The sequence below is a fragment of the Ursus maritimus genome, unplaced genomic scaffold (genome assembly GCF_017311325.1).
Source record: "Ursus maritimus isolate PB19 unplaced genomic scaffold, ASM1731132v1 scaffold_1, whole genome shotgun sequence".
NCBI classification, from domain to species: Eukaryota; Metazoa; Chordata; class Mammalia; order Carnivora; family Ursidae; genus Ursus; species Ursus maritimus.
In genome coordinates, this window is record NW_024423343.1 from 58,987,704 (window position 1) to 59,059,792 (window position 72,089).

A 72,089-nucleotide genomic window follows, 5' to 3' on the forward strand; every position below is an offset into this window, starting at 1 on the left:
TACATCCTTGATGTAAGAAATCCAGCCCCACTCCTGAAGAAATGCCGATCAACTTTGCCACTGATGAGATGGGAATGAGGAGGCAAATTTCTGAGAATGTGTAATCACAGGTGAACCCTCATGGCTTTTCAGCCTGAAATTTCAGTACCTGATTGATTCATTAAAACATGGGCTGAAATTTTTGTTTAAAGTTAACCAGACTTACCATGTACTCAGGTACCTGGGAGAAGCAAACATGAATCTTTTTGGAGGGGCTCCTCTTATTCCAAGCTTTGAAAAATTCAACACTTTGAAGGGTTCTACATAGATAAATTTCAAAGAAGTATGAGCTCAAAAATCACAAAACACACAAAGAAAGAAGACACCAAAAGCAAGAGCCAACCACCCAAAACAACAGATACCAGAATAAGACCCACAAAGACTTCTGATATTAGAATATCAGACACAGGATATAAAATAAATATGGTTAACTATTGTAAAACATAAAAGAACTAAAACAACAGATTTTTAAAAGAACCAACTAGATCATCTGGAAATTAACAATATGCTAACTGAAATAAAAGACTCAAGAGATAAGTTGAACATAGCTAAAAGAGAGCAGTTCTACCCTTACACCCAATCTTGGACCCTGTACTTTGGAGTCTGCTGGGCCTTCATCCAGCTCCAAGGAATCTGAATGGCTAAGGATATGGCCAGTCAAATGAGAGCTACATGCCCCCTTACAGATCATACTTCTGACACCAGGGACCCTGAAATTTCCACCTCAAATAGTCCCAAGTCTGCTTCCGGTTCCTCATGCCGACCTCTTCTCCAGGTCTCTCCTCCTGAGGGTAGCCTGCACTCTCAGGGGGTGGCCAAGAAATGGCTCTCATGGGGCTATGATGGGACTTGGATTTGTAGGTTGGCTACCTAAGTGTGTACATTCAATGGCCGTTGCAATATGGAATGGAGCTGAGGATAAAAAGAAAGGGGTTTGGAGTTAGCAGTTAGGAGTCAGCATTCCCTGTACCACCATATTATAGGGCAGAGCTCTAGGTATCCAAGAATTTTAAATTCAAACCTGATTTTGTCAAGATAGGAGGAGGGAATATATTTTATTTAATTTTTTGTTAGTTTGATTTCTGACTTTTAAATGTGTCTCTATAGTATGTGGCCTTTCATTTGTACTTTTTTCCAGGGTCTTAGAAATATTAGGGGTAGATCAAGAAGAGAAAATGTTTGTATTGGAAGGTAGTACTAAAGAAATTATCCAGAATGCAGTACAGAGAGACAAAAAGGTAATATGGAAGGAAGATTAGAAACATGGAGGATAGGAAGAGAAGGTTTAACAAGCATCTAATGAAGTTCTAGAAGGGAAGGGGAGAGAGAAGAGAGCAGAGGCAATATCCAAAAAGGCACTTTTTCACAACTGGCAAAAATCACTAATCCACAGATTGAAGAATTCCAATTAGTTGCAAATGGGATAAATGAAATCTAAAACTTGACACTGCAGAATGAAACTGTAGAAAAGAAAGGAAAACAAAATAAAACAACAACAACAACAAAAGCCAAACCTGAAAATAACCCAAATGTTCATCAACTGGTGAAAGGATAAAATTGTAATATGCCCACACAATGGAAAACTACTCAACAACAGAGAAGAAGGAACTACTCGTATGTGTAATGGCATGAATGAATCTTGAAAACATCATGCTAAGTCAAAGCCAGACAGAAATGACTACATACTGTATGACTGCATTTCTGTGAAATCCTAGACAAGGCAGAACTATGACAAAAGCAAATCAGTGGTTGCCTAGGGCTGGAATAGAGAGTGACTCACTGTCAAGGGGGAATAAGGGAACTTTTCAGAGAGATGGAAATGTTTTGGTCACTGTGGCTTTGTAGTTAGTTTTGCAATCAGAAAGTGTATGACCTCCAGTTTTGTCCTTCTTCTTCAGGATTGTTTTGGCTATTTGGAGTACCTTGAAATTCCATATGAATTTTAGGATGAATATTTCTATTTCCGTTAAAAAGGCCATTAAGATTTTGGTGGAGAGTGTATTAAATCTGTAGATCTGTTTGGGGAAGATTGCCATCTTAACAATAGTAAATCTTCCAATCTATAATCACAGAATATCTTTCCATTTATTTAGTCCTTTGATTTCCTTCAGCAATATTTTGTTTTGTTTTGTTTTCAGTTTACAAGTCTTGCCCTCCTTGGTTAAATTTTACCTAAGCATTTACTTTTTTAAATGCTATTATAAATGTAATTGGTTCCTTAATTTCCTTTTGGGAATGTCCATTGCTAGTGTATAAAAATACAACTGAGTTTTGTGTTAATCTTGTATCCTGCAATGTTGCTGGATTTATTTGCTCTAACAGCTTTTTTGGTAGATTCTTTAGGATTTTCTACCTATAAGATTATGTTGCCTATAAACAGAAATAGCTTTACTTCTTCCTTTTCCTTTTGGATCCCTTTATTTCTTTTCCTTGCCTAATTCTCCGGCTAGAACTTCCAGTACAATGTTGAATAAAAGAAAAAGTGAAAAAGAACACCCTTGCCTTATTCCTGATCTCAGGGGAAAAACTTTCAGTCTTGAAACTATTGCTTTTTAAAAAGGTCAGAATACCTCTTCGTTTCATTAGAAGAGTAGCCAAGATTATTCTGTGGAGTCTGGTTTCTCTAAGACCATGGGCAAACCCCACTATTACTTGATCCTACTCGCCCAGGGAACTACATTAGCTGAAGACTCCTGCTTTCAGGCAGGGAACTGAAAGTGGTGTGGGAAATATCCAGATATTGTTTGGAATTTCCATCCACTTAATTGGGAGTAAAGGATATATAAAATCCTTTAGCTAATTTCTGTCTCTTAGTGTCCTACACTTTCTATCTCATTGTGATTAAAGAATTACTGGCCAAACAAGGATGCTTACCTGTTTTTCAAATCCTAAAATCTGATTAAATAAATAAGGGTATAGCCATAGAATGTGGTACTATGAAACCTTTGAAATTAGCATGGTTGTTCTCTATGTGCTTACGGCATATGACTTCCAATATAATTTATAATTGGAAAAAGTAAAGTACAGGATAGTTTGCTTAGAATTATTCCATGTGTGTAAAAAAGAAGAAACATATCCATGTGTGTCCTATTTTTACAAAGACGCACAAGAAGTGATTTAAGAATGAGTGTTTCTAGAGAAGAGGGTTAGTTGTATTGGGATCTAGGGTAAAACAAAGACTTTCTCCCATGGCCTATTTAATTTTTTTAAATATGCTAATGTGTAAACAAACAAAAAAAAGCACCAAAAAAAATCCCACATGTGTTTTTTGTTTTATTTCATTTTAACACTTAAAAAAAAACCTCATTATCAGCATTGATTAGAAAGACTGTAATGGTGGGGCGCCTGGGTGGCACAGTGGTTAGGCGTCTGCCTTCGGCTCAGGGCGTGATCCCGGCATTATGGGATCGAGCCCCACATCAGGCTCCTCCGCTATGAGCCTGCTTCTTCCTCTCCCACTCCCCCTGCTTGTGTTCCCTCTATCGCTAGCTGTCTCTCTCTCTGTCAAATAAATAAATAAAATCTTTAAAAAAAAAAAAAAGACTGTAATGGCTAAGAAAAGTCACTAGTCCAGATACTAGTTCAAACCACTATGTCACTCCTACTTAAGTTGGCTAAAGAGGAGTCATAGTTAGCATTAGTACTGAAGGTGTTATTTGTTTTGGGGGAATGGTTGGGGGGATCTGCATTTTAAACTTCACAAAATAGTTTGTAAAAGAGGGTAGAAATAGAGGAAACATGAATTTGTTGAACACATTCATATCCAGAATTGCACTTGAACTCAATATGCCCAGTTATGGAAAATTTTGTAAAAGTAACATTGAACGTATTACAGGGTTTCATTTATATGAAATTTTAAAGCAGGCAAAACTCATCTAATGCTATAAATCATAATAGCAGCTATTAAGATTTGGGGGTACTGACTGGAAAGGGGCATGGGAGGTTTGTGGGGTCCTGGTAATTACATATCTTGGTTTGGGTATAGGTTACATAAATTTATATAATCTATACAAAATTTATTGTACAATTGTGCATATTAAAAGTGTAAATTTTATGTATTTATATAATCTGTAAAAAATTCTATCCTTATGAAGGGTCTTCTTTACTGGATATATGTTATATTTAATTTAAAAAATTAAGAAAGAAGTAACATATTGAACTGTGGCACTTAAATCAACCAACAGACATATAAACCATCAGAAAGATACAACACCCAAATCAGGAGAGGAAGAAATTTGCAAGGAATAGAAATGTGTTATACTACTAAGTGATCCAGGCATCTCAAAATATTATAGGGACTTCAATAAGTCTTTCCCAGGCAGTCTACTATAGCATTTAGAAATGTTTGTTGACAACGTTGTGATATGCATTTTCATCAAAGTTTATGATGAAATTATGTTGCAAAAAAGAAAATTGTAGGTGCATTAGCAATGCATGAAGCTTTCTGGTAATAAAATGTCACTTGTTTGGTTATAACTTTGCTAAAATGAGACATACTAAAATTTAAGATATACATTCCTATGGCCTTTTTACCAGGCAAAGAACATGCAGCATTTCTCAGGACCTTTTCATAAATACTGTATCTCTCCTATTTTTCTACATGTTAATCTGCTAATATTTCACTTTGATTGTCCAAGTTCATGAGGTTTCTACCATCCTGCCTCTGTGACCTTACAATGTTCATCTTTTGTATGTTAACAGCTCCTTCCAAAGTCATTTGTGTGTTTTAAATTTTCCAGATACTTCCTTCACCTTCGAGAAATGTATTTGACCATGTCTTTCAGACATTGGCACAACTACTTATTTTCTTCCAACTTTGGGAACTATCTTAACTTTCCCATTTCCTCTCATGCCTAAATGAAGTTCTTTAAGAAACTATCTTCACTCAGGGGAGTGTTCATGAGCTGGTCAGCAAATCTCTCATAATTTAACAGCATTACTTTTCTATCATCCTTATTATTGTTCTAGTCTGTATTTTTCCCTTTGGAGTGTTTGCTGCATTGTTAACTTAATATAGGTTTTTTTTTTCATTATTTCCTCTACTTGTCTTGATGCACATATTTTCTTTCTTAGTGTCAAAATAAGGTGATGGTAAATTATGAGTCCCTTCTGAGCTGAGGATACTTTTGTAATCTGGTAACCTTTGGCAGGAAGCACATATCCTAGTGAATGATGGAGCACTTAAGAGTGATTCACCACTGAGCATTACAGAAAATAGGCTGAGGGTTCAAAAATTCAAGGCAAGTTCCTTCTCCTCAGCGTGGTGTATATACCGTGCTCTCACTTTTCTACCCCCTATTATGTGGTTAAGAGAGAGGAGATAATGATGGCTTCTTAAAGTTATCTATAATGCACTCAAAACTCTGTTAGGTGTAATGGTTTTAAAAGGTAGAATGAAAACACAGCTAGAAGATCAACACAAAAGGAATCATTTTCTGATAGAGAAAGCAAGGCTTGCATGCCTCCTGATGCACACATGCACCTCCCATTAACTGTAATGGGAATTATGAGTGCCCCATTATATACCCCCCTAAGTGTGGTAGGGAGATACTTTCATCCCCAGAATTTCTTGTATTGATTTGGTTTCTTGTGGTAGAATCAATCTTGTATTACTGTTTTAAATTTACTATTGGGTATTCAATAGGTAGTCTTTGAATGTAAGGGTGGAAAACAATGCACTGATTGGCAGGCTAAACATCGTTAAACAACCATAAACTCTATGTGAAGTTCAAATCCGATCCAGATTGATTAATTTTCAGGTTAGAAGCCTTGACCTGTAATATTCCTCTTTGAATAAATATTTATTCAACATTTGACCTTACTGACTTTAGGCAAATTTCAGCATGGTTATGACTTTCTACAATAACATGGAAATGAGCTTCTAATTATACAGAACTGTTGATTAACAACATGTACAGATTTGCATAATGGGAAAAGAATTTTGGTTTGTTCAGTGATCTTTCCAGAAATCTTGATCACTGACAGAGGCTTAGCTTTTAAAATGTTGTCTGTGTGGGGATGCCTGGATGGCTCAGTTGTCTGAGCATCTGATTCTTGATTTCGGCTCAGGTCATGATCTCAGGGTTGTGAGATCGAGCCCTATGTCGGGCTCTGCACTGAGTATGGAGCCTACTTAGGATTCTTTCTCTCCCTTTCCTTCTGCTTCTCCCCCAACTCGTGCACATGCACTCTCTTTCTCTCTCAAAAAATAAATTAAAATGTCTCTGCGTACGTATAAATATTATATGTAATAAATAAATATGCATATGTTTACACACTAGGAAATATTTATGCAATGTAACACTATCTCCTGAGCTCTCCGGCCATTATTCCAACACTCCACTGGACATCTTCTGGAGATCCTACTGGCACTTCAAATTCAACATGTCCAAAGCTGACCTGTCATTGTTCCCAGCAAGCCTGCTAACTCCCCTGTGCCCAGTCTCACTGAATGAAACCATCATTCCTTCAGTCATCTAAGCACAATCCCGCAAAATCATCCCTTTCAGATTTCATATTTTATCATTTCATTCCATTTCCTAAATATTTTCTGGAGGCAACAGAAAGATATCTGTGAGGCTGAGTGATCAGGCTGCAGCAAGCATGACTAGCTAGCATCAGATGCAGGCAGACAGTCTTCATGAAAGACATGCAGCAGCAGGAAAAAAGAATCCAGCCACAGAGCCACAGCGCAAAGTCCAGCCAAGCCCCAGGACCAGAGAACTACCAGAGTAGGGAGAAAATTCAGTAGTGGTGAAGGAAGCCGGGGTGGAAACATAAGATGAGGGATATGTTCCTAGAACTGGGATGGCAGGCAGGGACTTGGTCACACATGACCTAAAAAAGTTTGCTAGAAGATATAAGGCGAGAACTGGATCAGCAGTAAGGGTGACTTTAGGCAGAGCCAAAGAGATATGGTCCCCCAGTCCTTATATTTCCCTGACCCTGGAGCCAAATTAATCTTAGAGACTAGAATAGAAATGAAGGAGCAAGTGGAGTTAGATGATCCCAACTCAGCTTCTAGGACTTTGGGGCCAGAGAGGTTATCACATCAGCTGTCACTGGGTGCCATCTGTAACTCTCACTAATAGCCCCCGCACCATTTTAACTTTACTGCCTACAAAGATTTTCTCTGAACAATTGCACAATTTAAAAAGAACAGTATTTGTGTCATCAGTTAGTCTGCTTTCAGGTATATTCTAGACTCTCAAGTTACCTGAATGAAGACAGTGAATTGCAGGGGCGCAGGGCCCTACCTTGCTTGGTGCGGTTGTGTCCCCAGCCCTAAGAACAATGTCTAGCCTATGATGGGCTCTCAAGAAATAGTCATTGAATTTTGGATGGATTACAATTAATTATAGTAATACTTCTACTTTGGACCTTACAGATTTACAATTCTAATAGATCAGATGTCACAAACTGGAATCTTGCTTTTCTCATTGTAACAAAGTAAACAAGGAAGATTAGGAGTGACACTTGGTACATTGTTTTCAAGCAGCTGTGTAGCAAAACATTTGGATTAAAATCAATGAATGTACTACTTATAAATTGTTTTGTGATATTCAGGGAACTCATGGAAATCAGAGAAAAATTACTAGTATACTCAAATAAATAGGCAAGGAAAAAGATAGTTTGCAATAGACTACCTACGAATGGCTAATATGTGTGAAAACGATCAATTCCTAGTAGTGACGATATGCAAATTTAAATAAGGAAGTATAACTTTGTAGCTATCATGTTAGAAACTATTTAAGACCTCTAGGCCTCAACAGATGGACAGATATTCTTACCTGCTTTCAATAAGTGTACACGCTGTTGCAGCTTTTAGGAAAATAATTTTCAGTGCTTGAAAAATGTTTGCATCATTAACAGTTTGTTCAATACCTGAAAGTCCAGCCTACAAAAATAATTTTAAAAAGAATATTTACAAACATTTTTCATGACCTTTAAACATAATTGTGAACAATTAATTAGAAGCAATGTGGACGTCCAACTACAGAGAATAACTGGAGTCAACTGTGGCATAAACAACATGGCGGAAACACTGACCACTGCTGAAATCATGTTTTGGCAGAGTTTGATGATGTGAGAAAACCCCTGTTACAATGGCAAGTGAAAAATATAAGAATATAAGTTTACCTATAAAGTATGACTTCAACTACTTGTCAACAATTATACAGAGGGGAAAAACTAGGGGAAAATTAGCCAATATGACAACAGTGAATGGCTCTGGGTGGTGAGACAGGAGGACCTAGAGGAGGAGTTGGCAAAGAAGAGTTAGATGGTCCTAGAGAGAAAGGTGTTCAGATGGTCATGGATATAAAAACCCCTCAGAAAGATCCAAACGTTCTCAGAAAGCATGATATCCACATAACAGACGGAGGAAATGTGACATTGAAGAATATGGCATCTTCAGCAACTTTTGGACAGTTAAGGCTGAGAAAGGCTTGCCTTGTGGGAAGAACTTGATGCTGAACCAGTGTTTGTCAAACTGTGTTCCACAGAATCCCTGAATTCTGTATGAGTATTTTTAGAAAGGCCATGAGCCTCTGATTCAAATTTCTTCAGTGTCTACATTGCCATAAAGACTGCAATTAACCCCATTAACCCTAGTTTCAAAAGTCTGTGTTTATCAAAAGCGTGCTGTTTGATTAACTTATATAAGAAGTAAATGTTAAATGTTATAAAGCTGAATGTGTGAAATAAATCCATGCTGAGAAAATGCTGGTCTTACTTATCTTACATATTGGGGTTAATGACAATTTTGTTAGCAAAAAAAAAAAGGTTCTGCTGTTTAAAAACAAAAGTGGAAACTGCTGCCATCTTGGGTCCCCAGGGCTCTGGTCCACAGTCCACCTCTTGCAGCTGTGCACTGTGCAAAAGTGGTGGAAGTTGAGTCAGGGTCCACATTACGAATGCTAATGAGTCTGGGTGTTACCTCAGTGGCAATAGAGAATCACTAATGCATTTTTAACCTGAGGCGTTACATGTTCTAATTTATATATATATTTTTTTTAAGATTTTATTTATTTGACAGAGAGGGAGAGACAGCCAGGGAGAGAGGAAACACAAGTGGGGGAGTGGGAGAGGAAGAAGCAGGCTCCCAGCAGAGCAGGGAGCCCGACGCAGGGCTCGATCCTAGGACCCTGGAATCACGCCCTGAGCCGAAGGCAGATGCTTAACGACTGAGCCACCCAGGCGCCCCTCTAATTTATATTTTAAAACAGATTTTTGGTAACCAACTTACCTATTTCATAGGGTTTCAGGGTGAAATAAGGAAAGAAAAAAGAAACAGACGACAAATATTTAGAAAAGTGACTATCACATAGTAAGTGTCCAACAATGTTTATGTTTATGATTATTACCGTTACTACTACAGTAATCCAGGGAATATAGGGATAGAGGGACTATGCGTGTAGGGAGAATCTTTCTCTACCTATACTTCCAACAGACAATTTGAGATTTAGAAACCTTTGGAGTAGTAATTCTTAAACTTTTCTAACTCATTAGAAAAGTGGATGGAAAATGCAATCTCTCCTTGAATAAATTCACCTAGACACAAAATACTGCACACAATTTTGTAAATGGGAAAAGGACCCTTAAAAGCCCATTTAGTGTAAGCTCTAGACTTCCTGGGGTGGTGGGACAGGGAGGGAGCTGCAGCTACTGTAGACAGTGCCTGCAGGGCACTGCACCAAATGGGGCGATAGAACACATACACATGTAAAAGAGATTTTAAAATAGCCACTAGCCTCATACAGCCAACACTCACCAAGGAAAAATGTGTGTCGTGTCCAGACCTATGTTGAACATTATGGAAAATGCAAAAATTTGTAAGACAAGACCCTAGAGGACAAGTCTCAGATTCTGTGGTGAAGTACTAGCCCATGCTCAAAATCCAGAGGCACAGGGCCAGGAGCCAGCTTGTTGGAAGTGACGCCTGGGTGGCTACACTCATTACTCTAAAGCTAATGTTGAATGAGAAACATGTTTACTGTTTACTGAGCTGCTGCAGTTGATAAAAGCACCAAGTAAGGCACCATTAAGGGACTCAACAGTGTAATGGTGGGGAAGACATTCCTAAAAGGTATAATGACACAGATGGAAAGTCATTAGTCACTAATGCCACTTCTGGATTTCAATTATGAAGTTCTGTCTAAGAAAACACTTTGGGGGGGGGCGCCTGGGTGGCTCAGTCGGTTAAGCATCTGCCTTCGGCTCAGGTCATGATTCCGGGGTCCTGGGATCAAGCCACACGTTGGGCCCCCCTCTCTCTCTCTATCTCTCTCTCTCTGTCAAATAAATAAATAAAATCTTTAAAAAGGAGAGAGAGAGAGAAAGTAAATACTTGCCATATACTAGCATATAAGATTATATCTGATTTGTTACAGAGATGAAGATATACCTTTTAAAAGGTATTTTTAAAAATCTCTCTATTTTCAGGTAAGAGAAGTGGCTGATTATGAGCAGAAACTGCTGAGTAAAAATCCATAGCATGCTAACATGCCAATTAGGTCAACATTACCACCAAATTAAAAAAATTAATGGAAATGCAAAATTGTACATGGTTTTGTGCTGATTGATAAGACTGGGGCTCTGGCCTAAAGTAATTTGATTAATTCCCAGTGTACTTTGTGGAAACTCCCTCTTCAATGTAAAGCTACATGTAATCTAAAGAAAATTAAGCAGAGAGAGTGAGTCTGCCTTCTAAGTATGAATGCATTTACTCATTCGCTCAACAACTATGTACTGAGAGTGCTGTGTGAGGCATGGTCCCGGGTACCAGGAAACAGTGTGAGCAATACAGTCAAGGTCCCTGTACTCCGAAACCAGATAGTCCAAATAAATAATGATCGCCTGTGATAAGTGCTCTGAAGGAACAGACCTGATGCAGGTAATAACAGACTGAAGATCTTTTAAGAGAAGGTGGTTAAGGGAAAGCCTCTGAGGGGTTAGTCCAAAGACCTGAATTGTAAAGTGGCCAGCCTTGAAAAGGCAAGCAGGGGAAGAAGGAATGGAATTTTTTGGCTACTAGGCATCTGAACTCCTTTCCTATCTTTAAGGCCTTCCCACTATGTGAGTCTGGGTAAGAAGCAGACTTCTCCAAAGCCCACTCACTCACTTTCCTAGTCAGCCTTGCATTAGGATTTAGGTGCATGACCCAGGCTTGGACAGAGTTACCCCCCCAAGGCAAAATCAGGAGCCGGTGATACCAAGAAGCAGAGCCAAGAATTTCTTTTCGTGGCAATGTCTATAGTAGTGACGTTCCGTTTCTGGAGCAATGTCTCCAGGATTCCCTTCTGTGAGAGAACAAAGGCAACAGAGTCCTCGTCACACTGGTTCTGGGCATGATGTTGCCTGAAGTTCTGTTTCCAGCTTTGCTTTGTTTTTTTCTTGTTCTCCAAACCTGGTATTTCAGCCTTCCTGGAAATTCCGTGACCCAATCAATATACTCCGAAGCATTTCTCTTAGGTTTAAACCAGCCAGGGTCAATTTCTGGTGATTTCATCTAAGTACCCTGATGGATGGGGGAGGGGGGAGGGGAAGGATGGTAGTACACGGCAGTGCTGAGGAACATCGCAGGTACAGGCATGTGTCAAAACCCTAAAATGGGAGGGCAGATGAGAGAGAGCTTGGAGTGGTCAAGGAACCGAGAAGAAACCGAGGAGGCTGGCATTAGTGAGAAAGGTGGCAAGTGGAGAAGATGGGTGCAGCCAGGGAGCCAGTCAGGAGCCAGAGCAGGCAGGTATCCATAGTAGAAGTCAGAAACACTCTAGCCCCAGCCTCTTCTCAGGGAGATGTGACGAGCTCGCGTGTCCTAATCAGATGGGTCTCTACTGGGCAGCAGGACTCCAAGGTGGGGCTAAAGTGTTTTGGTGGGGTGGCTGCCACTTTGCTGTACAAATTATTCCAGACTGTGCTCTACTCAGAAGGCTAAGCCTAGGCTTGCCATTTCCAACCCAATGACCTCTCTCTGTCTCTGTCTCTCCTTTGAAGTATCGAGACATTCACCTCTAAAGGTATTAATAGTATTAATTTGGTTATATGTTCTTGAGTGTTTGTCATACCACTAGACAGCTAACGCTCTGAGGGCACAGTGGGGGGGGTGGAATGATGACATGCTTTGGACTAAAATAGATCTGGATTATTATTTTTTTTGGTCCTTTCAATTACAAATTATATGCTCTCAGACAAAATTGCTTCACCTCTCTGAACCACAGTTTTCTTATGTGAAAAATGAGGATGCTAGTACCTAATTGAGATTTACACACATTGTAAATGACCACACCGTGCCCACAACATAGCAGGCACTCTGTAAATCACATAGTAGGTACTGTAAACATTAGCTCCTTTATTCCTTAGTATTTCAGTGAATTGAATAGTATCTTCTGCAGCTAGGAAAACAATATAAAATCCTTGCTTTTTTATACTTACTTTATTATAAAATGCTAATTTGAAATAGATTACACTGCTTAGTTCAGAATTCAATCTTGAAAATTTCCTTTTTCTTTTTTTAAAGATTTTATTTATTTATTTGACAGAGAGAGAGACAGAGAGAGAGAGAGCACAAGCAGGGGGAGTGGCAGGCAGAGGGAGAGGGAGAAGAAAGCTCCCTGCAGAGCAGGAAGCCCACCAGGGGCTGGACAGGACCCTGGGGTCATGACCTGGGCCCAAGGCAGACGCTCAACCTACTGAGCCACCCAGGCGCCCCGAAAATTTCCTTTTTCTTAAAAATTTCCTTTTTCTGGAAAATTCTCCTAAAGGGTTATTGCCATTCACTCAGTTCACTCCAGCAAAGTTACTAAAAAAAATCAATATTTTTTCCCCTTCAAATATCCCTAGAGAAATAGTACAGAGTATAATTAAAACATTGTGTCCAAAACCAGAAGGTAGATTTGTTATCCTGAGAAACAGAGGAAGATATTATTCAAGTCCTGATTGCCTTAACCAAAATATTCCGTTATATAATATTTCCTGGCCTTGAGTCTTTTTCATTTTAAGAACTTGAAACTGTATACGCTCTATTGGTTAAACATTAATTGGCCAAATATGTAACTCAGCTATGAAGAGGCTAAAAACTTAAAAACATTACAAAACAAAACCCCTAGAGCTTCCAACCCCATTGCTGGCTGACTTGCTTAAACAATCTAATCTAATGAACTGAGGGTCTTTTAGAATTCTTTTCTTTCCTCCTTGGCCGCTAATCCTTTAATACATTTACTGACCTCTATCTTCTTCTGATTTTTTTTTTCTTCTGTTTCCTTGGATTTTGGCGTAGTTTCTCTTCTCATGTCTGGAGCGTGTAAAGAAAAAAAGGGGTTGCACTGTCAATGCATGATGCTTCTCTTCAAATGGCATGTGAGACAAAGCAGTCAGGATGGAGGATCCATTTTTCTTTCTCCTCTCTTTATTGTAGACCACAAGAACTTGCAACCAGGGTGAGGCCAGACAAGGAAGGTCTTGATTTACATAAGGGAGTTGTTTAATGTCATTTTTGAAAACCCACACTCCTCTTTTAAAAAAACTCCCATATTCTTGGCACTGTAGTAGGGCTCCTGGCACTGAGGGTACCTACCAGCCCTGGCAACTGGCGGCTCCAGTGAAAGCATTATTGCAACTTCCTATGGAGGGAAGGGAGGAAGCTTTTGTTGATGCTAAGGCCAAATGCGAGAAATAATTAACGACTGAAGAATATTTTTCTAGGATAATCAGGCCCTTGTAGTCATTTCTTGGCATGTTTGCCTTGGAATTCTAATCACTAACAACAGTTCAGATTCTCAGAGAAAAGATTATATGTCTGTGAATACCCACAGGCGAGACAACTGGAGATGCTTATTGCAAAGAAAAGCAAAAATATAGCAAGATATATCCATATCCATGGCATGTGAAAGGAATGCATAGGTGAGCATTTCTTTTTTGGCATTGCTTTTGAGGTAGAATTGTTTTAGGAGGATTTAATCAAGGTGACTTTGAAAGTCTTGCCTTATCCTCATGTTGAAGGGTTAATCTTGTTTAATAGGGAAGAGTCAATGTTCAATTCTGCTCTTTGGTATAAGTTTGCACCCACATAAGTAATTAATTTCTAGAGCTCCAAGACCAAACTCTACTTAATGAGAGGAAATAAAATTGTAGACTCAACAGATTACTTTAGGGGACCAGAACAATTGTTGTCTTTGTTTAACTGTAGGTTTCAGGTGGCATGCATCAGTGGCTCAGAGAGAATGTGCTTTCATGAAGAGATTTGAATATATTTGTTCACATACGTAAAACTCAACCAGGGGGGCACCTGGGTGGCTCAGTTGGTTAAGCATCTATCTTCGGCTCAGGTCATGACCTCAGGGTCCTGGGATCGAGCCCTGCATTGGGGTCCCTGCTCAGCATGGAGCCTGCTTCTCCCTCTCCTGCTCCCCCTGCTTGTGCTCGCTCTCTCGCGCGCTCTCTGTCAAAAAAATAAATAAAAATAAAAAATAAAATAAAACTCAACCAGGTTAATGTGCATCACGCCAGATACTCTCAGCATACAAACTTCTCCCTGGCACTTCAGTAGGCTGGCTAGTTCAGGCCAGGTGTATGTGTCTTTGTGTCTCTGTGTGTTTAATGGTTCATAGAAATAGATGGAGTTAAGTAATTTGCTTTCAACTGAAAAGGTTGAGGTCCATGCTCAGCCATACTTTAAAAAGTGATTGCTACTTTAAAGGGAATATTCTGCAAAACAATTAAAACAGAGCACGACACCCTAAACTCCATTTAAATTCACATCTGATGCGTATGTAAGCCTCTTATGAAGAGGCAATTGTCTTTCTCTATTTTCCATCTTTCCTTTACAACTATTAAATCGCTGGAATTAACCCACAGAGACGTCAGACTTAAGACATCTTACGTGTGCCTGGCATCTCGTACATGTTCAATGAATGTCACTACATGTCCATGTCTCTGGATTTCCTCTAGGCTTTTATACAAGCTACACAGTTTAATCCTACTTGATGAAAATGCTAACTGTGTGTGTATAGTTATCTTATCTCCTTGTCTTAGTTTCTCAGGGCTGCTGTAACAAATTGCCACAAACTTAGTGGCTTAGAACAAAATAAATTTATTATTTTCCCGTTTCATAGTTCAGGGGTCTGAAATGGATCTCACTGGGTGAAAACGATTGGCAGGGCTGTAGTCCTTTCTGGAGGTGGTAGGGGAGAATCTGTTTTCCTGTCTTTTCCAAAATCTAGAGACTACCCGTATCCCTTTGATCACAGCCACCTTCTGCCTTCAAAATTAACAACGGTCAGTCAAACCTTCTCACACTGCGTCATTCTGACACTCTGACTTTTTGCCTCTTACTTCCACATTCAAGGACACTTGTGATTTCATTGAACCCATCTGAAGCATCGTCATCACCATCATCTTCTTCTTTTAAGGCCAGCTGAGGGGCAACCTTAATTCCATCTGCACCTTATCTCCCTTTTGCCAGGTAACAATATATTCACAAACTCCGATAGTTAGGATGTGACCATCTTTGGAAGGCCATTATTGTGACTACCACACCTCTCAGTCAGACTGTAAACTCCTTGTATGTCACATTTTTCTATTTCTCATAGCAACAAGAATAGGTCTAAGTACGACTGTGGTTGATTATTGAACTAACACAGCAAAAGTCTCAAAGGGTGATTGATCTATGGAGTTTTGGTGGTCTTTGATGTTCAGGTATTATGCAAGTTGCATTAAAATTCAAGTATGAAAAATAGGGAGTTAAAAAAGAACAAACGAGTAGTTTACATTGCCTGTACAAGTTTATAATATTTGGAAAAAAAAGAAGAAAAGAAATTTGGTGACAGCATCTGCAAAAACAAGTGAGTAAGCCAAGAAAGAAGACACAGGGTCTGCGAAACAGAGAAGGCAACATAGGACGGGGGAGAAGGGAATTCTCAACATTTAACTGGCATTTAACACAACCAAACCAGATGGGAGCTGGCCAGTGTGGGACTCCAGTAGGATGTCAGTAAAATAATTTACATGGATCTCCTAGATTACTTGATATGTCTGAATGAACTGGAAGGATGTTTACACTTCTTTTAGAGAGTCTGGGGATGGATCCCAGAATATTACACAAATGAAAATCTGAGGCAATTATTGCCAGAGAAAACAAATATTGTACCATAAAGAAAATGTATTTATGGTATACCATGTAGCCTGCTGTGAATAATGTTAACAACATGATAATAATGTAAACATTGAATATTGATTGAATGGATATATGTTATAACTACATAGGAAGATGAAGAGGAGATGAAGGAGAGAGATGATGGTAAGAAAAAATTCTCATTTTCCATAGCAGATAGTCAGATAAAATCTAAAACTGAAGAAATAGTAGCCTAAGAACATTACTTAGAAACAAAGACAAATAGGGGCACTGGGTAGCTCAGTCGGTTAAGGGTCTGACTCTTGATTTCGGCTCGGGTCATGATCTCTGGGTCATGAGATTGAGCCCCGCATTGGTCTCTGCTCTGAGTGTGAAGCCTGCTTAGGATTCTCTCTCTCCCTCTCCCTCTGCCCCTCCCCAGCTCACGTGTATATGCACTATTTCTTTCTCAAACAAAGCAAAAACAAAAAAGAGAGATAAACAGGTAAAAGAGCAGATGTTATTGGTGGGGAAATTGGTGGGGAAAGAAAGCCCTTCTACTATTATTTGACTGTTTAAATGACATATGTACATTAATTAAAAATTAAAACAAAAATCTGTCCACATCTTGAAAAAAATAATAAATGCAGGCATAATTTACAAAAGCAAAATCTCTATACATGTTATTCTCTCTCTCTCTCTCTCTCTCACCTATGGCAAGTAGTAGTCCACAGGAACTTTCATTCTAACCAAAGTGATATTTCTTTTATTCCTTGAATCTAAAAGTTGAAAGACTTTAGTATGATTTAGCCAATTAACAAAGCAAAGAGATAGGCTGATAAAGGTCCTGGTGGTGTCTGTACAGAGTGATCAGGAAGAACTGGACCAGCATGGCAGGATATTTCAGACAGAATTTAACAGAGATGAAGATGGTATAGATAAGGAAAAAGTCCTGCTTATGTTTCTGTCAAACAGAACTATTTACAGTTGCCTAAGCATGCCGTGTTTTCTTTCTAGTCTTTTCTTCATATGCATTTGTGAACCAACCATAGCTAGTCTCATCACTGCTGTTATCTTGCATATCAGAAGATGCTGAGGCACCTATGCTTGTATTATTAACCCTTTTACCTATGTGTGGGGGACTGTCTATGCTTACTTCATGGGGTTTTTAATAATTCTCAGAGGGGCGCCTGGGTGGCTCAGTCGTTAAGCGTCTGCCTTCAGCTCAGGGCATGATCCTGGTGTTGTGGGATCGAGCCCCACATCAGGCTCCTCTGCTGGGAGCCTGCTTCTTCCTCTCCCACTCCCCCTGCTTGTGTTCCCTCTCTCACTGGCTGTCTTTCTCTCTGTCAGATAAATAAATAAAATCTTTTAAAAAAATAATAATTCTCAATGATGTATTCGGAGGAGATAATTCAGTTCCATTCAGCTTTAGCAAAACCTCTTCCCTCCTTTCTGCTGTCTTATTTTTTTCCTCTCCCCACCTTCCAGTCTAATTATGATAAGCACTGGTTGGCCAACAATTTAAGTGGCAGTGAAACAAGATTTTGGAAATTAGAACTGTCTCAGGAATCTAGTAAATACGGTTATCCCAGGTTCTTGATCGTGTGAATTTTTTCTTAGGTACAAAGGTTGTTGGGCAAGATATTAGATTTACAGGTTAGTTTTCTTCTCCTTGTTTTCTGGGTCAATTAAGAGTCCCTAATCTTCATTACACATTTTCGCACTAAGTTGTGGGGTTTGATTAGTTGGTTCCAGAAAGCGGCATCAGGAAGCAGGAGAAGCTGGAGCAACCAGCCCAAGGAAGCCAGCCAAAGAATGGCAGGATGCGGAGGCAGCCTGAGGCGAAGCGACAGCGTCCCTGACCAAACAATGACAGCGGCTCCATTCTGTTACAGTTCATTCATTCAGCTAATACTTACTGAGCAGCCCAGTGCCTGGCACTATTCTTGATGCTGGGGATACATCTGTGGACACAGTGTCATAATTCTGCCTGATTGTATCTTTTTCAGATGCAGCCCTGCAAATTAAAAAGAATACAGTTAAAATTTCTACCTCCTAGTACAAATCCGATCCAGAGTTCTTACCTGGCTGCATTTGACCACAAGTTTCCTGGGAAAGAGGCTTTCCCATGAAATTTGCAGTGTTCCCAGCTTCTGATCTTTTAGGGGAAACGAGCTCTATTTCTGCAGTAGTTTGTCTCCTTTGGAGTGTTCCCCCACCCCACCACCTCTTGGAGAAAAAACTAAATTCCATGAAAAGCCAAGCTACTCTGTAGTAGAAATCAGTCCCTAATGATATTACACTTGCACAAATTGAAATGGGGTTAAAAGCTCAGATTGTGGATTTTTAGATTTCTTGCTAAGCTGGAAGCTTTTATGGGCTCACTTTAAATTGAGAGGCAGAGTTTAGACCCTTTTGTTACTTAAGAGACTGAGCAAATTAGCAAGTCCGAGGCAAATCTTTTTTGATTACTGAACTATTACAAATGCCTCCTGGCCAAAGAATAACCTCACTCCAAAGCGAAATGTTCAGTGGGACCTTTTGCTTAAATTCATAAACTCTGTTAAAGCAAATCTCTCACATTTCCATTAAGTCGGTAAATTACTTCTAGGGGAAGAGGATAAAATGCCAGCAATAAAATGGCTGGACTATATTAATGATGGGAGGTGGGGCTGCAAAGGTGGGAGAATTGATGCTACATTTACGGTGCAGAGAATTTCAGGCTTTTTCACGTGTTGGGCTAAATGTAAATGATGTCACCTTCTCCTCCCCTAGTGAGAGGCAAAGTTATCAGGCCGCGGAGGCTTTCCTGCATGCGTTGTGTGGCTGACATTAAAATGACTACAAGGTGATTTCTTTCCATATCTATTCCCTTGGAAATTTTTTCAAGACTTTATTGTAGATGGGAAAAATGCATAATGCTACAGGAAACAAAGCCCTAGACACATTCTTGCTACTGGATTATTGCCATTCTATCTCTATGCTGATTGAAATCCAAGACTTGGTATCAAAGCCTTAATGAGATGCTGGCAAATATCTTTCTGCCCCACTGGAAATGTAATCTTTCTATTGAACATTTTGTCCCAGTGAATTTCATCTGCAATAGCATTTTGCATTTGAATCAGAGAGGTCAGTGCTTGATAGCAGACCATGTGGTGCTGGCTCTGTTCACTTTGGGATGAAATTGATTCCCCGAAGGTGTTGAAAGTACAGCAGCGAGTCATTATATATAATTAGCTCATTGTTTCATTCAGATGATTAAAGTCATAACCGCTGCTCAATTTGTTGTGTTTCTAAAAATCAGATTTTCCTATCAAAATGACTTAGCACTTCCCATGTCCACAATGCTCCCCAAATATGAAGAATTAGTATATTGTCTCTTACTGCATCTTCTATACTCGAATTACATTTACTTAAGGAAACTCACGTATGTCATAACAGTTGTCCCTAAAAGGATCATATTTTTCCACATTTTTCTCAGTTTTATTTGAATGGAGTAGTCCATGCTGTGAACTTAGGCTAAAATTTAAAGTTAAAATACTGTTTATTGTCTAACCATTAGTGTCTCCTGAGCCTTTGAACTGAGTTAATCACCAAGCAAAGTGCTAAATTGTATTCTTATTTGCTAAGGTTGAAATAGCAGAAAAGGGAGCATCTAGCTAGTGGTCTTCTATACAGAAGCAATAACAAAACACACTTGCAAGTATTTGGCTTGGTAGTTAATTTATTCCAAATCTGTAAGCAATAAAGCATATTTCTAGAATAAACGTTATGTATGTATGTGTATATATGCACATGTATATTGCATACATTATATATGTATATGTATACATATTTTTAAAGTAAATGTTTGCCACCAAAATATAAAAACTGTTGCTTTTCATGCTGTGCTAATATCAAAAGATTGAGCATTTAACTGCTATGTGGGCATGGCTTTTACAAGTAAATTTGCAAATCAAAAAGGCCTAGCATATTCTATTTTAAATTCAGTTAATTTAAATAGTGACAGCTTACTGTTCTATGCAATATGATCAATTTAATCAAAAAAATGAATAGAATTACTAGAGAGATTTGCCTATATTAACAGACCAAAAGATTGGGCTACAAACCCAGTTACTGGGATTTTGATAATAGAAGAAATTCAAGAAAATGATCTATTAGTAAATAAAAGAATTTTAACTTTGAGTACAAATAAAACCTATTACAATTGGTTATGAATCTGTTAAATATGGAGAAAGAAAGTGAAAATTTTGGTATGATGATTTAATAGGCCAACGGAATTTTTTCTAAGTAGAAAATATAATTCATAAAAATATCTAAATATGTCTGCTGAATTGTGCAATCTATGTTAAAAAACTTATCATTGTACAAACACTTTGAACCAGCAATTGTACTTTTCAAAAACTATACTAAGGAAATTAGGAATTTAATAAGGAGGTATAAAGGAAGTTAGTTACAATTATCATAGTGCTATTAATTATAACAACAAAAACACTGGAAAAGCCTAACGATCTCACACTAATGGTTTAGTTATGCATGTTATAATATAAAACATATAGAACCTATATATTGGAATACTATGTAGCTATTAAAATTGCACTGTAGAAATAAAATTGCAGGAATGTATTTATTGATAGGGAAATATATTTGTAATGTTACACTACATTAAAAAATGCAGTTTATACTAGCGTATATACGTACGGTCCCACATGCATGAATACATGTATGGATGTGTATGTGTGTGTTCTCAGCAAAAGTAGCCACCAAGATAAAGTGTGATTTCGAAGTGGTGGGGTATATGTGCTTTTAATTTTCATTTTGTTTCTTTTTTTTAGATTTGCACATTTAGAAAATTACTACAATAGGAATGAACTGTTCCACAGTGCAGAAGTGTTGTATATTATTCTAGCTACAATTAAATCTGGCTTTGTCATTATTCTCTTAAAAAGGAGGGAATCCAATCTCAGTAATTCTGACCCCCTCCCTTTTCTTGAGATTATAAAAGAACCCCCAGGACATTGGAGAAGGGTCTCTGCTGTTGAGTTCATTGTGGTTCTCCTCACAAACATAATATATTCCTTTTTTAAAAAGTAAATTACCTTGTTAAGCCTTTTATTTTCAAAAATGTGCTTGATGCCTTTATTTTGAAGATACTGACATTTAAACTTCATTTAAAATTTATAAGAGCAACAACTATTCTTAACACTTCCAGGCAATAAATGGTACCAATGAAGGTACAATCCTTGTCCCCAAGAAACATAATTTAATTAGCTATTTTATACTGCTTCTTGGAGAAAGGTGAAAAGCAGGTCTATAGACAAGAGAGATTTGTTCAGGGTAGTCTGCTACATTTCTCCCTCAGCTCCCACCAATTCCCATATCCACCGTCCCCAACCCTTGCTACTAATGCAATGCTGTGTGTTCTGATAAGTCAGTTGGACCATATAACATTAGATTGAAATCCTTCTCCAGCTGAATGGACACGACTTAACGCTATGAGATCACTGGACAGACTGGAGTTGGCCTAGTGACTGACCATGTACAGCCCCTTGAAAACAAATGAAACAATACTGTGTTGTCTCTTGGTGGCTGGCTCCAAAGGATTTGTTTCTGTGAGGCCTGAAGGAGGAAGGAACCTTTATGCCAAAGGTCCCTAACACTGACAGCACCCACCAGACTCAAAAGAGCTTATCTGCAGAGACAAGCAGACTGAAGACCAAAAGAGCTGACACAGTAAAGACCATCCTGGTAACTGTTTGTGGGGCACTCGACAGTGACATTTGAGTCCTATCCTTGTCACACTACTGTGTCCTTTCAGTAAGAACACAACTTAATTGGATATAGGTTGCTTAATTCATGGTTTTGGTTTTAGGTATTTAGTTGAGATTAACAAATGAGGCCCCTCATAATGACAGTCCAGCATGTAATGGATTGCTTTACAAGTAAGAAGTGGTCAATTGTCTTCCACCTTCACTAAGGGCAGGTTGAGAGCCTGAATTACAGCCTGAGAAAGTTCAATTGCCGTTTCAGAGAGCCAGTCACTTAGGTATTGATTACCTGTGTTTCTCCTCAGTGTTAAAATCTACTCTTTATTAAGCACTTACAAGGCATTAGCTTCTGTGCTAAACAGTTCACATGCTTTGTTTTTCCACTAAATTTGTACGACTCCATCCCCCAAAATACAGGTTGAAAGAATTGATGGTTAAAGATTTTAATTCATTTTCATGTTTACATAGAACAAGTTAAATGATAGATCCAGGTTTGGCTGATGTCAGAACTTCAACCTTAACTGCTGCTTTTAAACCATTTAGGATGCTTTTGGCTGTAAGAAACAGAAAAACCAACTCAAGTTGCCCTAAATAATAACCAAAAAATGCCATAACCAGAGGTCAGAAGGAACGTAACTCCCCTCGACTCTGCCCACCCCCACCTCCTTATATCTTGGCTTCATTCTTAGGCTGATCCCCAGATGGCCCATCAGCCCAGGCATCATATCTAGACACAACGACATCCAGAGAACGACATCCACTCTTTTAAGAATAAGAATGAGGAGACCTTTCCTGGAAAGCTCCTCCTTCCCTGGAAGAATTTCTCTCATGCCTATTTTACCAAAAATAGGTCACATACAGAGTCTTAAACCACTTCCCAAGAAGAAGAATAGGATGCTATGATTGGCTTAGATTCATCATCCGGGGTGAAACAGATTCTGATGACTTGGGAACTTGGACCACTCTACTGCAACTGTTATTAATTAATTGGAATGCTCACAGCCAAATTTTAGGCCTACCACTAGCAAGTCATGAACTTTGAATATTAGCATTACCCCAAGCTCTATCTTATTTTCTACTTCAGTTTTCTCACCTTCTTAGTTTTTTTTAATATATTGAAATATGTGTTTTATTGTAAATGACACAAATCATTTTTAGAATGAGGTAGAATAAAACCAATAATGATTAGCTATTTAAACATTTAAATTTAAGGGGCGCCTGGGTGGCGCAGTTGTTAAGTGTCTGCCTTCGGCTCAGGGCGTGATCCCAGAGTTCTGGGATTGAGCCCTACATCAGGCTCTTCCACTGGGAACCTGCTTCTTCCTCTTCCACTCCCCCTGCTTGTGTTCCCTCTCTCACTGGCTGCCTCTCTCTCTGTCAAATAAATAAATAAAATCTTTAAAAAAATTTAAATTTAAAAACAGTGCTATTTATTTCTAACCTGTTTCATTATCTGTATTTTTGATGGAACAGGGTTAGTACAGATTATATGTGTACATATGACATTTCTGGGCTATTCTGCAAGGCTGGGTTATGTTTTTAGGAGGAATTCCCTGATAGTGATCATTGCCAAGCCTCTGATCTGAGTGAGAAGGGAGGTTATTGGATTTTCTCTAGTAGTATCTGCGTATACATAAGATTAAAATTCTACCCATTTGATTGAAATAGTTTTGCTGGATGAAGAGGGCTCAATCAGTCAATTATTTATTCAAAACCCACCTCTTATTGTTCTAGACACTGAGCAGGGTGGGAAAGTATGAGGTTCAGATTCTATCCAAAAGAACTTTACAAACTGGATGGGGAGACAACGATCCCTACATAAAACAATCAAAGTCACATATACTACATGATTCAGGCAACTGTGTCATGAGCCCTCACTTTTCCCATTGGCAGTGAAAGGGGGTTGGGCAGCATATAATTTTTTGGTTCTGATAGTGCCCTAACATTCTGCAATCCTGTGATGCTTCTAACACTGTGAATCTGTCATTATTTCCTCTTTCCATGTCTCTATACTGAGATTCAAAAAGGTTAAGAGATAGACCTAAAACAGCATGGAAAGTTTAGAATCAACACAGACTCTGCTAAATCAGGACACTCAATTGATGGATTTTTTTTGGGTGCTTTTGTTAGGGGAAAACTGGAAATCACAGCAAAAGAAGCTTATGTCAGGTTGGAATTTATTCAAAACAGAAGAGACCTTCCAGGTCAAGTTGTGAGGTCTTCTCCTAAGCCCTTAGTATCTGCAACTAACAAATGAGGCCCCAGGATGGTCAGCTTTAGGCACCGAGAGATCCTGATATAACAAAGAAAGATTCAAATACGTTCACTGTAACATACTTATGAAAGAAAGCACCAGTCACGCAGTAGGTGATCAATAAGTATTTGTTGATGTGATTAAATAAATTGAGGTAGTGAATCAATAAATGAGTGGATAAATGAATGAATGCTTTTCATCAAAGTGTTTCAGGCTGGGCTCCCTGTTAAGCGGACTCAGGAGAAAGAGAGAAGTAGGAGGGGGAAGGGGATGTGGGAAGAGGAGGTGGAAGAGGTGGAAGAGGAGGAGAAGGTGGAAGAGAAGGAGGAGGATCAGGCAGAGAAGTTGAGCTCTGGTGCAGTCTGAAATGAAGACCTCACCTCACCAGAGTGGGGCTCTAGAACTGGAGTGTTTTTACAGTGCTGTTCCAAGTTGGGCCAAGGAGGCCTGTCCTCTACATCCCCTCTGATCACTTTGATCCATTTTATATCCACTTTCCTATGGGCTGTCCCTAGAAGGAAGCCTTAGACAAAGCAGTCCCCCAAAGAGGCAATCCCCAAAGAAGGCTGACAGGAGAGACTGCCTTCTGGTAGCCCCACCAGTAGTTGGAGAAATAAGCCTGCAGCAGATTGAATAGTGATCACCAGAAAGATATGTCCACATCCTAACTCCCAGAACCTGTGAATGTGACCTCATTTGAAAAAAGAGCCTTTGGAGATGTAATTAAGTTGAAGACCTCAAGATGAGATCATCCTGGACTACCCAAATGGGCCCCTAAATCCATGACAAATGTCTTTATAAGAGACAGAAGAGAAGACACAGAAACACAGGAAAGAAGGCCAGGTGAAGACAGAGGCAGAGACTGGAGTTCTGCAACCAAAAGCCAAGGGACACCTGGAGCCACAAGACGTTAGAAGAAATAAGAATTTTATCCTTGAGTCTTCGGAAGGAGTGAGGTTCTGCCTCACTTGGATTTCAGACTTCTGGTCCCCAGAACTGGGAGAAAATAAGTTTCTGTTGTTTTAAGCTACCCAGTCTATGGCTTTTTCTCCTAGAAAACTAACACTGAAGTCCTTCTCCCTGAATGGGTATGTGGGTAACTCATCACAGTGTCCACCAGCACTAGCATTGAGAAAAATGGGGTTTCTGGTTAAAATCTATGAAAACTCAGAAATCCACTTTGGAGTATTCCAATTCAGTTAAGGATTTTTGGGGAGGGACTGCTCACAAGAAGTGATACAAAATAGACACTGACAATCTTAACAATTGTTATATGTGACCATAGAATTATGTTCACATAGATTCTGAGGTTGGTGTCTGTTCTCAGCATAAAATGACCTAATTAACTGACAGGACCCCTCTAGAGTTCCTAAAGAGGGAGCCTTAATTGGTATTCTTTCAGAGAGACCTACTTTACATTCATTCTTACCTAGAAATGGTATTTTTGCTATAGCATATCTTATTTCCAGAAAGAAATATTTCTTGTTCTAATGTGGTACCTGGGCATTTATAGCCTTTTTAACAAAAAATCCAAATTATACACATTATGTAACTATAATTGCTTGTAAACTGTGTATGTTATAATTTAATTATATTTTGAATAAGAGATTTGCATTTTTGTAAGCATTTGGTATTTAGCCATGAAGTTACTAAAAAAAAAAAGAAAGAAAGAAAGAAAGAAAGAAAAAGAAATCAAATTGACATGGAGGGTTTTAAAATATTTACATTTCAACTAAAATAAAGGAAAAAAGGTCCTAGAGTTTTCTTACAGAGAATTAAAGTAATCATTACCATTCAGAAATAATGATCCATCAAGAAAATTGCATTTGTGCTATCTAAAAGAAGAAGAGAGGATATATGTCTATGAAATATAAAGCATAGAACTAAAGGTTCATAGAAAAACCTGGAAAATCATCATAGCTTATTTGTGAAAAGGCTCTTGCCCTCATGAAATTTTGATGTGTTCTTTACATATCCAAATTGTTTCCCTTCATTGTTGAGTGTCAGAAGGCAGAGAGGTCTAGAATTACTGTGTTATGAATGTGACTGAATTGGTTTCAAAAATATTTCAAAATAAGTAGTTATGAATAGAGGACTGAAATTCTCATTTAACAGTCAGTATTATTTTAAATGACTACAAGATTTTTTTTTTTCACATCTAGGCAGTACTAATTGGTCACACTGAACACAAAGAAATGTTATATTTGGAAATGTTAAAAACATCAGTTGAAATATTTTGATACTTGGGCTTCAGTACAATTTCCTTGATGCTTTTAAGTCCAAGAAGCTCTTTAAGGAAAAAAAAGTGAATATAGCAGGAGGGAACAAATAAAGAGAGAGAAGGAAGAGGTGTGGGAAAGGAAGACTGGGGGGGTGGGATGAAAGAAATCAAATTAAAAAGCACAGAAACAAATGGGACAAGCATTCAAAGAAGAGATTTCCAGTCTTAAACAAACTCTTCAAGAGAATGGAAACCCCAAGAACACTGCCTAACTCATTTTGCAAAGCAAGTATTGCCATAATACCAAAGGGCAGACATGGGCACTCTAAGGATAAATGTTTACAGGGGAATTTTTCTCATGAACATGGATGTACAAATTGCAGATAAAATATTGGTAGCCTGAATTCATCAGTGTATAAAAAAGATAATAAACCATGATGAGATTAGGTTTATTTCAGGAAAGCAGAATTAGTTTAACATTAGAAAATCTTTTTATCATTGCCGTATTAACAAAATGAAGGAGAAAGAGCACAAGAATGTTTTGATCAATGTAGAAAAAATATCTGACATACAGCAAGAAGAATTCATGATTTTAAGCAATGCTTAGCAAACCAGGAATGGGAAGGAACTTTCATTCTGATAAAAGGCAGCTACCAATGACATAGAATAAACATTAAATGTGAAATGTTTCCTCTCCTCTCTAAAGTCCCTCTCTTTAAAGTCATGAATAAGACAGGGATGCCCACTGTTATTACTACTTCCAGTTCAATATTGTGTTGGAGGTATAATGGGAGAAGGAAAAGAGAATAAGAAGTAAAATTGCCAATATTTTCAGGGGATATGCTTGTCCACATAGAAAACCTAAAAGAACACACAAATTATTACAAATCCAGACTTCCCCAGTCAACACATGCCTAGAATCCACAAGCAGAAAATGTAATTCTAAAAATATTCATCATCTAAATATTATATTAAAAGTATCTATGAATAGATAGTAAAGGAAGATATTAAATGAAAATATTAAATGAGACAAGTAAAAAGAAGAGAAATATGATAATCATAGGAAGAATCAGTATTATAATGGTATAAATTTTCTCCAAATTGATCTAAAAATCAATGTAATTCCAATTAAAATCCCACTGGAGCTTGTCACTAGAACTTGGCAAGCTGATTCTAAAATCAGGAATGGAACAGCAAAGGTCGAGAAATACCATGACACTCTTGAAGGATAACAAAATGAGGATACCTGCTCTACCCAGATACTAAACCTTAAAATAAAGCTATAGTAATTAAGCCACTATGGTACTGGTGTAGGGGTAAATAAAACGTAGAGTCCAGAAGCTGACCCACACATATGTGGAAACTTGTTCTAGCACAGAACTGGTATTACAGACCACCCAAAAAAGGAGAGTTAGTCAATTAGTGGGACTGGAGAATTGGATGCCCATATGGAAAAAAAAAAAAAAAGAAATTGGACTCCATACCCTCCACCATACCCCAAATTTCAATTTCAGTTTGCACTGAAGATTCAAATGCGAAAAGTAAAATTTTTAAAATTTTAGAAAAAATTATGGAAGAACTATTTTATGACCTCAATTTTTTAAGCAAGATACACAAAGTTCTAACAGAGGAAGTTTGATGAATTTTATTACATTAAAATTAAGAACTCTTAATTATCAAAAGGCCACCCTTAAGAAAATAAGCCAATAGGCACATGAAAAGATGCTCAGTATCACTAATCATCAGGGAAATGCAAATCAAAATCACAATGAGATATCACCTTATACCTGTCAGAATGGCTAAAATAAATAACACAAGAAATAACAAATGTTGGTGAGGATGTAGAAAAAGGGGAACCCTCTTACACTGTTGGTGGGAATGTAATTTGGTGCAGCCACTATGGAAAACAGTATGGAGGTTCCTCAAAAAATTAAAAATAGAGCTACCACATGATCTGGCAATTCCTCCAGTGAGTATTTATCTGAAGAAAAGGGAAACACTAATTCCAAAAGATACAGGCATCCCTATTTTCGTTGCAACATTATTTACAACAGCTAAGATATGGAAACAACCCAAGTGTCCATGGATGGATGAGTGGATAAATAAGATAGATAGATAGATAGATCTATTGATCGATTGATCGATTGATCGATTGATAGAAGATAGATAGATAGAGCACAGAACTGGTATTACAGACCACTCAAAAAAGGAGAATTAGTCAATTAATGGTACTGGAGATTTGGATGCCCATATGGAAAAAAAAATTACATATTTGTCAGACAAAGACAAATACATATATACATATATATACATACATATATGTGTGTGTGTGTGTCAGACAAAGACAAATACTGCATGATTTCATTTATACATGAAATTTAAAAAACAAAACAAAACTCAGACTCATAGATACAGAGAACAGACTGGTGGTTGCCAGAGGGAAGGGGGGGTTGTGGGGGGTGAAAAGGATTAATAAGTACAAATTTCCAGTTATAAAATAACCAAGCACTGGGTGTTATATGCAACTGATAAATTATTGAACACTACATCTGAAATTAAGTATGTACTATGTTGGCTAATTGAATTTAAATTAAAAAAAAAAAAAACAAGGCCCCAGTAACTTGCAAAAAAAATAACTAAGTTGTGGGTATTTAATGTACAGAATGGGGAATACAGTCAATAATGTATTAATTTACAGATTGTAACTATACTCATTGTGGTGACCACTTTTCAATGTATACAAATGTCAAATCACTATATTGTACACCTGAAACTAATATGACATTGAATGTCAAGCATACCTCAATAAAAAAAATGAAAAGACAAGCCATAATCTGGAAGAAGATATTTGTAACACACATAATGAACAAATTATTGGCATCCAGAACATATAAAAATGTTAAGAATTCAATATAAAAAGATAAGAATAATCTAATAGAAAAATGAGCAGAAAGCATGAACAGGCATTTCACAGACAGGAAATATGAATACCCAATAAATGTATGAAAAACATGCTTAACCTTATCAGTAATCAGGGAAACACAAATTAAGATCATAAGAAGATATCAGTTTTCATCCACCATATTGGCAAACATTTAAAAGTTGGAAAATATCAAATGCTGGTAAGGATATTATGCAACAAGAACTCTCATATACTATTGGTAGGACTATAAATTGATATAGCTATTTTGGAAAACAGTTTGCCATTATCCGATAAAGATGGGCATACTCTCTGATTCCATTCCCTGTAGGTATACCCAACAGAAATATATTCATATGTTCATCAAAAACATTGATATTCATATTATCTAAGAATTGGAAACAACTCAAGTGTCCTTCAACAAAAAGATGGATACAAAATGGTAGTATGTTCAACAATGTAAGTGAACAATGACTGCTCAGATCAAGAGCCGAGTCTTACAAACATGATATTGAGAGGAAGTTGAGAGGAAGAGCAAGTTACAGAAATAAAAAGTACATTATATGAAGCCCAAAACAAGCACAACTAAACCACGTATCTTTCAGCACTGCAACTCTATGTGGTGAAGCAATAAAGTTAAAACAAGAGAATCATAAGCACAATTTCAGGATAATGATTATCTTTGAGTGGAGGGTAGGACTAGGGAGAGGCAAATAATGGGCAAATGTGGGTACATGGGAGTTTTTATTTTTTTTAGATAAGATATACATATATTTTTAGTTTATGAAACATTTCAAAGACAGGAAGCCAATACCATCTCAACTAGACTCCTAGAACTAAAATAAGTCTGATTTTACAAATGTGTCACATGAGGCCCTTACTTGTGCTTATCAGATTAATCTGTTTGTGATCTGCTGATTTTAATAACCTGAGGAAAAAGGAACCAAAAACTGCAAGAAAGAGGAAGTTAGAATGTAGAATGATGGGAAGAAAGAGGAGAGGAAAGAAGAAATTTCCAGGTAGGACAAGTTTAGAAATATGTTTTGGTGTTTTAAAAATCCGGTCACCACCTCTTTAACTAATCTGCTAAAAAAGAACGTACCTAGAGATAGCACCAAACCACATTCTGTAATTCAGAGAGTAAACACCTGCCTGGTGTCTTGTCTCCGGAAATCTCCAGAGACAAAACACTGACTACCTGGGAGAGCCCATAGTATTCTTCCATTGGCACATTCTGTTTTTATTGAGACAATATTTTTTAGAGCAGTTGTAGATTTATCTATTTACCTACTGAAAAATGTCTTGGTTGCTTCTGACTTTTGGCTCTTATGAATAAAGCTGCTATAAACGTCCACATGTAGGTTTCTGTGTGGTTCTAAGTTTTCAACTTCTTTGGGTAAATGCCAAGGAGCTCACTTGCTGGATCATAGAGTAAGAGTGTGTTTTGTTTTGTAAGAAACCAGCAAACTGTCTTTCACGGTGTCTGTACCATTTTGCATTCTCAGCAGCAGTGAAGGAGAGTTCTTGTTGCTTCACATGCTTGTCAGCATTTGGTGTTGTCAGTTTTCCAGGTTTTGGCCACTCTAAAAGGGGTATAGTGGTGTCTCATTGTTGTTTCAATTTGCATTTCCCTGATGACATATGATGTGGAGCATCTTTTCATGTGCTTATTTATCATCCATACCTCTTTTTTGGTGAAAGCTCTATTAGGGTCTTTGACCCACTTTTTAATCAGACTGTTTTCTTGTTGAGTTTTAAGAGTTATTTGTATATTTTGGATAACAGTCCTTGTCAGATGTGGCTTTTGTAAATATTTGTGGTTTTCTCATTTTCTTGACACTGTCTTTCAAATAGCAGAAATTTTTTATTTGAATGAGGTCTAGTTTATCAATTATTTGTTTCTTTCATGAATTGTGCCTTTGGTGTTGTATCTAAAAAGTCATTGCCAAGCTTTTGAATTGGTGAGCACATGGAGATCCTGGGAGGTGGTGCAACTGGACAGGGCATGGAAGCTTCTCCCCACTTTCCGCACGGCTTACCCTATGCATCTCTTCCATCTGGCCATTCCTGAGTTATATCCCTTCATGATAAACCAGTAATCTAGAGGTCCCAGGGAATGGTGGGAAGATATGGGCTCTGAGACCAGTTTTAGGCTTTGATCCTGTTTCTATCTCTTCACAGCCCTGAGGCCTTGGGCAGTTCACTAACTCTAAGTCTCACTTTTCCATATTGTAGGATTCTAGGATAATCTGTCTGGCATATAGAAATAATCAGTAAATGATAGACACTCTAAACTGGCTAACCCAACCTCAAAAAAAAAAAAAAAGAAGTTATTGCCATACCCAAGGTTATCTAGGTATTCGCCTATGTTATCTTCTAGCAGTTTCATAGTTTTGCATTTTACATTTAAGTCTCTGATTGATTTTGAGTTAATTTTTGTGAAGGGTATGAGGTCTGTGTCCAGATTTCTTTTTGCATGTGGATGTCCACTTGTCCAAGCACAATTGTTGAAAAGATTATCTTTGCTCCATTGTATTGTCTCTGCTTCTTTGTCAAAGATCAGTTGACTATACTTATGTGGGTCTATTTCTGGGCTCTCTATTCGAATCCATGGATCTATTTGTGTATTCTTTCACCAATACAAACTGTCTTGATTACTGTAGCTTTATAGTAAGTCTAGAAGCTGTGTAGTGTCAGTCCTCCAATTTTGCTCCTCTCCTTCAATATTGTGGTGGTTATTCTGGGCCTTTTGCCTTGCCACATAAACTTTACAATCAATTTGTTGATATCTATAAGATAACTTTCTGGGATTTTTATTGGAATTGCATTAAATCTACAGATCAATTTGGGAAGAATTGGCAGTTTGACAATATTAGGTCTTCTTACCCATGAACATGGAATATCCATGTATTTAGTTCTTTGATTTTACTCATCAGAGTTTTGTAATTTCCCTCATATGGAACTTGTACATATTTTGTTAGATTTATATCTAAATATTTCAATTTTGGGGTGCTAATGCAAGTGGTATTATGTTTTCATTTTCAAATTCTACTTGTTCATTGCTGGTACATAGGAAAATGATTGACTTTTGAATATAATCATGTATCCTTCAACCTTGCTATTAATTGCTTATTATTCCAGGAGTATTTTTGTCAATTCTTTCAGATTTTCTACATAGACAATCATGTCATCTGTGGTGAGAAGGGACATCCTTGACTGATCTTAGTAGGAAAGCTTCAAGTTTCTCACTATTAAGTATGATGTTAGCTATAGGTTTTTGTAGATATTCTTCATTGAGTTGAGGTGTTCCCCTCTATCTGTAGTTTATTGAGACTTTTTACCATGAATGAGTATTGGATTTTATAAAATGTTTTTTCTGTATCTATTGATATGATCATGTGATTTTTCTTTTTCAGTCTGTTGATGTGATAGATTACATTGATTTTTGAATGTTGAACCAACCTTAAATACCTGAGCCACTAGCACATTTTAACACTGATAGATTATATTAGTTAGTTGAGACCTTGGACCTGGAAAGGCTGAACGTTAGGGTCAAGTAAACTAGGGAGGTGGTAAGGCAGGGAAGGAAGAGAGCCCAGGAGATGGGTGTGAAAACCCCAGGCTGGGGAAGGAATAGGTAGAATGAGAGAGCAGAGGTGAAGGTGACTGGAAATCAGATCCTGGGGAAGAAAGGGTTGGTTTTGTCCAAGATAGACCTAAGCCTGAAAAAAAGAAGAAAGGAAAAACAGATCATCACTAGGTCAATACATAAGCCATTAACTCTGTGTGTGCATCCATTATGGATTTTGTTATAAAATGGCAATAGAAAACTATAGAAATCTAACATCTACCCAAGGTGGGACTATAAGATTCCTTTATATGTAGTATGATCTTAGAAGGTTGGAGATGATCTCGAATCTTGGCTAAAACTCCATAATCCCTATACTAAATGTCTGAAATTTGTTACTAGATGTCTTCATGAAGATATGTCTATTTCCCTCTGCAAGGAAAATGGCAGATGTTGCTTTCTGGACGCTCTCTTCCTTTGAAGGTAGAAAGTTTTATGGGCTGAACTGCTGAATAATAGTCTAGAAACTGAGCCCAACATAAAATTTGAAGGACAAGTCACACTGCCATCAAGCTTAGTGAGAGGAAAGCGGTGGCAATTTTTCAATATGCAGACTCTCATCCAAGGAAATAAAAATGTTAAATAGAATTTCAGTGAGACTCTGTTTTGATCAGGTAATTACCAATAAAATATCATATTGTACTACATAACACATACACTCTCATGTACCTCAACAAATAGATGTATTTTGCATTGCACTTTGCTCCATGTTTCAAATAGTTGACCGAGAGTTTTAAATAAAAACTTTTGTCTATTTCAAAACTTATTCCTGGACCAACAATGGCTTGCCGTGTTCCTGGAGTAATATCCAATATCTCTCTACTCACATGCTTGTATATATGGTTTTTCACCCTTTATGCTACAGAGCAAATATTGAATGTCACTTGATTATCAAATTATTATTTAATGAAATAGAAGTTACTTTATATATTCACCCAAAGTGGTATTTTTTAATGTATTGCCACAAAAGTAAACTAACAATGAACTCTAAACATTTCCTGCACATCAAATTAGCTTCTAATTTTTTCAAAAGACACACACATTTCACACACTTTCAAAAGGCATATTATGGCATTTTAAATTCATCTATTTTGCAGTTTAAACTGTTTTAGGTGCATTTTTTCATGTGTCAAAATTATCAACATAATTATCATTTTATTGGCCGAAGAGTATTCCAATACACTGATATCCCATAGATGGTTTTGGAAAGTTCATTGGTTCAGAAATTCTTTTCATCTCATATCAAGTATTATCTGGTGTTCCGTTTTGTCTTCTCTGTTGCTACTCATTCTCTTTCCTCACCTCCTTCAGCCTCAGCCAGAGGCTAACAGCATCCTCACTCTCAGACACACACACAACCAGAACTTGGACAGAACAAAAAGAACACATCAGTCATGTTTAATTTCCCTGAAGGCTGTTTGGTCTTTGGAAAATTCTGTTTTCGTGGATGCAAAGAATCACATGATCTCCTTTAACAGCTGTAATTAACCTGAGAGATTTTTTGCTACCCCAGTGGATATCTCAGCCCCCTCAAGATCCACTAAGGGGAATCATGTAAGATGTCCAAGAAATTGTGAGAGTGACTTTAATTGCTGACACATTATCCAACACTTCTTAGATTTCCACAGTATCACTTAACCATTAGTATCTTTAAAGGGAAACATAACATATATATTTAAAATTGATTCCATAAAATGATGCCAATTAATATTTTTATTATATGCATTAGGGAACATTTTAATTCTTAATTTTCAGATATTTCTGCTTTTCCAAAACTGCCAGGCATTTGCCAGAACTTTACATTTCAGCCTCTTTAGAAAATGTTTCAGAAGCCCTTGATTTTATATTGTATTCTCCTATCTAGGCAGATCATACAGCTGAGCTCAGAATCTTCAGACATCCGTCCTTTCAACCAAATGCATTCATCACCCCTTCCCAGATACTTGGAAAGTACTACCAGAAACCCCCTTGGCAACCCAGCAAAGGTCTGGGCTCCACATAAGCCACCACCTGACCCAGGTGCAGAGCCCTCGCTCTTGATTGCCCCACTTTGGGAGCCACTGCCAGAGTCAGATATATTACAGATCTACTTTATTCACAAACACGAAGAAGCAACTGACGCTGACTGAGCATTTAGAAGACATCATGTTGTCTATGAGTAAGTTCTCATTTCACCTTCTCAACAACACAGGGGGATAGGAATGACCATATCTGTACATCAGGAAATGGAGACTGGATTAGGGAACTTGGCCATGCTAAGAAACTCACGTAGCTGAGATCAGAAGCCAGGTTTGAATCACTTAGTGTTTTCACTGTAACTAGATTATCACTAAATATAGTTTAGATATATTTGTGTGTGTGTGTGTATACACACACACATATATATTAAAACATATATAAAACAAGTGCTCCAGCTTTCAGCAATCCTGAGCTAGCCGCAGGGCATGGGTGGGTGACCAGAGCCATGACCCAGGGTCCTTGTCAGGTGTTTGATGTGCAGAGAGATGCGAGAGAAAGCACAGCGAGCAGAAAAGGCAGGAGAAAAGGTGCTGGAGGAGATGAAGACTGCAGAGCAAAGCTCTCAGCTCGTACCTGATTCTAGGACAAAAATCTCCAGGAGGTCAGTTCCTCTCATTTGCTTTCTGCTGGTCGCTGTGGTCCTCTGAGTCCATTTGCATTCTGGCCACTTCTGGAATTAAAATTTTTAGAGAATAAAATAGAAATGTGGATGGTGTATATACTTTTAAGTGATAATCTGTCTTTTTAAAAATAAAATGTTGTTTGCGCAATGGCAGTGTTTGAAGCTTCTTGGTGCAAGATTTAGAGCTGGCACACAGGTGTGCTGAGGAAGGCTCCAGCCACCATGCCCAGAGACCAAGAGCTGACAGGCCCTGCTGGGAGGCTTTTGGAGGTCTGATGCCCAGGTCCGGAGTTTGGAGTTTGGAGCGGGGCTGCTCTCCCACCTCTGCCCAGAAGCAGCCCCCTGAGCCCCTGAGTATCTCAGCCTTGGTGAGGACACTGCTCCCCCAAGCATCCATGGGATGGCACAAACTAGAGAGTAGGGGCTGGAAATGGAGGGGACACTAGGAGTGATTAGAGCTTGCAGAATGGTTTAGAAGCAACTGGAAAATGTCTGTCTGGAAACTCTCAGAAACAGCTGAGGCAGAAGATCATTGCCCAGGGGTCAGGAGTCTCATGGGACTCTAGGCCATTGCTTCATAATGTTCTGCCTCTAGTTTTCTTCCACAACCTCTTCTCTCCCTGGAAGGAAGATGAAACCCAGTCCTTCTCTTACCATGTGGCTTTCTTAACATCTCTGAACTTGCACCTTCGGGTGCGCAAAGACAGGCTGCAGTGTTCCCTTCACTCTGGGAGGGGCGGTACGGACCGCTGGCTGATCCAGGTGGTACTATACACTCTCCATTCTCGGCCCATTCTCCCCTGGCACGGGGAGTGCCATATGAATTCTAGTCCAATCTCTAGAGATTCTAATTCAATGGATAAAAGGAAGGCCTAGGAATGCAGGGATTTTAAATCAGTACTGACTTGAAATATCTGCACAATGGAGTCTGCTTTACTGTTATGTAGGTCACACAGAAGGGTACAGACAAATGTGTATGTGACTGGCTTGCAACTAAAATCCAAATGTTCTGCAAACCAACTCCTTTTGAGCACCTTTAAACACCATACAATATGGGCCAATCTCAATTTTCTTTTTTTAAAACTATAATTCCATTGTAATTAATATGCACTGTTACATTAGTTTCAGGAGTACAATATAGTGATTCAATATTTCCATATACTACTCAGTGCTCATCATGATAAGTATACTTTTTTTTTTAAGATTTATTTGAGAGAGAGAGAGCAAGCAGGGGGAGGGGCCGAGAGAGAGGGAGAGAGACTCTCCAGCAGACTCCCCACTGAGTGCAGAGCCCAACATTGGGCTCATCCCAAGATCACCACCAGAGCCAAAATCAAGAGTCAGCTGCTCAACCGACTGAGCCACTCAGGTGCCCCAAGATAAGTGTACTCTTAATCCCCTTCACCTATTTCACTCATCCCCCTACCCACCTCCCCTCTGATAACCACCAGTTTGTTCTCTATATCAAGAGTCTGTTTTAGGTTTGTCTCTCTCTCTTGTTTTCCCCTTTGTTCATTTGTTTTGTTTCTTAAATTCCATACATGAGTGAAATCATATGGTATTTGTCTTTCTCTGACTGACTTATTATACTGTCTAGATCCATTCTTGTTGTTGCAAATGGTAAGATTTCATTCTTTCTATGGAATAATAGAATAATATCTCATTGTGTGTGTATAAATATATACCCCCATATCCTTTATCTATTCATCTTATTGGACACTTGGACTGCTACAGGCCAATCTTAAAATGGTCTGGAATATTTTCCCTTTGAACCATTTCATTAAATTACCAGCAACTGACCCATTAACAAACTAATGACAGAGAAAATACTCTTATGTTGTGTAGGCAAAGCATATAAATCTACTTGGGTATGAAGGGAAAATTGGCATCTGGTTTTGCACTTGGCTGCCCTCAAAGTTAATTCACTCATATACATAATTTTAAAGACTGCAAGAAAAAATTTTTTCAATGAGTTCCTTTAGAATAAATTTTGCAAAACCACTTTTGGGTGCTTTTCCAATTTTTCCAGAAACTCTAGTCCTCAGACTGGGTAAAAATAATATCTGGAAATGTAGATGAATGAATAGTGAAAAAATGTGCCCAACTCTAATTGTAAAAAGAGAACTGGAGCCTAAAACAAGCCTCATTTAAAAAAAAAATTAGGTCCAATAAAACCGTATAAAGCTTAAACGCATTTGGCAAGAAGAAACATCTGCCTAAAACCTAGTAGAAGTCTGTGAGGTACTGTTGTTTTGGTAACGTCCCACCTCACCAGCTCGCCCTGAAGGCAGAAAATGTCTGTTCTGTTAGCAAAAGCCTGGGCTACTTTTGAACAGTTAGCAAATTATTGCCGTAGTTACCATAACGTCGGGGCCGTGGCCCTCAGTCGTGGTCGCCAACATCCATTTCCTGTGGTTCTCAGCACACTGTGCGGACTCATCTCCCTGCGCAGCAGCAGGACTGAACAGAAGGGATCCATGCGCGGACCCTGGAAGAGGGCACCGTCCAAATTCAGCAGCAGGGCCGCTTGGAGGCTCTCACGCACTACAGTCTACAACCCAGGTGAGCGTATCTCTGATCCGTAGTCCAGACGCTCCAGCACTACAATCCAGGTGAGTCTGAACATGAAGACCCTGCGAATCCTGGGGCAGAAGACCACCGCAGGGAAACATCGCCCAACAAATGCACAAACGGAACCACCAAGAGCCAGAGACCACCTGGGCCCGCGCACTCTTTTCTGTGTCCGCCCCCCGCAGTTTTTCCAGCACCAATGCAGACACCTCACAGAACTGCAATTTTGGATGAGAGGAGAGGCTTCTTAGTGGGTTCTTGTGTTCCTTCCTGGTAAGTCAAATAGTGCCCACATTTGACTACAGGTCTTTTTTGTCTAAGTTGACCCAGACATCCTATCTGCGATTTATACTGAGTTGCTGACCATTCACATTCACTGCTGTTACCTGTTTTGTATTATAAATAATCACCATTTCTTCTTTTTCTTTTCCAAAGAATTACACTTAAGAGCGCAAGTATCATCAAAGCAATATTTTTAAAATAACATTAGGTTGGTATAAAAAAAGAACCTGATGCTAAGGGAAATAAGTCAGCCGGAGAAAAACAAATGCCAAATACTTTCACTTATATGCAGAATCTCAAAAACGAATGAACAAACAAACAACACCAAAAAGAGAAACACTCATAAATACAGGGAACAAACTCGTGGTTGCCTGAGAGGAGGTGATGGACGGGTGGGTGAAATATGTGAAAGAGATTAAAAAGTACAAACTTTCAGTTATAAAATAAATAAGCCATGGGGATGAAAAGTATATCATAGGGAATATAGTCAATAATATTTAATGGGACGCCTGGGTAGCTCTGTCGGTAAGGCGTCTGCCCTTGGCTCGGGTCATGATTCCAAGGTCCTGGGATCAAGTCCTACATCAGGCTCTTGCTCAGCGGGGAGCCTGCTTCTCCCTCTGCCTGCTGCTCCCCCTGCTTGTGCTTTCTCTCTCACTCTGTCTTACAAATAAATAAATAAATAAACAAATAAATAAATAAATAAATAAAATCTTTAAAAAATAATATTTAATAACTTTGTATGGTGACAGGTGGTAACTAGACTTATCATGGTAAGCATTTTATAACGTACATAATTGTCAAATCACTATGTTGTGCGCCTGAAACTAATATATATGTCAACCACGATAAATAAATATATAAACAAATAACCAAAAAGGTGGAAAAAGAAAGAAAAAAAAATCGGAAGCCACTATTTAACTGGAAAAAAAAAAGCTAATACAAGTCTTGGTCAAGTTTAAAAGTCAGAATTTATCAACGTCATTGATAAAGGCCCACCTTCCCTTCTGCCCATCTCTCCCCCCCACCCTCACAAAGGCTGTTATAAAAACACCTCTCAGATTGCTGGGGTTGGTTACAGTGCCCTCATGTGTCTCTGCCTTGCAATGTCATTTTAAGCCTTTCAAAGAACGTATTATTTACATTCACAGAGTCACATAATTAGTAATGGCATTTTTAAGCAGTAGAAGCAAGTCCAAAATTTTCAAAATACACATACAAGATTGGACAAGCTTTGAAGTGCCATAAATGGCTCAGCTTGGTCACTCCAGGGCTCATGTAGTTGAATTTTAAATTTAATGACAAAAAGTCAACAAAGATTTGACACCAAAGAAATAAATATATCTAAGGGGCAGTTGATGAAAATATTACATTCTCCTTAAAAATCAATGTAAAGCCACCTTAAACCTTGAATTTTTATGCTTTTGAACCAAGTTGCTTTTATCTTCTCTGTTCAGATTTTGAAGAACTGTAATTGTACATTTTGTGAGAAAATGCATGTTTGACAGTAGCTAACTCTTCCATTCCTTAGCAAAAAGTCAGAACTATTTATTTCAGAAAGGTTAATTTCAAGTCAAGCTTCACTTTATGTTTTAAAATAGGCCTTAAGAGAGAATATTTAAGCATAGCCTCAGTTTAATTGGTTTAGCACCCTGGAAACTCATGTTAAGAATAAGGACATTTATAACAAAGAGAAACTGTCATGGCAGAGAAATTATTACATTCCCTGCTCCCTTTGGATTTTTAATTCATTGTTTTACAAGCCTACCTCAACTTAATTGCTTTTAATTTTTTTTTTTTCCTTTTCTTCCCATAAGCTTATAGAGTACTCTCAGCCCAGGAAACTGCTGTCATTTGCTGGAACTGGCAAATAGGTCATCCTAGTCAGAAAAAGGAACCAAGAACAGGTATCAAAAGATGCAATTTCAAAAACATAGCTTTTAAAAGAACATACATAACATTTTTCTCCTTGCTGCAAGAGCCAGTAAGTGTTAGAAACACTTAAATTGACATTCTCTGTGATATCATCCGGATTTTTCATCCCACAATTTTTGGAGGAGAGAGTTAAGTCCCAGGTCATTTGAACAAGATCAACCTTGGGGAAAAGAAAGACTTATCTCAGAACTTTTTAAGAGTAAAATTCTGAAAGGCATTATTATCTTTCTAGGAAATCCCCCTTCCAGCTCTTGGATTCAGATTTTGTTTCATTCCTTGTATTACTCTCCATCCGAGATGGAATGGACAAAGATCAAAGTTATACATGGGTAAGACCTTGAGTCCTTCACAGTCTGGAGAAAGGTTTAACCTGTGATCCGAGAAACGGGAACAAGAAGTGGAGACAAAGAACAGTTTCATGAAGAAACTCCAAAAGCTTAGCAAGAGGTAATGAAAGCCACAGTCCAAAAAAAGACGGAAGGAATCCGATATCAAGCAACAAATGTGTGTTTCCAACCCTAGTGTGAAGCTCACAAGCCTGCCCAATGGCATGAGACCTGTGAGAACTGTAGAAACTCTTGGCATAACGACTCCACCCAAACCCCAGCACCAAGAAATGCGACCACACTCTGCTGTGTCTTCTAGCAGCCTAAGGAGACTCAAAGACAATTCAGATTCCAAAAACAGACAAACCCAGAACCTACAGCAAACAAGCGAACTCCATAATGTTTGATGTAAATGTTACAGGTGCTAACAGAAAAATGAATCTCAAGGGTCTTATTTTTGAAGGTCAAAGAAAAGCCTGGTCAATGTACAATGAGGCATAAGAAAGACGGATATATAACTTTTCAGGAAAACCACTGAAGTTCCTTCTGTATTACAGTTACTGACCACATTCAAATGGTCATGGTTTGACTGGAATGAAAATCTTATTTGTTATCATGGTGTTAAGAAAACTCACTTTCAATAATATTGAGATTTAGGGTTTGGATACAAAACAAGACAAAAGCATCTAAAGGATTTTAAATTTTGTGTCTAACACATTTTCCAGGTGTGAATTTTACTAGGAAATTGGCCTCAACACCCAAAACTAGATGTCAATGTGAAGATTTAGAACTGCCTATTGATGAAATGATCTGGAATTTGATCCAAAGCAATGAATTCATTTGATGTGGGGGTTGGAGGGGTCAGAGTGTCATGTTTGAACACCACATGGTTTAGAAGACTATGCTTAAGTGTATATGTGAGTCTATTCCCACTCCAGAAATAGATATTCACGTGAATTTCTTGGAGCTTGGCTCTCAGATGTCCTGGAAGCTTGGCTATAGAAGATCTGCTGCTTGAACAAAGACTAAAGAATCTGCATGCAGAAATGTGAGTACTTTGGAAAATTAAGAGAAAGGGAAAGAAGGGCAAACATCAACTCAGCTGTTCAAACGGTTTTTCAGGTATGGGGTTAAATGTTTACATCTAGGTGTGAATATGCAAATATGCTGAAATCATCCATCTGTATTGTTGAGGCTTTAGTCCTGAGAGAGAAATTTAATAAGTTATAAGACAGGGGAATTTAGTCTTAGAAATATATTATCCAAGAATTTATTAATGTTAAAATACCTGTTTTATTTCTACTGGTACTATGGAGGTCTATCTACATCTTGGTTTCTTATCCTGAAAAATTAGGACTGGTTGGGGAAGAAGAAAAGTAATTTGAAAATACAGAATTCTTTAATCTGGCTATTTCCATGCTCAAGCTATCTCCAGAAAGCAGTACAGATATATAATTTGACCCCCAGTTTCCTTATTTAATGTATTTACATTTTTTAAAAAAATAATAAATTCGTTTATTTTCTTTGAGCTCAGGCAAAGAAATTCAGACTTTCTTCAACAACTACAATAATGTGGTGGTAGAACATGCAACTCTTGATCTTGGGGTTGTGAGTTCAAGCCCTGTATTGGGTGTGGAGCCTACTTAAACAACAATGACACATTGTATGGGTAAGGAAAATTTTTATTTTTTTTTTATTTTAATTTTTCTTTGTTTTAAGTAGGCTCCACACCCAACATGGGGCTTGAACTCACGACCCTGAAATTAAGAGTTGCATGCTGTACCAACTGAGCCAGCCAGATGCCCCAAGAAAATGTTTAAATAGGGGCGCCTGGGTGGCTCAGTTAGTTAAGCATCTGCCTTCAGCTCAGGTCATGATCTTAGGGTCCTGCGATCAAGTCCCACGTTGGGCTCCCTGCTCGGTGGAAAGCCTGCTTCTCCCTCTCCCTCTGTTGCTCCTTCTGCTTGATAAATAAATAAAATATTTTTTTAAAAAAGAAAATGTTTAAATAGTGACGTGAAAGTGATAACCTAAACCAAGGACATGATTTATGTAATAAATATTTATCGAGCTCCTGCTATGTACATGGCACTATCATGATTAGCCTAACAACCTGAATAAGAAAATGTAGAAACACTCACAATGTTTGTGAGGACTCTCAGGATTAAAAGGGAAAGAAATACCATTCAAACCAGCTCAAGTGATAAAATTGGCTCATTTTGCTGAAAAGTTTAAGAATTGTTTTAGGTATTGCTGGATCCTAGGTCTTAATGTCTTATCTCTTTATCTCTTAGTTCTGCCTTCCTTGAAAAGATTTAGATGAGCTAGAAAGGAAACCCACAGTTTAAAGACTTTAAGGTCATATATACAATCACCATTAAGGAAAATCTCCCTTGAGACTCATTTTTCTTGGTCTCACTCTCTGTCTTTAAAATGAAAGATTTGATGAAAACCACAATGAGAAACCACCTCACACCTGTCAGAATGGCTAAAATCAAAAACACAAGAAACTACAGGTGTTGGCAAAGATACGGAGAAAAAGGAACCCTCTCACACTGTTGGTAGGAATGCAAACTGGTGCAGTCACTGTAGAAAACAGTAAGGAGGTTCCTCAAAATGCTAAAAATAGAATCACATATGATCCAGTAATTCCACTACTGGGTATTTACCCAAAGAAAATGAAAACACTAATTTGAACAGATGTATGCACCCCTATGTTTATTGAAGCTTTAGTTATAATAACCAAGATATGGAAGCCAAGATATGGAAGTAACCCAAGTGTCCATTGATTCATGATGAATGGATAAAGATGTGATATATACATATGTATCACATTATATATATATAATGGAATATCACTTGGCCATAAAAAAGAATGAAATCTTACCATTTGCAACAACGTAGCTGGATCTAGAGGATGCAATGCTAAGTGAAATAAGTCAATCAGAGAAAGACAAATACCATATGATTTCACTCATATGTGGAATTTAAAAAGCAAAACAAAATGAACAAAGAAAAAAGAGACAAAAAAAACAGATTCATAAATATAGAGAACTGGTTGCCAGAGGGGAGGCAGGTGGGGAAATGGGTGAAATAGCTGAAGGAGGTTAAGAGCACACTTATGGTGATGAGCACAGAGTAATGTATGGAATTGTTGAATCACTATACTGTACACCTGAAACTAATATAACACTGTATGTTAATTTTACTGGAATTAAAAAAAGAAAAATGAAAACAAAATTAAATTTTAACAGATTTGAGCTATCACCTCTTAAGTTTTCCCCTGCCGTCAACATTTAGATTTACAAATAAAAATACAGTACATTTGAATTTTGGATAAACAGTATAAGTATGTACCAAATATTTTATGGGAATACTTAAACTGAAAAGTGCTCACTGTTTATTTGAAATTCAAATTTAACTGGGTATACTGCATTTTACTTAGCCACTCTAATCCTAGACCGTAAGTTTATTCATTTGCTCATTCATTCGTCTGTCCATCCATCTATCCATCCATCCATCCATCCATCCATCCATCCATCCATAGATTTATTCAAATAGATACTAATTGGGCATTTGCTATGCGACCAGATACCCTGCTCGGTACAGGGGACACAGTTAAGACAAAAACAGATAAGATTCCTGCTCTCATGGGACTTTCAACCTCTCTAGCTGGGGAAAGTGGCAATAATCACATAATCACCAAGGCAGATATATAATTGCTAGGTGAGTTAAGTATGCTGAAGGAAAGGAGAGCACATTACAAAGGACTAGAGGTCAGTGAAGGCTGCCTTCCCTAAGGAAGTGGTGCTTGAAATGAAAGCTGAAGTCTAGGTTGGATTTAACTGAGTGGGGGAAGAGTATTCAGGATGGAGGAACCAACGAACACTTCTAGTCTATATTGAGATTAGTGAGTGTAGAGTAGGACTGAAAGATCGGTTGGCATCCTCTTTGGCAGACTTGAAGAAAAACATGAGTAATGGCTCCCTCTCTCCTCCTCAGTCATTCTGGCTCCTCTTACAGTCCCAGGCTTGCTTTGTGACCATAATGGCACACTTCCCATGAGTAGTAGTACCATAGTTACCACAGGTGAACGCTTCTTCCGATGTCAGTGTAAGGAAGCGTGGGCATTAGAACCTACAACTTATGATGACAGTCCTGAAAAGACATTACTGGTTCTATTTCACTTCACTTATCCAAACTGAAACTTCTGCATATTAACCGTGAATAATACATGGAAGTGTTTTCTAAGTCAGGAGACCTGGATTCTGGCATTTATTCTGCTTGTGCCTACATAGGTGAGTGTGGACATGCCATTTAGCCTTGATTTCCTCAGCTAACTAAGGGAGTCACACCATGATTTCAGCCTACCTCATTGGATTGCGAGGATTAAAATAACACGGAACCTAATATTTGAAAAATGAGTTTTAGCGTTCCTATATTATTGATCATACCAACATAGTTACTACCATTGTTTTTGGTGTGGATAACTTCTATACAATATTCAATGAAATACATCCCCTAAAGTTCTATTAGGTATATTGAAACTTGAACACATAAGTGTGACATGAATAAGTGGCTTTCCAGCTTTATTCATGTGCTTAATAGAATAATCATTTAGCATTGGCTGGTGCTCCATCGACGTGAAATTGAGGGGGTTGATGTGCGTAGAGCTCCTTGAAAGTTGGTTGCTTCCCAAACACAAATATAAATCTCAGTTATTACTACTATCATCATAGCTGATACTTCTTTTTTGACACATTAACTTCCCTGCACTGAATAAACTGCTCAGTTGTTCGGAGGACTCATGTCGTCATTCCTCTCTTCTCGATGTGTCTTGTTGCTGTTGAACTAAACAACTCTTTAGCTCCCAGGGTGCTTATTTAATAAATGGTGCTGTGCAGTTCCCAAAGAAAGACTTCCAATTTTCCTCTCGTGTGATGGCTGTGATCAAGCTCCAACACCCTGCGGTCTTGTTCAATGAGAATGTATACCGGGAACTCACTCACTGCCTTGCTTGTTGTATTTAATCTGTTAAATTCTATTAACTGCAGAAGTACCTGATGCTTTTCTTCTTCTCCTGACAATTTCCTCCTCTACTCACTCCCAAAGTTGGAAAAAAAGGTTAATTGCTATATATTTTTTAGTAAATTTTCTCTGAATTTTATAAGATGCTATGAAGGTTATCGGTATTTCATGCACCTCTTAAAATGCACACACACACATGCACACACACATGCCTGTGCGTGCACAAGAAATACATTCTGGCTAGGAGTTGAGTGGAAATAATAGTTGATGGACCAAAATGGTAGAGTCATGGAGTTGGCAGAGATATTGAGATCAAGTTCAAATTCTTCATTTCACAGATGAAGAAACTGAGGTTCAGAGAGTTTACATGATGTAGCCAAGATCACATGACAATGGCAGCGCAAAAATATAGACCTCCTGAGGACCAAATCCAGCCCACCACTGCCTGTTTGTGGAAATAAAGTTTTATTGCAACATGGCCACACCCACTTGTTTTATTGTCTACGGCTACATTTGTGCCGCACTGTCAGAATTGAATAGGTTGTTTCTGTTTTGTTTCAGATTTTATTTACTTTCTTTTTTTTATGCAAAAATGTGGTTTTATTAAAGCACAGGGACAGGACCCATTATTTACTTATTTTTTAATTGAGGTATAATTGACATACAACCTTCTAGTAATTGCAGGTGTACAACATAATAATTTGGTATTTGTATATGTGCCAAAATGATCAGAGAAGTTTCAACAGAAACTATATGGTTTACAGAACCTAAAATATTTACTAGGCCTCTGCCTCCAGCTGGCAAAAGGGGAACGGGCATGAAGTGTATATGAAGTGGGTGCTGGGGAGGTGGTGGGGGCAGCCAGCCTGGAGTGGTACACACCATTTCTACTCACATTCCATTGGCAGGCATTAGTAATATGGCCCCACTTAGATGCAAGGAGGGTTGGGAGATGTAGTCCTGAGCTGCTGATTCCCAGTGCAAATTCTACCCTAAGGAAGTGGGATCATGATTTTGATGGATAGCTAGCTGTCTATGCCATAGGTTGTGTGGACCTGTTTGTCTCTTGTAGTGTGGTAGACACATTTGGCAGGTATCTGTTCAGTAAATGGCTCCCATTTCTGAGAACTGTAGCCTTCCAGAGGGTGGGCCCCTGTGGCCATGTCTTTACTATCTAATGCCACCACTTGTCATAGATCATTATTGAATTAAAGGATGACATTAACTCCAAATATCTTTCCAGAAATTTTGATAACATACTAAGAAATGATAGTCTTTCTCTGTTTTATTTTTAAGTGTTTTTCATTTACTAAACTTTTAAACTAAAATGATATACACAGACTCTCACTAGAGGCCACGTTTTGTTTTAAATTGATTCCAAATGTTACATATTGCTGGCATTTTAAAATAATACACACAGCTTATTAGGCGAGGCTAGGAGTATAGCACCATAAAAATAAAAATTGCTCTATAATTGGTAATACGAATTTCACAAAGTGGAAAGGCAAAATGTCACTATCTTTCAGTATTCTTCAACACAACATAAAATGCAAGCAAAATAACAGTATAAGCATTTAATTGGTAAAACAGATGAATACAGTGGCTATGGGGCAACCACATTTAGCCCCCACAGAAAAGCAGAGAAAACCACACTGCAGAATAAGTGTAGGGTGAAGCAGATGCACAGAGAAGAGAGGAGACAAGAGGCCATGGGGCTCCATGAAGAGCATAGTTTCTTTAGCTCCTTATGGGTTTGGGCTCCTGGTTTTCATTCTGCATGAGTCCCATGTGTACTTCCTAACTTTGAGACTTTTAAGATACCCAGTACAGCGGACATATATGCTTTTGTCTACCCTGCACCCTTTCCTTTGTTTGGGGGATCAAATTCTCCTCCATCCCATACCAGTTCCAACATGTAATCACATGACTTTGCTTTTTTAGCCACAGTGATTGATCCTAGGGAGATGCATATGACCCAAGGCAGGACAATCAGAGGCTTCTTCTGGGATTTTTTTGAAATGGAAATGGAAGCAAATGGAAGGAAGAAACTCTTTTCTCCAAAGAAGGGGAATCAGTAAACTATGTCCTGGCCAAATTCAGCCTACTGCCTGTTTTGCCTTAATTTTTTGAAGTAATTATAGAATCACAGGAAATTTCAAAAATAGTAGGGAGATTCCAACACCCATCACCCAGCTTCACCGAATGACATCTTATGTAATTATCATACATTATTAATACCATGAAATTGATACTGGCACAATATTATTAACTAGATCGCAGACCTTATTCAGATTTCATCGGCTGTTCACTTTCTTTTTATGTCTTTGTATATAGTTCTATGGCATTTTATTATGTGTACAGAATCCTATAACCACCATCACGATCAAGATACAGAACCGTCCCACCACCACAAAGGAACTCCCTTTTGCTACCCCTTAATAACATACTCTCCACTTCCTTCTCCAAACCTGCCACTAATTTCTTCTCCATCTCTATAATTTTGTCATTTCAAGAATGTTATGTAAGCGGGATCAAACAGCACATAACCTTTTGAAATTGGGCTTTTTCATTCAGCATAATACCGGTGAGTGCCAAGCTGTTGTGTATCAATAGTCTGTTCCTTTTTATAGCTGAGTAGTATTCCATTAGAGGGATATGCCACTAGACTGTATAACCATTCACCTTTTGAAGGACATTTAGGTTGTTTCCAGCTTTCGGCTATTACAGATAAAGATTCATATACAATTCTAGGATAAATGCTCAGGAGAGCAATTACTATGTCAAATATACATTGAACTTTTTAAGAAATTGCCAGACTGATTTCCAGAGTGGCTGTACCATTTTACATTCTCACCAGCAATATGTGAGATCTAGCTTCTTTGTGTCCTTGCAAGTATTCAGTGCTGTCAGCACTTTTTAAAAGATTTTATTTATTTATTTTCGAGAGAAAGAGAGGGAGGGAGCACTAGTGGGGGGGGGGAGAGGGAAAAGCAAAATCCCTGCTGAGCATGGAACCCCATGTGGAGCTCAGTTCCATGACCCTGGGATCATGACCTGAGCTGAAGGCAGACGCTTAACTGACTGAGCCACCCAGGGGCCCCAGTACTGTCCGTATTTTTATTTTAATCTAATTCTAATAGGTTTGTAATAGTATCTCATTGTTTTAATTTGCATTTCCCTCTGGCTAGCAATTTTGAACACTTTTCATGTGCTTAGTTACCATCTATATATCTTCTTTGGGAAATCATCCATTCAAGTCTTCCACCATTTTCTAAGTGGGTCATTTGTTTTCTTACTGTTGCGTTTAGAGAATTTTAAAATATATTTTAGATATGGATTCTTTGTAAGATACATGCTTCACAAAATCTTTTGTTCCATTTCTCTGCTACCTGTTTTTGTAAATAAAGTTTTATTGGAACTCTGTTTTACTTTTATAAACAAAGGTTTTATTGGGCCACTTCCGCAGAATTGAGTAAAGTGCAACAGAGACCATATGAGTGACCCCAGAGACCACTAGAAGTCTGCAAAGCCTCACTATCTGGACCTTTACAGAAAGTTTGCTGACCTCTCCTCTAAAGTGGGAGAGGGGGAAAGATGAAAGCCGAGAACTGCCAGAAGCCTTGCTCCTCCACACATGGAGAAAGTCAATGTAGAGTAGAAGAGAATAAGGCAGATTTGCATGTAAATTAGAGACAAGACCAGGAAGTATGAGTCCAGGTTGCAGACCATTTTGTCTATGCTCCAGCACTTCTGTGGAAGCCAACAAATTTCCCCTTTTGCCTAAGCTGTTTCAAATCGTGTGGGGGCAGGATGGAGACTTGCCATAGGGCATAGACAGTGTAAAGGAAAATCAGGATGAGGCTGCTGACCAGCCTCAAATAGCCATTTTAGGATTTTCAAAAACCATGTGTCTTTAAAATTCAGCAGAGCAGATGATAGCTCCCCGTTTCTAGTGTCTTCTAATTTAATAGTAGATCTGTGTTCTTTTTTCATTTATCCCTTTACAATAAGTTTTTTATAAGTGAGTGACAGTTGTGTTTCCTCTGTGTTGTGCACACACACACACACACACACACACACACACAGAGATTTTAAGAAATTGGCTCACGAGATTGTGAAGTCTGAAATCTAGGGTAGGTCAGTAGGCTGGAAAGTAGGCATGAGTTGATGGTACAGTCTTGAGTCTGAAATGTATGGGACAGACCAGCAGCCTGGAAACTAAGGCAAAATTTCTGTGTTATAGTCTTGAGATAGAATTCCTTCTTTTTTAGGAAACCTTAGTTTTTGCTCTTAAGATCTAAAACTGATTGAATGAGGCCCACCCACATTATTGAGGGTAGTCTCCTTTTCTTAAACTCTATTGATTATAGATACAAATCATATCAATAAAATACCTTCCTAGCAATTGGGCACCAAAGCTTAGCCAGGTTGACACACAAATTTAATGATCACAGGAAGATACAACAAAATTACTGCTTAATTAATTTTTTTATTGAAAGCCAATTTGGAGATTTTCAGCCACATTTATTTATTATTTATTTATTTAACATCGACTATGTACCCAACTCCATTAAGATATCCACATAGCCACTTTCATCTAAAGGTCCCAGGGATACAACACTCATAGAAACCCCTAAAGCCTAACTGCCCTCCTCCCCAGCCTCAAGGAAGCAAAAACTCTCCACTCTACGGAACCCACCACACTCTCACTCACAAGTCAGCCACCTCACTGTGCTCTCTCTCAGGGAGCAAGCTTAGCTTAGCTCCTTCAAGGGTTACTCTTCAAAACAAAACACTGACTAGCCCCTAAAAGCCTCTAAGAAGATTTTAATCCTCTTCTGTGAAAGGGGGAGTGATAGTGAGGTTGTGGGGTGTAGGGGTTGGAAAAAAAGAGGCTGGCCCCAAGAATCCAAGGGTTTGGGTTTCCTTGCAGAAGGCAGGAAGAGAAGTGAACGACCTTTTTATTTTTTTAAATCTCCTACAACTGTGAGACAATATAGACTTAAATATCTCCATCAATTGCCCTGGCTATGACTTTTATTCATTTCTAGAAAAGAGCAGAGCTGAGTCAAATGGTGGAGAGAGAACCTGGCAGAGTCAGGCATCTGAGTTCTAATCTCAGCTTTGCCATGATTTATAAATATGTGTTGAATGAATAAGCGAATTGCCTCTGTGATGTGGGGTTTATCCTAACCTCTTAATATATCGCCTTCATTTGCAAAACAGCAATGGTAATTATGCTATCTGCCCTACTTCTCTTGGAGAATCACTGTGAAGAGTTTTAAAAGGAGGAAATGGAAACAAATTTTGAATGAATGCAAAGATTGGTTACTGTGAGCAGCAGAATAATGGCCCTAAAGCTTATCTATGTCTTAATCCCCCAACCTGTGGATTTGTTACACTGCATAGTAAAGAAGAATTCCGATTGCAAATGGAGTAAAGCTTGCTAATTAGCTAACTTTAATATAGGGTTATCTAGGATTATCTGGGTGGGCCTAATATAATCACAGGTGTTTTTAAATGTGGAAGAGGGAATCAGAGAGTTAGTGTCAAAATAATGTGACGTGAGAAAGATTCAACCAGCCATTGCTGGCTTTAAAGATAGAAGAGGACCCCAGCCAAGGAATGCAGGTGGCCTCTAGCTGGAAAAGGAAACAAATTCTCCCCTAGAGCTCCCAGAAGGAACACAGCCCTGCCAACACTTTGATCTTAGCCCAGTGAGCCCCATTTTGGATTTCTCACTTCCAGAACAGTAAGATAATCAATTTGTGTTGTTATAAGCCACTAAACTTGCAGTAATCTGTGACAGCACCCATAGAAAATTAATAAAATTGCATCAAATTATTTTAGATGGCACTGGTCCCTAATACCCTAGAACAAAAAATGGGTCTCTCTAGATTATTAACTATAATTGGATGTTTGTTATGCAAACTAAAGTATCCATGGGTAAGGCTCCCAGTTTTTAACTAATTTGAAATATCATAGCACCGACCATCAGCTACATTACATTGATATGAATTTTACATGTTTGTGTTTGCTGTGGATCAGTGTTTCTTAAAGTGATGTGTGAGGTTGTATTAATCTCCTAGGGCTGCCATGACAAACCAGAGTGGTTTAAAACAACAGATATTTATTTTCTCACAGTTCTCAAGGGTAGAAGCCTAAAATGAAGGTGTCAGCAGGGACAGACTCCTTCTGAAGACTCTAGGGAAGATCCTTTCCTTGCTTCTTCTAGCTTCTGGTGGTTGCTTGGCGTACCTGGGTTCATGGGAGCATAACTCCTGTCTCTGCCTCCATCTTCACATGGCCTTGTTCCCTGTGTGCCTCTGTGTTGTCTCTTTCTCCTTCTAAGGACACCAGTCTGGGATTTAGAGCCCATCCTAATCTAATATGACCTCATCCTAACTTGATTACATCTGCAAAGACCCTATTTCCAAATAAGCCATGTTCATAGGTACCAGGAGTTAGGACTTCAACTAACCTTTTAGGGGGACACAGTTCAACCCACAACAGAGGGCTACTTCCTCAGAATCCCTGTTACGCTTTTTAAAGATGTAAATTCTGGGGGCCCACCCCAGACCACCTGATTGGGTTTCCAGGGGTGAGGCCAAAGTATCTGCTTATTTAACAAGCTTCTCTCATGAATATTAGTCACCTAAACCTTAAGAACCATTGATATGTTTAACGGTTTTACTTTTCATAATTTAAAATGGTAAGGAAAGATAATTTAGCTTAAAGCCACTTAGGTCTTCCAAATATTTGTTGTATATATTTATAGAAGTGAAAAATGCAGGAAACTCTCCTCCTGTATACAATGGTGTGCACAATTCCCACAAGATGCTAAAGGCTCCCCCCCCCCAAAAAAACAGCAGGTGTTCAAATAGTTCCATAAACTCAAAGCTGACCGGTTTTTACTTTCAAACTTCACCGTAAAGACCTCCAAGTTGGGAAATTGTTGGCCTAAGAACAGAAGAGGTACCCAACAAAAACACTGATGTGAAGGAAAAAGAGAAGGTGGCCTTTGAGCCCCTGAAACACAACATGGTCCCAAGAGAAAGAAACAAGTCCTGACATGTTTTCTCAGAGTGACATGGGTGCCTATGAGGAGGAGGCCCCAGGGTGGGGTGGAGGGGGTTGGGGGAACAAAGGAACAGAGAGAAATTCTGGGGAATCTGACAGAGGCAACTCAAGTTCCTGGGAAAGTTCTGTGTTGTGTTTGTCTCTCCTCTGAGAATGTTAGCTCTGAGCCAACACAAGTGCTCTGTCTGTGTCCTAAATAAGTAGCGTCCCCCCCTTTGTTTTCTCTAGCCAAAATTTATTTGAAGAATATTCAAGCACATAGGTTGTATATAGAAATACAAGGAAAGGTGTTTGCCAAAATATTAACAGTGGCTATCTCTGGATGGTGGGATTTTAGGTGGTTTTTACCTTTATAATTTTTTTTTGGTTTTTGTTGTTGCTGTTGTTCTAGAACATTATAATTTTCTGTATTTGATTTTGTTCTAATGAGCATTTATTATTTACAAAATCAAAAAGCAAGCCATTATAATTGTAAGACAGTTGTGCCTATGAGTACTTTGTTCACGTGAGATGGTAGATAAAATAATAGCAAACAACCGAGTTAGTTTTGAATAGTCCAATCCATTAATGAAGATTCTTTTGTTCTCTGTAGCAGACCATCGTGCCCTGAAGTAAGTCAGGAGCAATCAAAGGAAAAAGAGCGAGAGCCCTGGGCTCTCTAACAAATGGTTTTATTTTCTCCCTCTTTCCCTCCAACCTCTCAAATCTGAGGATGAGGAGGAAAGAAGAGAGGAGGTGAGTAAGAGGAGGAGTCGGGGGTGGGGTGGGCCTGCTGGGCCCAGGGTGTGGCTGAGATCAGGGCCAGAGAGCCAAGGGATTGGTTGGAAAATGGAAGGAAAGCTGGAACACTCTTTCAAGTCTAAAAAGCAGCTTGCTGAGATTTTTATTTACTTGTCAAGTGTGGACCAGACAAACAGTGTTGTATGAAGAAACAAATTATTTGACTACTGGTGCATGTTTGGGATCCCATCTGCCCTGCAGGGTCACCCTACTCTTTTTTTTTTTTTTTTTTTAAACACAGAATCCCATCCCTTATCAGATGTCTTTACTTACCATGGCAGTAAAAGTAGTTTTTCTCTGAGTATTATCCCAGCTCTTAAATAATGTTTTCTAGAACATTTCTAGCTAACAGGGTGTTTATAGTGTATAAAGTTTTAAAATATAAACTGCCTAGAGTGTGCCATATAATCTGCAGGGAGTCTGCTTCTCCCTCTGCCTCTGCACCTCTACTCCTCCACTTGTTCTCTCTCTCTCTCTCAAATAAATAAAATCTTTTAAAAAATTAAGAACTTACCAAAGTCAACACCCAAAAAACAAGTAATCCAGTTAAGAAATGGGCAGAAGACCTGAATAGATACTTTTCCAGAGAAGACATCCAGACGGCTAACACACATATGAAAAGATGCTCACCATCGCTCATCATCGGGGAAATACAAATCAAAACCATGAGATACCACCTCACACCGGTCAGAATGGCTAAAACCAACAACACAGGAAATGACAGATGTTGGCGAGGATGCAGAGAAAGGGGACCCCTCTTACACTGTTGGTGGGAATGCAAACTGGTGTAGCCACTCTGGAAAACAGTATGGAGGTTCCTCAAAAAGTTAAAAATAGAACTACCCCATGATCTAGCAATTGTACTACTAGATATTTACCCAAAGGATATAAAAATTCAGATTCAAAGTAGTACATGCACCCTGATGTTTATAGCAGCATTACCAACAATAGCCAAACTACGAAGAGAGCTGAAATGTCCATCGACTGATGAATGAATGGATATCCTGAAGCAGGATAAAGGATAAAGAAGCAGGATGAAGAAGATGAGGTATGTGTATGGAATACTACTTAGCTGTCAAAAAAAATGAAATCCTGCCATTTGCAACATGGATGGAGCAAGAGTGTATTATGCTAAGTGAAATAAGTCAGTCAAGAAAGACAAACACCGTATGATCACAGTCATACGTGGAACGTAAGAAAGAAAAGAAATGAACATATGGGAAGAGAGAAAAGAAAAAAAGGAGAGAGGGAAACAAGCCATAAGAGGCACTTAACAATAGAGAACAAACTGAGGGTTGAGGGTGAGGGACGGGCTAGGTGAGTGATGGGTATTAAGGAGGGTATCTGCTGTAGTGAGCACTGGGTGTTGTATGTAAGTGATGAATCACTGAGTTCTACTCCAGAAACCAATATTACACTGTACGTTCACTTCCTAAAATTTAAATTAAAAAAAAAATTTAAAAAGAATATAAGGGCAAGGGAGGAAAAAAAACCAAATCGCTAAGTCCTGACTGAGGGGATATGGGAAGGAAGCTAACATTTGGTGAGTTCCCACTATGTGCTGGCACTTTGCTAGATGCTTTTTACATTATTTTATTTAATTTTCAAAACAGTGCAGGAGATAGCACCGTTGTGCATATTTTGCGGATGAGGAAACTAAAGCACAGGAAGGTTAAATAACTTGTCAAAATCACAAAATTAGTAAGTGGCAGAGCTCGTAGGACCTATCTGGCTGGAAAATCCTTGCTCTTTTCACTGAGTAGAAACACCATGGCATACTAGAGAGTTCAAATCTCTATTTTTGTTTTGGTCACTGCTGCCATCCATTACAGAGGGACTTTGGCCTTGAATTTTTAAACTCATTCTTTAGTGTAGACATTGCCATCGCATGATGTGTTAGTCCGGGTCCTCCAAGAAGCAGACCCCAAGACAGGATTAGATGTGCAGAGATTTTATTAGGGGAAATGTTGATGTGACAGAATATGGGGCAGTTACGGGAAAAGGCTGAGAGTTGTCAGACTGCAAAGCAAGTCTGAAGAAGAAAGGGAAGGAGGATTGGACGGAAGGTTCCTGGACCACTAAGCAGTCTCAGGAAGGCTTAGTAAAGTTTTTGGGAAGTCCTTAGCCAAAATAAGCTATGAGGGCGATGATTCTTGAGCCAGAGTCACCGTGAACCAAAGTTGAGAAGTCCCACATCTCCCAGGAATGAGTCTGCCTTAGTATCCCTGCCCTATTCAGCCATCGAATGCGAGCAGCTATAAGCATCATGGTCTCTGTGTAACTGCTAGGGTGGACAAAAAAGTGAAAGACAATCCACAGGATAGGAGAATATATTTGCAAATCATATATCTGATAAGGACTTGTATCTAGAGTATATAAAGAACACACTTCAGTGATAAAAAGATAAGTAACCCAATGAAAAATGAACAAAGGATTAAATGTAAATTTCTCCAATGAAAATATACAGATAACTAGTAAGCATGAAATGATGTTCAAAATCATTAGTCATTAGAAAAATGCAAATAAAAGCCACAATGATATATACTTCACGCCCACTAGGATGGCTATGATTAAAAAGACGGACAATAACAAAAGTTGACCACAGTGTAGAGAAGTTGGAAACTTCATGTATTGTGGGTGGGAATGTAAAATGGTGGAGCTCCTTTGGAAAACAGTCTGACTGTTTGTCATAAGTTAAAAAGACTCAGTGATTCTACCCTAGGTATATATCCAAGAGAATTGAAAACCTATATCCATACAAAAACTTATACACAAATATTCATATTAACCAAAAAGTGTTCATCAACTATTGAAGGGATAAACGAAATATGGTCTAGCCATAAAATGGAGTGTTACTTGGTCATAAAAACGGAATAAATAACAGAATACTGTTCAGCCTTAAAAAGGGAGGAAATTCTGTCATATGCTACAACATGATGAACCTGGAAGACATTATACTAGGTGAAATAAGCCAGGTACACAAAGACAAATAATACATGATTCTACTTGTATGAAGTACCTGGAGTAGTCAAACTCATAGAGACAAAAAGTAGAAAGGTGACTGCCAGGGGCTGGGGGTGGGAAGGGAGTAAGGAGTCGTTTTATGGGTATAGAGTTTCAGTTTTACAAGATGAAAAGAGTTCCGGAGATTGGTTGTACAACAATGTAAATATACTTTACACTACTGAACTGCACACGTGAAATGGTTAAAGTGGTAAATTTCAAGTTAGGTGTATTTTGCCACAATTTCAAAAAGGGTAAAACAAAATGGGGGGAAAAAAAAGGAATGAAATACCCATAGGTACTGTGACGTGGATGAATCTCAAAACCATTGTGGAAGCCAAAGAAGCCCAACATAAAAGGCCATGTTGTATGGCCCCATTTACACAAAATATTTAAGATAGGCAAACCCGTGGAGACAAAAAGTAGCTTAGTGGTTGCCGTAGCTGGAGAGAGTGGAGAATGAGAGCAACTGCTCATGGGAACAGAGCTTCCTTTTGGAGGGATTAAAACGCTATGGAATCAGGTAATGGTGATGGTTGCATGACTTCGCGCAGACAGTAAAAACTATTGAATTGTATACTTTCAAAGTGAGTTTTATGGTATGTGCATTATACCTCAATAAAGATGCTATTTTTAAAAAATGCCGCAATGCATTGTAGAGCCCGTCACACGGGAGCCTCAGTCAATGACACTCCCTGCGGTTGCAGATCTGGGAGGTGCCTTTTCGTGGCGGCCACACATGAAGACCTATTACAAGTGTATTTTTGGCGTTGGTCATAATAGTTACCTAAAATGCATTAAGTGCAGCTCTGAGCAGAGTAATGGGCTAAATTATTTCCCCCAAATGATTTCCTTTTCCAGGATTCAGTAAATGCATGGTCCCGATTTTCTCACTGAGGGTACATGAGTTTTGATGCCGCTATTTCACTGCTGCGACCATTCTGCTTCCGAGAGAGCAAAGGCTCTGTCAGCAGAAAATATGAAATGGTTTCAGATCTACTTTGTGACCCTAACAAACATAAAAGTAGGATGAAACAACTTGGTATTTTCAACTGCTGACCAGAGCCACACTTATGCAAAACTGTCACGGGAGTCGTTGCTGCTATCATCCTCACTTTGGGCAAATGAAATGGACAGAACAAGGGACGGGATGAGCCCTGGCGAAATAAGACAGGAATGCTTGTGGCTCAAGGTACACGGTGATTTTTTAAAGTTCCAGATTTACTAGCTTAAGTGGAAGATAAACCAACATCCAATTTAAAATAAATCTCCCCGAGAGGTAGAAGGAACAAAAGGAGGGAATACTACCAGAAGTCAGACATTTCTCAAATTAGAGATACGACTTTGGAATCGTGAATGTGATGCATGGTTAAAATAAAATGGAATAACTCTGACAATTTAAAAATGCAGTTAGTAAACCTGTGTATTGAGTGGGTAGCTTCACTGCACAGAGAACTATTCCAAGGTATTTTAAAACATAATAATTTGACTGGGCTGTACTCTAAGACAAAAAGAACTGCAAAACAAACGAACAAACCTGAGTTTTTTCCAGTAGTCTTATTGTTAGTAATAACATTCGTATAGTTTACTGTAAACTATTATGTATGTAATAGGATAAAGCAAATAAGAAATTATGTTAATTCAAGGGGAGCCAAGATTTTCAACATAAAAAAGTTACAAATATAAAATCAGAGAATTTTTTTATTTAAGATTTTATTTATTTATTTGACAGAGAGAGAGAGGCAGCCAGCGAGAGAGGGAAAACAAGCAGGGGGAGTGGGAGAGGAAGAAGCAGGCTCCCGGCAGAGCAGGGAGCCCAATGCAGGGCTCGATCCCAGCACCCTGGGATCACACCCTGAACTGAAGGGAGACGCTTAACGACTGAGCCACCCAGGCGTCCCAAAATCAGAGAAGTTAAATAAAAACCACGTAATCCTAAATTTGAATTAGAAATGTAAATGCATAATCCATTTTCTATTAAAAAATATTTCCTGGTTCTATCTACTAGAAAAGCCTAGGGACAATGATGAACCCGGGCTCATCTGTCTACCGTAGCACCCAGACTGCAGTTTCTAAATACAACTTCTCACCAAAGGGAACTGGCCTCTTGGGAAAATGGCTAATTAACTAGAGCAAAAATGATTCTGATGAACTTGGAATATCTTGTCATATTAGAAAGCAAGGAAGCTACGAAAAACTATGGGGGTCATGATAAAAGGATTCAGAAGCCAAGGCTCCCATGGGCCAAAAATGGGACAAATTTAAGCATCAAGATGAATAATAACTACAATGGAATGAAACACATAATCTGTGAGTTTATAATGACACTAAGCAAACGAAAAAATATTGATCATCTTTGGAGAATGTTAGGGAACCAAATCATTTTTCTTTAAAAAAGAAGAAAAGGATTAAGCATTTATTCTGCCTTTCCTGCACAAATTATACCTCAGGACCATAAAACTGTTGATAAAAGGAAGTTTTCTTGATAGAGTTAAGCTAATAAGAATGGTAAAAATAGAATATGATCATTTTGCCCCTTTCTTTTTTTTTTTAATGATTTTTTATTATATTATGTTAATCACCATACAGTACATCCCCGGTTTCCGATGTAAAGTTCGATGATTCATTAGTTGTGTATAACACCCAGTGCACCATGCAATACGTGCCCTCCTTACTACCCATCACCGGTCTATCCCATTCCCCCACCCCCTCCCCTCTGAGACCCTCAGTTTGTTTCTCATAGTCCATAGTCTCTCATGTTTCATTTTCTAATGAATTAATGCATATAGACAATGGTCATCAAGGGTCTGCGAACATTACAGAAGACATCCTGACATGTTCCGCCCCCTAGTGGAAAGTCACCATTATGAAGTATTCTTGATAAACAAGCAAACCTGAATTCAATACAGGTGTCAACAACCTGTCTATTTCGATGTCAATTTCTCAGCTGAACCTGTAGGTACTGTCCAATAAGGCAGGCACTAGCCATCTGTGGCTATGTGAATATAAATTAATTATAACAAAATAAAATAATGCTGTCCCTCAGTCACACTAGTACAATAGTCATGCACGTAGATATAGAGCATTTCCATCATCACAGAAAATTCTACTGGACAGGGATGAAAACCTAACTACTAGTTTATAGGAAGTACAGGGAACGTGATTCACACAGCACGAGGATTCAATCACTAAATCTAGGAATCTCTATAGGACAAACGACCCAGATCTTTCAACAAATAAATTACAAGGGAAAAAAGGAGGGAGGTGGAATGGATAGTTGAAAAGAGAGTGACAAAAAACAATCAAATGTAAAGCATGAGCCCTTTGGATCCTGATGGTAAAGCCCTGAACAACATTAATGAGGCAAAATTTAAATATTGATGATACTTGATGATATGAAGAGAGTATTTTTTTTAAGGAATAGTGATATTTTTTGGTTATGTCTAATGAAAGATCCCTTCTCTTATAGAGGTATATCCTAAATGTTTACAAAAGAATGACTTATTGTCTAAATTTAGCTTTAAAGTAATCCAGGAGGGAAAGAAAATGGATCAGGGCATAAATGGCATAAGATTTGCTGTATGTTGATAACTCTTAATGTTGGACATTCCATTAAACTATTCTTGTTTTTGTATATGACTGAAGTTTTCTATAAGAAACATTTTAGGGGCACCTAGTTGGTTAAGCGTCTGACTCTTGATTCCGGCTCAGGTCATGATCTCAGGGTTGTGAGATCAAGGCCCACAGGGGGCTCCGTGCTAGGTGTGGAGCCTGTTTAAGATTCTCTGTCTCCCACTCCTTCTGCCCCTACCCCCCACCCCTCTCTTTCCCTCTCTTAAAAAAAAGAAAAGAAAAGAAAAAGAAAGAAAGGGGAAAAAGAAACATTTTAAAAATGACTGCTTTGTCACAGAATAGGTCTGAAGCCATTTGGCATTTTTTTGCTATCATATGTTTTTTATTCTCCTTGTCAGAACATTTGAAGCATAGAAATGGTGGCATCACAGTGTGTTTCATTGTTCTCTGACCTGCTTTCACGTTGTGACATTACCTAAACTTGCTTTCCCATTACATTAGCTGTAAGACCACTGAGGTAGGTGTCCAGTAGCCATCTGACATTCAATGTACACTCTGAAGTGACCATGACATCCAAAGAACCATGAAAGATGCTGGAAGTACAAAGATGAATAAAATACAGTTCTTGACTTCAGGGAGCTTATGTTCTCATGGGGAGGTAGTCATATAATAAATAAATTACTATAATAAAATAGGCACAAAGTTTAGAGTGGCCTGAAGAAGAGATTGGTGGTTTCTATCTTGGGGTGGGGTTAGAGAAAGGCTTCATTAAAGAAGGCAGACTTTGCACAACATTCTAAAAGCATGAAAATGTGCTTTCCAGGTTGACAGCAGAAGCGAGGACAGACAGGCGTGGGAGAGGCTGGTATGTTTAGGAGACGATGCACACAGTGACTCGCTGCTCTGGGGGTGTTGGTTGGTAAAATTCCTGTGTCTTTCAAGCAATTCGAGCCTTATGAATGGGAAATTTAAATTTAATTCAATAAATCCAATTCAATAAACTCTCAGTTCACTTAAGTGAATACACAGCAAAGCAAATGAATAACTGAAAACATTCTACCATTGAGCACTTTCTATGCACTGAACACTCTCCCAGAGTCTGTAGAAAGCCCAAAAGAAAATAGAAAAAAAAAAGGGGGGATTTTCTGGTCTTCTTAGAGAGGTAGGGTTTACACGTGTGGAATAATTACAAGGAATGAGTAGCCCTCCTGGGCCAATGTGATTCCTTCTCTAGGCAAACTCATCTGCAAACACAAAAGGAAGAAAGAAACAGAAAAAAAGTCAGGACGTGATCAAATGATAGGGATTTTTAAAATCCAATCTATGCTAGGATTCCATCTATGCATGTATGTAGGTACGATGAATGCATGCAAATTTAGGACAGAGAGGAAGCCTAGAAAACAGAAACCAACTGACTTTTTACTAGGGTAGGATTGTGATTTTTTTAACTCTTTAAAAATTTCAATTAGTACTATTGTGTTAATAAGTAGAGGAAACTTTCTAAAGCATACAATAATTTGGACTTAAAACAGAAAAATCATTCTTAAAGATTGAGAGGAAATGGGACACAGGAAAAGAAGAAGGTCTAAATAATCTTTCAATTTTGGTAAATTCTAACTAATCAGTTCTCCTTGGCTGGGAAGAAATGATAAGAAACCTAGAATATTTGGAAGTCTCATTAAAACAAAACTATAACACCTCTCCCGTGTAGGCTTTGGGTAATTCATTTGGTTAAACGGGTGCACAGAAAGGAAACGGTTTCCCTCAAACTGAACGATTCTGATGTCTAATTTGAGGTCAGATCCCTTTGAGCAGAAGACGGTTTTTGTCTGGCGAATATGGCAAATGTCAGGCTTCTCCCACTTGTCCTCTCTCTGGATTATTTGCTTACTCTGGGAAATGAAAAGGATGGCATGGTTTGTGAACCAGGAGTTGTTATTCTTTGCCTGCATATCATGTGGGCTTTTTTGTAAGAAAAATCATAAGAATATATAAAAGTTTTTGATGAATAGAACCCTTTATTTTTAGCAGAAAATGGATGGCACAGTTTGGGGCTTTGCGGCTGCCTGTTGCTCTCGCGTGAGCACCTCCCACTGCCTTGACTTTTTATTCTGCGGCGTACTCAGTGCCAAGATTTACATGGCCGCCGTGGGGAACAACTGGATTTAGCATAAGTAAGAAGAACTGCTTTTCCCCTGGGGAGAGACAAAAAGGATAAGTGCACGAGGCGCAGAGACAATCTTACCGGGAGTTATATTCTTGTTCAGCTCTTTTATTCACTCTGAATCCTGGATTCTGTTGCAAATAATAAAAGCAAGAAGCCAGTTGGCTTGGAGCCAAGGTCTGGGATTAGCAGAAGAGACTATTTTGTTTTCGGCTAAAAACGTGTTGGTCAGTGATGGTTCTATACATTACAAATACGTCCATTTGGTTTACAAGTTGGTTTTTTCGTAAATTGAGATAGTACAAATTAATAACAATTTGAATTGTCGGGAAGGACGAGTTTCTGTCAGCACACCTGGGAGCCCAGGCGGTGTTTGTGCACACCTGTTACTGCTTGCAACACGTCCTCAGTTTGCAACACGTTCTCTGAGTTTAGGCTGGATTGCTATTATCCCCTTAACAACCTGCACCTTCCCTTAGTTCAAATTGTGAGGTACTTTTTACTCCAACACTAAAACCAAATGATGTCATTTTTTTCCTTTTCACTCTCATCTCAAATATTCCCCCTTCTTTTTATCCCGCCACCCCCAGAAAATAGATTGAATTGGTTGCAAGAACTCATTTTGAATTCAGGCAAACCTGGGTGGGAATCTTAGCTTCCCTACATGCTACCCATCTTTGATGATCCTAAGGAAATTTCTTAATTTTTCTTCACTTCATTCCCTCATTGATAACAGGATAAATGGTAATATTACACATCTCATTGGATTTTGGTGAAGATTATTGGGAAAATACATAAAGATCATGACATGTATTGCCTACACAATAGTAATATTGCATAGTAATAGTGAGTAACAAAATTTTATCTTGATCATTATTGTGGGGTAAAGTGGCATTCAGAGGGAAATTTATAGCTTAAAACATTAAAAATATAAGAAAGCTTTTAAAAATGAAATAAGCATTCAACTTAGAAATAAGGAAAAGACAAAGAAGATGTTTGTTATAAACAGGACAACTTCTATTCCTAGTTCTATGGGAGACTAGAGAATGTCTTCCAATTTGGAATTTAAAACACTGGATGAAACATATTTTTAAATATCTTTTAAAATACTTGGCTGGCCTATTGGGAAAAGGAAGAATGTCCCTGCCATAGGTAATAAAAAAGTAAAAATCCCGAGAGGTAGGCCTGATGCTGGTGTTTGCCACAGATGTTTCTAGTTAATTTTGGTGGCCATAAGCTGAAGAGGATAGACAAAAACACAAGGCCTGTAAATGCTGAGAGGATGGCCTGGAAATTTTCCACATGAAGCCAGAATTCCAGAAAGGTTATACTAGGTACATTCAAGATGGTTGAATGGGGGGGGGCGGTGTGTGGAAAGGACACCCTACAGAGAGAGAGAGAGACAATGAGGGGAATTTACCTGTCATCTTTAGATCTAAATAAAAAGAAAAAAATGAGGGGAAATACTTGGAGAATATCTAACCATAACACATGTTTGGGGCCAGGATTTATATCATCTGTGTTACTCCCTAATAAATCTAAGACAAATATTTGGTTAAAAGTGCTCCCAAATATTTGGTTAACAGGAACAGAATAATCCTAAAGAATGTAGAAGTATGGAAATAATAAGAGAAAAAATTAATGAAACAGGAACTAAACAGCAAAGTACATCTTCTGAAAAGAGTAAGAGTAGTGACAAACCCTCAGACAGCTTGACCAAGAACGAGGAGGAAACACCAACAACATAGCATGAGAAGAGTACATAACTTGGATGCTAAAAGGATTTAGGAGAATCCTTGAACACCTTTGCCAACAAATTTGAAAACAGATGAAATGCACAAGTTCTTAGAACAATGTTTCTCAAGCTTTCACTTGTATCCGGATCATCTGGAAAGCTTTTAAAAACACGGATTACTGCCCCCACCCCACAAGAGTACCTGATTTCGTCGATCTGAGATGGAGTCTGAAAGTTGGCATTTTTAGCAAGTTCTCAGGCGATGAAGCATTGAGGGCACTATCTCAGAAAACCTCTACCAAACACTCTTCACAAGAAAGAGAGATTATTTTATAATCTAATGCTTTCCTACTTTTTCCACATACTGGCACACATACAGAAAAACCTTATAATATTGTATGGTGCACTGGGGTAAACGGATGAGGCTGCTCTTGGCTGGGGCTAGTCTGCTCTTGAACTCCACTTACCCAGCCCGGCCTTGACCTGCTTGGTCTTGGCAGTCCCAGTGATTGAAGGATCAACATCCTGGGCTCACCTGTACTCACTTCATACTCCACACACCGATGTGCTTGTACTCAGACATACCAATTCCTTACTGCTGTATAAAAAAATCACCCCCAGATTTAACAGCTTAAAATAACACAGTTATTATCTCACAGTTTCCAGGATTCCTGGGTCAGGCATCCAGACGCGGCTCCTCTGGGTCCTCCCGCTCTGAGCCTGGGGGAGAATCTGCTGCAAGGTCACTTACTTGGTTATTGGCAAGAGTCCGTTCCTCCCTGGCTGTTGGGCTCAAGGCTTCAGTTCCTCTCTGGTTGTTGACTGGAGCCCTCAGTCCTTGCCATGTGGGTCTCTCCACAGCTATCGCTTGCTTCTCACAAGTAAGCAAGAAGAGACAGAAGGAGAGCTGGGCGGAAGTCAGTTTTTGGAAACCTTGTCTCAGAGGTGGCTCCCCGTCCCTTCTGCGGTATTCTACTGGTGCAGCCCCCCTCAAGGGGAGGAATTACCCATGGGCATAGAAACTAAGAGGCGCTGCTCATTAGGGGCCGTCCTGCAAGTCTGCTTACCACACCGGAAGAGAAACCCCTTGGTGGGAGGGTTAACGCCCATGTTCAGCTTTCCTAGACAGTTCCAGATTACTATCTAACAGTATATGATTGTTACCATTATTACAAGTTCTCATCAACACTTGCTATTGTCAGACTTGTTTATTTTTGCCAGTCTGGTGGGTATACAACAGGAACTCTTTTAATTCCCTAGTAGAACTAATGACGGTGAGCGAATTTGCGTTTACTCACCACCTCGACGCGTTCTTCTGTTCGAGGCTGTTCCTGTTGGTTCATCTGTATCGCAGGTTGTTATCTTTTTCTTATCAACTCAAAGGAGGGCTTCTGTCTGGCTACTAAACCCGAGTCGACTACACGTGGCGTGAGTCTCTTCCTCCAATCTCTTTTTTCTGCTTTCACTCTTCATATCTTTTGAAGAGCAGCAGTTTTATTATTTTAATGTAGTTGAATTTATGCTGCCAGTTTTCTGTCAAGAAATCCTTTGTTACCTCAAAATTAGAAAGATAATATCCTACGGATTCTAAAATTTTCAAGTTTTGTCTTTAAGTCTTTTATCCAACTAGAATTGATTTTTGTGTATAGTGTGAGGTAGGAGTTCACGTAACTCTTTCCCTCTTTTGACTCATCAGTTAGTACCGAAGGGTCTGTCCCCTCCTCCTGATCTGCAATGCCCGGGATAAGTTTCCCGTATATTCATCGATTCATGGGTCTTACTCTGGACTCTGTTTTGGTCCATGGATCTTTCAATCGATAACACATACCAAATTACTAAAGACTTGATAAAAAAATCTTAATAGCTGGTAGTTGGGCCATTGCTTCTATTTGCCCATCTCCAGGATTGTTTTGACCATTCTTGGCTCTTTGTTCACCTATATTTTAGGACCAGCTTATCAACTTTCACGAATAGACTCTCACTAAATCTATCAGTCATTTTAGGGAAATACTGTTTACATGTAATCTAATGTCCTTTACTGAGGTTTTTTTTTTTAAGATTTTATTTATTTGCGAGAGAGAGCGCATGAGAGAGAGCACGAGCTGGGCGGGTTGGGGGGGGGCGAGGAAGAGGAAGAAGCAGGCTCCCCGCTGAGCAGGTAGCCCAACACAGAACTCGATCCCAGGACGCAGAGATCATGGGCCCAAGGCAGACGCTTAGCTCAACCGACTGAGCCACCCAGGCTCCCCACTTTTACTGAAGTTTTATGATTTTTTCCGTCAAGGACTTGCACACCTTTTGTTAGATCTACTCCAAGGCCCCATATATTTTTGGGGCCATTGTAATTAGCATCGTTCCTTTCTGTATATGTGATGCTGAAGTGTAGATTTGCAATTATGTTTTGTCTATTCACCTTAGATTGGCCTGAAAGTTTCTTTTCCCAATTCTTGCCTGCTTTTAGTATGAAGGTTATGCTAGCTTCAGATAAGGAGTTGGGCACTATTCCGCTTTTTCTATTCTGCAAAATTTCATGTATGATCGAAATTGTCTCTTGAATGTTTGGCTGTTCTTGCCATTAGAAACAGCCAGGCCTAGTGTTTTCTTTGTTGGAAAATTTATAATTCAATTTATTTAATGGTAATAGCAAAGTTTTCTATCTGGCGTGCCATGGAAGCAAACCGATGTGTTCTGAATGGGTTTTAGAGATTTTAAGCTCTCAACCCTGAAGAGGCCAAGGCAGGCAGGTGAGAAGCAGACAAGGGGCTGCAGGATCCCCTGGCCAAGTTGCCTCTGGTCGTGAGCAACCTTGTCCCTTTACCCCGCTGTGCCTTTGACATATGTTACTGTATTTTTTGATTTCTCCATAAAGATCTTGCATATATTTCGTTGGATTTATTCCAAGATGCCTCATAATTTGTCACCATTGCAATTGGCATCTTTCTTCTAATTGTGTTTTCTAAATATTTGTTGCTATAGATTTGCAATTGTAGTTTATTGATCTTATTCGGCCAGCTTACTAAAGTCTCTTATTAATCCTCACAGTTTTTCTGTTATAATAGCTTGTGTGTGAGCATGCACACACGCGCGCACGCCATGTTGTGAGGAAAGTTAGGAAGCATTGTCTTAGAGAAAGTCTAGCCTTAGTTTCTTCATCTATGAAATGGGATTGAAAAAGTATGTGCTTCAAAACTTATTACGAAGATTAAATGAGCTAATCTGGGTTAGGCAACAGAAGAGTAGCTGGCATGCAGTGTTTAATTACTGCTAGCTGTTTTCATTAGTTTTTCATCTTTCCTCTTCTTCAAGACCTTGTGTTCCTCTCCTGCAGGCTCAGCCTGATGCCCCAGGCCATCAACAGTGGGTTTTGACCTTTGCTGGATCTTCCGCCCATGTTTAGATCCTGAAGGAAGCTTTGCATCCTTACCCTAGGAAAATACAAAAAACACCTAATTTTGCATATAATTTGAGGAAGGTCAGGATCCCCTTATCTATGTGCATGGATCTTCCCCTACCTCCAAAAGATTTGTGGAACTGGTTAAGAATCCTGCTGTGAAACAAGCCTCCCAGGGCGCCTGGGAGGCTCAGGTGGTTGAGCGGCTGCCTTTAGCTCAGGTCATGATCCCGGGGTGCTGGGACGGTGGCTCTCCGGCTCAGCAGGGAGCCTGCTTCTCCCTCTCCCACCTGCTCTTTCTATCTCTCTCTCTCTCAAATAAATAAAGTCTTAAAAAAAAAAGCCTCCTAGTTTTCTAGAGGGGTTTAAGCTGTTCTAGCGGGAGCCCCTATGGATTTGGTATGAATATAATTTGCTCCTAGTCTGGCCATGATGTCGTACACCAGTTCCGATAAATGGGATTCAGTCCTGCCTGTCTGACCTACAGCCTAACTTTGGTATTGGGGCCAGGTCTTACTTTCCTGCTCTTGAGCTGGCACCTTGGCAGACTGTTCAGGACCCCCATCATCCCAGAGATAGGGTCCTGCCCTTTTAATATTAGTCTCTCTAGGGCAGGGTGTCTCAGCATTGGCACTATTGACACTTTGTGCTGGACAGTTTTCTATTGCGCTGTGTGCAGGGGCTGCTCTGTGCATTATAGAATGCTAACCAGCATCCCTGGCCTCTATTCATTAGATGCCATTAGCAACCCTCAATTATAACAACTACAAGTGTCTCCAGACATTGCCACATGTTCCCTGGAAAGAAATCACCTCTAGTTGGGAATCACTATTCTAGGGCCCAAAGTCCTGTCATTAAGCTTCTGCCTGATGCCTAGAGTCCTGCTATCTGCTGACAGACCTCTCTAATACCAACCACCAGCCAATTCTCCAAACATAACTTGCTCCTGGATTTCTCAGTGCCACGTTCTTCTTTCCAATAAAGAAGCCACTCTAATTCTTGCAACATCTTTCTGGCACCAACAGTTTGCCTGGACTACCAATTGTTCTGTTTCAAGATGCAATTTTCTCTGGCTTTCATGAATGACCCTCTGTCCCCCACAGTTTCTAACTTTCCTGCAGGGACAGGGTGGGGCTGATTTCAGTCTCTGGATCTGGTCAAGATCCAGTTCTTGCAGGAGTGGCTGTGTCATGAGATAGGACAGTGAGAATGTGTTTGTTTTCCTTGGGAAAGTAATCTTCCCAGTGGTTTTATGTGAGCGAGCCTGTCCTTTTCCTATGTAAGTGCAGATAAAATTTTCTGAAGGCGCTAAATTGCCCCACTCTACTGTGCAACAAGTCAGCCGGGAATGAGCAGCAGAACCACAGAATGTGCAGCCTTAATAGATGCCAGCGGCACAGAAGTGGTGAGCTTAATAACAGAGCCTTAGAGAGGGTAAGAAAGATTGATTGATTGAAAGAACAGAATGAGGAAAAGAACATTGTGCAATGCTTTTCACAGAGAACATATCTACGAACCACAGGAGAAAGAGAGAGTAGGGAAAGTACAGAACAAATTATACTTTGCAGTATCCTAAAGCTGGCTTAGTTAATCATAGCGGGGTAGGGGGTGCTGGGAGGGCCCAGCGCCTGAAAGGTGCTCCAGGGGCGGACACAGATATTGACATTGGGAGGAAATCCACTCAAGTAGGTAAGAATGGCTGTAATGGCTCTAATCGGTTGGAAGATTATTTCTCTCTCATGTGAAAGTTTGGTAGTCAAGGGCCCAGGGTTTTTTTCTCTCTTGTTGCTCTATTATCTCCTGAATATGGCCCTCATCTTCATGACCAGGATGGTCCATTCCCACACCCATATTCCTGCTAGCAGAAAGAAGGAGAGAAGACACACCCCTTCCTCTCAGAGGCATAACCCAGAAGCTGCACACATTATTTTGGCTCACGGCCCATTGGCCAGAATTTAGTCATATGGCCACACCATATGGCCATGCCTAGCCACAAGGGAGCTAGAGGTTCTGGAAGGCCACATGCCCATATAAAAATCAGAGGATCAATTTTTCTACCACCACTTCTCATTCTCAGTCTTTCCTCCAAATTCAATTTCCCAAATTCTCCAAGAACCTGTCTGGCAGATCAATTGTTGGAAGACAGAAGATGGAAAGGAAAAGAGCAGGCAAGGATGGGTCGTTTTTAACCAAAAGGGGTTGATAAACACTTAAATTCTGTTTACTCCTAAAAGAAATGTGACTTTTAGTATCATGCCATCAGGCAGGCAAACTGACCTGATCTTGTGCTCCCACTCTAAAGGAAGACTTGCCAGCCAGTCATGGCCGTGCAGTTCCAGACAAGCCTGGGGTGGTGGTGTGGGCTCCTGGACAGTGAGGGGACACATCCACGTTGAATGGGGACCTGAAGTGCAGCCAGTGTGCAGAGGCAATCATCCCTGGCAGTGCTCATCTTCTAAAGGCTGAAATTAAATTTATGGACGACAGCATATTTCTGGGACTGAAAGAAATAGAAACCTAGATGCGAAATGTGTCTTTGGCCACGCGAGAAAAGATGGTTCATTTAACTGAGAGACTCTGGATTCCGCGGGGTGTGTCTCTTGGCTGGACGATCTCAGCAGTCTAGTCTTCAATATCGAAAGGACCGGAGTTCTGTGGTTGTAGGACATCACAGGATTATAAGGCTGTGAAGGCAGAAGTGGAAATTAGTTAAGAACTATTTACACAAAATATATTTTGACACGATATATGTAATTTTATGAGATTATCTTTTACACATTTAAATAAACTTTTTAAAAACGATTGTATTTATTTATTTGAGAGAGAGAGAAAGAAAGAGAACTGGGGGAGAGGGGGAGAGGGAGAAGCAGACTCCCTTCCAAGCAGGGAGCCGCACGCGGTGCTTGATCCCAGGACCCCGAGATCATGACCTATACAGCGCTGAGACCTTGATCTGAACCGAAAGCAGATGTTTCGCTGACTGTGCCACCAGGGCACCCCCATTTAAATAAACTTTTGAAGAACTGTTTTAGATTTACAGAAAAACGGAAAAGATAGTGCAGGGTTCCCATATGTACCTTATACTTTTATTTCATTTTCAGAGATAAAGGGATTTTTACAGCACATCAAGAAGCATAAACATCTTCATCTTTGTATCTTATATTTTTAAATGAAGGCTTTTTTATTCTGAACATTTTAATAGGGAAATTAAGAACAAAATGAGGCAGTAGTAGAAAATTTTAAAAGGTACCATTTTCATTGTTCCGTCACTCCCCGAATGTGAGATTTTTAGTAAATCACTTAACATCTTCGCACCTCAGTTCTGTCACTTATAAAACAGAGATAAAACTAACATTTCACCGAGTTGCTGTGGTGACAACGTAATAAAGTACATACGAAATATCTGTATGTGGACCTATTATAAAGTCTGAAACACTGATCAAATCATGGGTCTAATAATTATTCTGCAGATCTATGGTATTTTAACTGACTGAACACAGTATGTGAGCTGACATGCAGGGGTTAATTAATTTAATTAGCTTGTCATACTGTGGGCTACTGACTCGCCAAGGAAGGGTTGCTAAACTGATGTTAAAAAAAAATAACCCAGAAACCATTAAACAATTAAATATCCACTTATAAAAACAAGTGGAATAATTTTACTATGAGAATAAATATTATAAAAGTTTAGGTGATTTAATAAAAATTTTCCCCCAATAAAACAATGTAATATGACTGACAAAGGATATGAAAAAGAAATAGTTCTTAAGAGCGTCTTGGATTTACTATGCCTACTTCCGAGGATAAGGAGCAGAAAAATTGCACAAGATTTGTGTCTGGAAGTGGATTTTATGAACAGGAGAAGGAATGAGGATTTTCCCAAATTGCTGAGGTCCATGGGATGCTTGTAATAGATTTTTTTAAAGATTTATTTATTTATTTGAGAGACAGCATGCGCAAGGATGAGCGGGAAGGGTAGGGAGAGGGAGAGAGAATCCTAAGCAGACTCTGCACTGAGCACAGAGCCCAACACAGGACTAGATCTCATGACCCTGAGATCAGGACCTGAGCCAAAACCAAGAGTTGGATGCTTAATGGACTGTGCCACCCAGGCGTCCCTGTAGTAGATTATTAACAACGATAATTATCTCTGGGTGATGGAATTTAATTCTTTTTCTACCTTTTAACGTGTCCAAATTTCCTACAATGAGCATGCATTGTTCTTTGGTAATAAAGTTGTTTAAATGCTAATTGTCAACATTCAAAGTATTTGGTAGGTTACCTTACCTTGTTAAAACAAAAACTGTTAAGTATTTGTTTATTTATTTTTTCCTGGTTAAAAAAAAAAAAAAATGTGACAGTTCCTGGAAAGCTCCACCAATCACTAAACATGTTCTTCACAATTCAGATTTCCAATAGGGCCACCCGCGAAAGTTGAAAGATTCCAATAATGAATGGATGAAAGGGCAAGCTGCTTCATTCACCTTTGGGAATCTATGATATAGCATCAGTCTCAGATATAAATCCTTGATTTTTCTCTTTTATAGAATTACTCATATTGAAAGAAAAGCTGCCTATGGTCATCTGGAAATGAGAGAGAATGCTTAAGATAAAGAGCAAAAATTTTTCTTCCAAA

General features: G+C 38.8%; 2 long non-coding RNA genes across 3 annotated transcripts in view; both read right to left on the reverse strand.

The window, feature by feature from the left end:
* Positions 1–636: 636 nt before the first annotated feature.
* On the reverse strand, positions 637–38,652 carry LOC103659561. The gene is made up of 6 exons (XR_567505.2): positions 37,946–38,652; positions 35,537–35,633; positions 18,073–18,170; positions 13,266–13,333; positions 7,830–7,936; positions 637–951 (listed from the first exon to the last, which is right to left on the reverse strand). It is a non-coding gene; the product is annotated as an uncharacterized LOC103659561 (long non-coding RNA).
* Positions 38,653–66,267: 27,615 nt separating this feature from the next.
* LOC121104436 overlaps positions 66,268–72,089 on the reverse strand; it is a 13,477-nt gene continuing 7,655 nt past the window's right edge. For both annotated transcript variants that reach the window (XR_005836772.1, XR_005836770.1), the window contains 2 exons: positions 69,731–70,137; positions 66,268–67,487 (listed from right to left, as the gene is read on the reverse strand). This is a non-coding gene — a long non-coding RNA (uncharacterized LOC121104436). The remainder of the gene's footprint in view (positions 67,488–69,730; positions 70,138–72,089) is intronic.